The 72,089-nt window shown below is 29.4% G+C and overlaps 4 protein-coding genes across 7 annotated transcripts in view; 2 read left to right on the top strand and 2 right to left on the bottom strand.

Moving 5' to 3' along the window:
* Window positions 1-4,691, top strand: part of LOC111316780 (serine/threonine-protein kinase 12-like) — a 9,838-nt gene extending 5,147 nt beyond the window's left edge. Inside the window, exons 9-13 of one of the 3 annotated variants that reach the window (XM_089753586.1) lie at window positions 160-245; window positions 2,153-2,274; window positions 3,151-3,262; window positions 3,536-3,585; window positions 4,240-4,691. In XM_089753586.1, the coding sequence (XP_089609712.1) occupies window positions 160-245; window positions 2,153-2,274; window positions 3,151-3,262; window positions 3,536-3,580 (365 nt within the window). In that variant the 3' untranslated portion in view covers window positions 3,581-3,585; window positions 4,240-4,691. The other 2 variants (XM_022918913.2, XM_022918914.2) reach the window with 2 other exon arrangements.
* A 9,612-nt stretch (window positions 4,692-14,303) lies between these two features.
* LOC111316779 (uncharacterized) lies at window positions 14,304-17,054 on the bottom strand. Of its 2 annotated transcripts, XR_016333371.1 has the most exons (3): window positions 16,845-17,026; window positions 14,787-16,704; window positions 14,304-14,593 (listed from the first exon to the last, which is right to left on the bottom strand). XR_016333371.1 is itself a non-coding variant. In XM_022918912.2 (2 exons), exon 2 carries the CDS (start codon window positions 16,645-16,647, stop codon window positions 15,010-15,012), a length of 1,638 nt encoding a protein of 545 aa, XP_022774647.2. In that variant the 5' UTR covers window positions 16,648-16,704; window positions 16,845-17,054; the 3' UTR covers window positions 14,635-15,009. The 2 variants fall into 2 exon arrangements, 1 of the variants encoding a protein (XP_022774647.2); XM_022918912.2 differs by lacking the exon at window positions 14,304-14,593 and having other exon boundaries at window positions 14,635-16,704; window positions 16,845-17,054.
* Window positions 17,055-42,080: 25,026 nt separating this feature from the next.
* On the top strand, window positions 42,081-57,954 carry LOC111316778 (agamous-like MADS-box protein MADS1). Its single transcript, XM_022918911.2, has 9 exons — window positions 42,081-42,575; window positions 42,723-42,958; window positions 49,952-50,033; window positions 56,162-56,223; window positions 56,346-56,445; window positions 56,572-56,613; window positions 56,712-56,753; window positions 56,849-57,002; window positions 57,661-57,954. The coding sequence occupies exons 2-8, from the start codon at window positions 42,777-42,779 to the stop codon at window positions 56,999-57,001; spliced, it is 663 nt and encodes a 220-aa protein (XP_022774646.1). The 5' UTR covers window positions 42,081-42,575; window positions 42,723-42,776; the 3' UTR covers window position 57,002; window positions 57,661-57,954.
* A 2,914-nt stretch (window positions 57,955-60,868) lies between these two features.
* LOC111316777 (putative galacturonosyltransferase 15) overlaps window positions 60,869-72,089 on the bottom strand; it is an 11,628-nt gene continuing 407 nt past the window's right edge. The window contains exons 2-7 of the mRNA XM_022918908.2: window positions 71,801-72,089; window positions 70,949-70,992; window positions 68,121-68,282; window positions 62,261-62,842; window positions 61,854-62,156; window positions 60,869-61,502 (exon numbers count right to left, since the gene is read on the bottom strand). The exon at window positions 71,801-72,089 is cut by the window's right edge and continues 63 nt beyond it. Coding sequence (XP_022774643.2) covers window positions 61,209-61,502; window positions 61,854-62,156; window positions 62,261-62,842; window positions 68,121-68,282; window positions 70,949-70,992; window positions 71,801-72,062 — 1,647 coding nt within the window. The 5' untranslated portion in view covers window positions 72,063-72,089 and the 3' untranslated portion in view covers window positions 60,869-61,208. The remainder of the gene's footprint in view (window positions 61,503-61,853; window positions 62,157-62,260; window positions 62,843-68,120; window positions 68,283-70,948; window positions 70,993-71,800) is intronic.

Raw genomic sequence — 72,089 nt, 5'->3', positions numbered from 1 at the left:
TGTTTACTAGAGAAATGTATTAAGATGGCTAACTAAAAACATTGGTTGTCATGTAGGCCTTGGCAATATGCGATTTTAATTTGACTTAGTCTTAAAAACTAAATATCCCTTCATTTTAATGGTAAAATAAATCATGGTTTATCCATCCTTCCTGAGCAGGGCAATATGTGGCACCAGAAGTTTACAGAAATGAAGAATATGATACTAAAGCTGATGTGTTTTCATTTGCTTTGATATTACAAGAGGTTAGAGTTTTTCCCTAACTCAAAAGCTTGTCTTGCAAGTTTCCAATTGCTAATACATCTGTAACTAATAACTTAAACTTTGGGTGCAAGTGGTAGTCATGGAAACTGGTCCTAGCTCTAAGCAAAGAGAAATTATGCAATTTTTTTTTATAATTTATTTATTAGGCCCACAATAGTTGTTAGTTGAGCTGATAAGAAGGTTTCGACTGAACTTGCTTGTTTCATTGTCCTAAAACTTTGAAGCCTTCTACAATAAATAACAACTAGGACAGAAGCCCGTGCTTCACATGGAGACCTAAATAATCTTTAACAGATAATTATCAAACATTAAGGAGATCAATTGAAATTACCATATAATGCAATATTTATATAACCTAAAGCCAAAAGGTAATTATGAAATATTAAGTAGGTTGATTGAAGTTGGGTACATAATGCAATATTAAAGTTAAGGCATACATCGTGAATTTAATTTATTTTTAAGCAAAAAATTCTTTATATGACAATAACTTTGAGCTATGATCCATCAAAACTCAGTTGATCAGCCAATGATTCCCCCCCTGTTGCCTCTCCCCCATCTTTCTTCTTCTTCATTCTCTTTGTTACCCTCCACCCCTTTCATTTCTGACTTGCTCTCTCGTAATTTAGGTATCTTTTAGTTTATCAGAACAACACACTAGACATAAGAGAATCAGAGCATTGCATTTAAACAGACAAATACAGTAAGAACATAATTTCTGTTACTCAATTACAGAATCATAATTTCAATCTCCAAGAGGAGATGAGATGGACAATCTTATGTTCACAACATCATCTTAAGGCCTTCAGTGGTGTCCAATCAATAAATTCCATCAAAACAATAAAGTGAAGATATAAATATCTGTATATATGTGCTAGTGTGTGAATCAGAGCATTTAAACAGACAACACAATAAGAACATAATTTCTGTTATTCAATTACAGAATCATAATTTCAGTCTCCAAGAGGAGATTAGATGGACAATCTTATGTTCACAACATCATCTTAGGGCCTTCAACGGTGCCCGATCAATAAATTCTATCAAAACAATAAAGTGAAGATATAAATATATTTATATATGTGTTTGTATGTGTTTCAATGTTGCCCAATCAATAAATTCCATCAAAACAATAAAGTGAAGATATAAATATATGTATACACGCGTGTTTGTGTGTGTGTGTTTTGATGGTGCCCAATCAGTAAATTCCATAAAAAATAAGGTGAAGATATAAATATATGTATATACGCACGTGTGTGTGTGTGTGTATATGTGTGTGCGTCTGTGCCTATCTTTGTATTTCTTTATCACTGCTGTTTTTGTACATTAGGAATGAAATGTATTGGACATATAGCTGCTTGATCTTTTATGGTTGGAACAAATGCATTTGGCAGAGAAATATACATTTAATTGCTTTTCTCCTATGAATATGTGAATTTGCTTTGCTTTGAACTAAAGCATTAAGGTTTTAATAAAAATGCCTGAAAAAATTTGTTCTTATTGTTATGTTCTTTAGAACTCTAAACTAACTAAACTATGTGTAACTGCTACTAAACTATACAACTACTAAATAAACTATGCTAAGCATGCTAAAGAACATTAAATAAATTAAAAATAATAGAAATGTAATTTAATTGGCTAAAATTGTAACTAAATCTATCTGTGTGTTTGTGCAAGTGTCTTGTGTGTGCACGTATAATTTTAGAAATTGTGTTTTGTAACCTCTCCACTTTATCCTCTCTCAATAGAGTTTTATCCATTTTTATTTCTTTTACATGGCGCTTGATGACAGTTGCATGCCTAAGATCTATAAGTGTCTTTGTACTTGTTATTTTATCAACACTATTTGATACATATAGAGGTTGCAATAATATGTCATTTATCATTGGTCTAGATGATTGAAGGTTTTCCACCATTTCATACAAAGCAAGAAAGTGAAGTCCCTAAAGCATATGTTGCAAATGAGCGACCACCTTTTCGAGCTCCTGCAAAGTGCTATGCTTATGGGTTAAAGGAGTAAGCCCTTGTCTGGACCTTGGTTTCTTCCTAAATCCTTTCGGGACCATTAATGAATTCAGAAAAGCGTTGTTGGTACTTGCAAAAGCATAATGTGAACTATTCATATGTCTGACCAATTTATATGAACTCCAAAATGAAGGAAATTGATCTTTTCATGCATAATGTGAACTATTCATATGTCTGACCAATTTATATGAACTCCAAAAAGAAGGAAATTGATCTTTTCATTCTCGTCTATTTTAAAGTTTCAAGTTCTATTGCTGCTGTGAACATTATTTATTAGAGTATCTATCTGAAGTTTGTAGCTTGTCATGCATAGTATCTCTTGTTTGTCACTCTGGTGGCCAGCATGTCTGAATTCAACAGTATATGAGAAATGCATGAAATTAATGTCAAATAAATCAGGATCATGCATAGATATACCTCGGAGAGATCAAGACTGCTGCAACTTGATGATATTTTTGACACCATTTGAATTTGAGCTGCTTATAAATGGAAATGCCAGAGAGAAAATGACGAGGGTGAAGGGGCTGTGTGTGGAAGAGGAAACAAAGTGTTATATTTGTTTGTTATCTTTAAATGGTTTTACCTTACCCATGAATTCTTAAGATTGTTGCTTGTCAACCAATTGTTGCATATCTTCGAGCCAAATGGCTTACTGGTTCAAGTTATTGAGCCTTAAATTTACTATAGTACCTGTAACCCAGAAAAAGTAATAGGGGATTCAGAGGTGGTTATTTTCATCGTCTCCCTTGTTTTTTTTTTAACATAGATTTAGTGAAGTTAACAAAGCAAAGTCAAAGGATCTACATTGTAGCCCTTAATGTATATTTCTTCTTTTCTTACTAAAGTAGATCCTTATGTTTTCTGCAGGTTAATTGAGGAATGTTGGCATGAGGAGCCATTCAAGAGACCACCATTCAGGCAGATAATTACAAGGCTTGATCACATAAGTAACCAACTTGCACATAAGGGGCGTTGGAAGGTGTCTTCCTCTTTCTCTCTCTCTCTCTCTCTCATGCACACACATATACACAGAGGATGTAAATGGGCTTGTGCCTGCTTTTTTTTGCATAAACCAACTTGTTGTGGTCTTTTTTGTGTTGTATCTCCACCTTTCAAAATACGTTATAGAAATATGGCTTCATTTCTTCAGCTAGAAAAAAGGGCTTACTGTGGTGATTATTCTAAAATTGGAGGAATAGTGGCATATGTAGGGAGTTTCTTTATAATGGTGATGCCAAAAATTTTCTTGCAGGGAAAATTTGTGATGATAAAGAGAGAATATCGGAAGGATAAGTGAGAAAAGTGGGTATCAGGAGCCCCTCCTTTTATACATCCAATATCTTTAGTCTATCCTTCTACATTCTTTGTATTACCATGTTACTTGAATTTCGAAAGATGATCAGAAACAAAAATAAGTTTTAGTTCCAGTGGACCATGAGTACCTAGGTTGTGAAAGTTTGAGTTCGTGGTTGTCTCACTCTCTAGAGTATGCCTTCTTCATATAGCCGGTTTTCGCTTTTGAGTTTTCTGGAACCATTAGGTGGCTTTGGTGGTCTAAGCTGGTTTCGACTTTGCGTTGTCTGGAGCCTGGAGGTGGCTTGACTATGACCGACATGTTCTACATTCCTATTATCATTCATAATATGTATATGCATGTGTATGATTACATCTTCTGGCTAGCTAGCTCGCTTGTTGAGTAGAGGCGGATCCAAATGGATAGTAGGCTGTCCATGAGCACCCCCAAAGATTGAAAAATTAAAAAAAAAAAAATTGAAGGAATATTTCCCTCACATGCTTCAAAAATTTTCCTATGACTTTTTTTCCGTCAATTAAATCGATAATTTCATTTGCAGTTTTTATATATATTTTAAGTAGACACCTCTGAAGAAAAATTCTAGATCTGCCACTATTGATGAATCTTACAAGAATTTTATGTGGTGTTCTTCCATTATACAGGTTGGACAGCCCAAGTGTCTAAAGAACTTGGAGAATATGTTGAAGAGAAATCGTCTGAATCCTAGCAGTCGTTCATCTTGCTCCATAATCAGATGATCAAATTTTTATAAGCTTTCTTGTTATACAAACAACAAATGTACATATATATATATATATATATTGCATTTGTTTCATTCTATTTCTCCTAGTGAGTCATTCTTGCCTGATAAATTCATCTCTCATTTAAAGGGCTAAGAAATACAATTAAACTAATTGGATAGTTGGAAGCCTTTGGATTAGCAAAGAGAGGCTGAAAGAAGGAAAGGAGTACAAGAAAGCAGAAAGAGGAGAAAAAGCGAACGAAATCAGTGTGAAGATGAAGAGTGAAGAGTTTAGACAGTTTATGTACGCTACAAACAGCCTTGGTTTTTATGGATACAATGTTCCTCGCATTTTGAGCATTCCTTTTTATAGCTTTGAATTTTTTTTACAAAATGCATTATTAGTCACTCAATTATGGTATTAAAAATAGTAATTTAACTATTAAAATTTTTAATTTAGTTACTAAAATTTTAGTTTTTTTGTTACTCAATTGTTAGTCTTTAATGGTATTCCGGCATATGATATTATTATCTTAATTTTTAGGTGTCACATGGTATTCTTACATCTTTTTATGTCATTATAAATTTTGTAAAGAGTAAGTAGCACATGTGGTTTATAAAATTTGGATTAATTTTATTATGATCTTTAAACTTTAAAAAATTTTAATTGAGTCTTTAGTTATTTAAATGTGTATCAATGTAGTTAATTCATTTGTTGGATCGTTTAAATGGATGAAAAATTTAATTTGACATAACTTACAACTTTTAAAAATTTAATTATGTGGAATTTTTTAATATCTACGAAAGATATGCGTACTTAAAATATGTGAAATTATAAAAAAATAAAATTTTAAATATTCCTTAAAAATTGTATAAGAATCATTTTGGATCTTAAAGAGAAAAAAGGGGATCAAAAGAAGGAACAAAGGAGATCAAAAGAGGAGACTCATTTTTTGGGTCTTGAAGAGAAAAGAAAGGGAGTTTGAAAAGAGGGAATTGAGGGTTGAAAAGAGGAGTTAAGGGTTGAAAGGGAGAACCTAGGTGTTGAAAGAGAGGAGTTAGGGGTTGACATATGGAAGATATAGGTTGTAACAACTATGGTGTAAGAACATAGTATTTTTTTTTCATTAATTGAATTATGGGTTTTATAGATATAGTAAGATTTTGAGAACACAACAAATGATATGTGGACTTTGAATATAGGTTTTGAATATGTGAAAACTAACTATAGGTTTTGAATTTTGTAGATATTTAAGAACACAATGTCATAACATATAGATCTGTAAATCTATAGCTAGATTTAACAAATGAATGGAGTTCCACCAATCTTTTTTATCTAGGTGTGATTAGTCACCTAAGGAATTTATCCATTTAAGGAGCTCTTAAGCTTGACTAAAGGTCTCCAAAGAATATGTTCGAGTCTACAAACCAGAACAGGATTCGAGAGTTTGATTAAATGTGGAGAATGTTATAGCATCCCCACATGCCTATCTGAAGGATGGTATCGTATTATTTTAAATTTATCTTAGAGTCTTGGTTTTAATGGTTTCAAATTTTTATGTTGAAATATTGAAAATAATTCTTAAGATTCTCCATCAATCTGGTAGAACTCTTAAAAAATATTTTCTCACCTCAAGAGTATTCAAGAATCTCATTTAATTTCTTAAAGAGGTTTCATCGTCGGAAAAAAGTTTAATTATTTTTTTTTCAAAAATATATCTAATTATTTCATAATTTGGGTCAAATTAAAAATATTCTTTTTTTGAATTTTTAAAATTTTCACCATTTGTGCCTATTTATAAATTCTTTTTTTTTTATCTCTAAATTTTTCAACATTTGGGTCAATTTAGAAATTTTTTTTTTTAATTTCTAAATTTTTCACCATTTTAACATATTTAGAAATTCTTATTTTTTATTTTTTATTTTTGGAAAGAAAATAATATGACAATTATTTTTATTGAAATTTCATTTAAATTATTCCACCATTTGGGACAAATTTAAAGAAAATTTCTCACCTAAAGATTTTTTAAAAATTTACCATTTGAAATTTATAAGAATCTCATCTTTGGATAATTATCAAATATTTTCAACCCAAATTTTTATTTTTTATTTTTTTATTTTAAAATAAATATTAATTATTATTATTGAAACTTTATCTAAATTATTTCATAATTTGAGACAAATTTAAATAGAATTTCTCACGTAGAAATTTTATAAAAATTTATCATTTGAAATTTTTATAAATTTCATCATTGGATAATTAATTCTTATTTTCAAATTTTATTATTTTATGTTTTTTATTATTATTTTATTTAATATCAAATAATGAAAACCATAAAATAAAGTGAATAAATAAACAATTATGCATAAAATAAATGAATAAGCAATCAATTAAAGAATAATAATAAAAAAAGAACAAGTACAAATAATTAAAGAATTTATAAATAAAAAACTAAATAAAAGAAGTAAAAGTATCAAAGTTTGACTAAAATGAAGACAAGCACGTGGGTCTCTTTGAAAAGTCTTCAAATCAATTCAAGCTTTATCGAACCTATTTACTTTCCTTGTTTGCTCTTTTCACTTTCTCGTTTGCTTCTCTCTTTCTTAGACTTTCGATCAAGGCACTTCCTTTCTTACTTCTTTCCACAAGTTGGTGACTCTACACGATGGTCTGCTGCATATTATCGCTCTAAACACAAGCTGTGCCAAGTTCTCTCTTGGATTTTGGCTAAGTGTTTTCTTTGTTTCATTATCGATTTCTAGTGTGTTTATGATCTTTGGATCTTTTTTCTGTGATTCGTTTATGATCTCTGCCCTCTTGTGTTTATGTTTTGTGCATTTATAGAGTGTAATCTGAGAGCCCTAAACTAAAAAGGATTTTAGTCTTTTTCAAGTTTTAACTTTAAATTTTAATCTTACCTAAACTCATAATTTTAATTCCACTTAAACTTTTCCCATTTTTTCATTTTTTTCTAGCCTTTTCATTTTCATTTTTTTTAGTTTTTATTTATTATATTAGCAAAAATCAAATGTAGATTCTAGATATATTGGGGTGTCTACACACAACAAATTAGTGTGTATGATTTTTTATATAAGTAGCAAGTAACAACGATGGGTAGTGTGTTTATAATTTTTATTTCTTTAATTTAGTGTGCTTTTATTCTTTAATTTGGTAATATTTTTTGTTTATATTTGCAACAACTTGATGCATGTAGGTTTTTTCAATAGTGTAATCCTCTAATAGATGAATACAACAAGATAGTCATTTTAGGTTTATCAAGGAGGATGCGAAGAAAGGAACACCAAAATCAAGTCATTTAAGCAAATGCAAACAACAACAATTGTAATCGCAAGAATAAAAGCTAGAAGTGGATTGCAATATGTTTGTTTGTTGTTATTTTTATGTTGATGTTGAAAAGAAAATGAATGAAGTTTAGTCTAATGTTTAGGGTAATTAGCTTGTAATATATATGCTGTTGATTGCAAGCTGGATATGATTCTAAATTTACAGATTTATGTAATATGATTATGTTTGTGTATTAATACACATTTGTTATAATTAAATTATTTTAGTTTATGAAAATAGAAGCATCCTAAAAAATAAGGTTTTAATTTGAGTCTTAAATTTGTGTTCATAGCATAATCAATGGATAGATCTTGGCATGTTCTTTTACATATAGAACACAAATTATGAAATTTCATATAAAACATAACAAAATACAATAAGTAAATAGTACTTTGTAACAAGTTTGTTATATTTCACTTGGCTAGCAAATACCATACATATAAAGTTCATATTTTCCTTTCCAATGGCAACAAAATATAAGTTTTGTAACTTTACACTTCAATGCCAACAAGTTCATATGCATGTAGGTTTTTTCAATGGTGTAATCCTCTAATAGATGAACACAGCAAGATAGTCATTTTAGGTTTATCAAGAAAGATGTAAAGAAAGGAACACCAAAATCAAGTCATTTAAGCAAATACAAACAACAATAATTGTAATCGCAAGAATAGAAGTTGGAAGTGGATTGCAATATATTTGTTTGTTGTTATTTTTATGTTGATGTTGAAAAGAAAATGAACAAAGTTTAGTCTAGTGTTTAGGGTAATTGGCTTGTAATATATATGCTGTTGATTGCAAGCTGGATATGATTCTAAACTTACAGATTTGTGTAATATGATTATGTTTGTGAATTAATACACATTTGTTATAATTAAATTATTTTAGTTTATGAAAATAAAAGCATCCTAAAAAATAAGGTTTTAATTTGAGTCCTAAATTTGTGTTCATAGCATAATCAATGGATAGATCTTGGCATGTTCTTTTACATATAGAATACAAATTATGAAATTCCATATAAAACATAACAAAATACAATAAGTAAATAGTACTTTGTAACAAGTTTGTTATATTTCACTTGGCTAGCAAATACCATACATATAAAGTTCATATTTTCTTTTCCAATGGCAACAAAATATAAGTTTTGTAACTTTACACTTCAATGCCAACAAGTTCATATTCTAAACTGATGACATTGAAATTTGCCAACAAAATCAAATACAATGTTTAAAAAAAAATTGTATGGACAAAAAATATGAAGTAAACTGGTTACATTGATTTTGGGCCAAGTTAGAAAGTCATTCGAATAACACAAATTTCATTCACCATGCAAACTTCTAACAAAAAGATATGAAGTCAATCAAAAGTAGTCATTTTTTATTGGTAATTTTGTTCTAGACACCATGTTGTTTGGCCACACTCTTTTAGGCAACATGTTTGAATAAGGTTTTCATATACCTTGATACAACTTCCTTCCTTTTTGTTGATGGATTGATGTCAAAAGTATTATTTGTTGCCCTTAGACTATGTGAAAGAGTTATTGAACCTTATATTTCACACAAAGATAAAACTTACAAAAGAGTATAATTTAATAATCATAAACCAAATTTATTATTTACTTCATTGGAAGTTAGAGTAGGAGTAGGATTCAACATTACACTTTGTATATTACTTAGTGAATATTATGTGCCAATGGTAGTTTGTTATGATATATTGTTTGACTTAAACCCTTAAATATAACAAATCATGATGATTAGATAACATTAAATATATCCTAGTTAAGTCATTATTAACCAATATAAATATAAATACTTATATTAGGCATATATTTAAGTGTTATATCATGCAATGGATTTTGGTATTCCTTGTTATTGGACAAATGTATTTAGTGGGTTGGATTTGAGTATTTCTTGCTATTAGACAGAGAAAGAAAAATTGAAAATAAACAATATCAATTCAAGATTATTTGAGAAATAAGAACATTTATACAAAAACATAATTGTAACTATTAATTGTATTTTATTATATTTTTGAAATATTTTTACAAGATCTCTTATTATGGCCTTTCTGTTCACATTTTGAATATGACATTGTGAATCCTATTTTCTTAACATTGGCATTTGTGGTTCTTACTTTATTAGTTTTTTTTTTTCGCTTAGTCTTAGGTTTGCCAAGTTGTTCATTTGCACCTATAGAAGTTTTGGCTTGTAGTTAGATAAAGACCAACAATTTTCACCCTTGATTAAATTGATGGTTTTTTTTTGTAAATATTCTTTTGTTTGTCAATAGTATAATTCATGCACATAGTTTTCAACACGCTTTTTGGTGAACAAAATTGCATATAGGCAAAGAATACCCGATAACTCTCATTTCCTATAACTACATGACTATTCATTTAAGTCAACTATGTACTGGTCTGTCAAGATTTTTATTTCATATATTCTCTGTGTAGATAATTGTGGCTAATATCTCCCAAACAATTCTTTGTTCTTATCAAGTTTTTTTTGAATCCTTAGACAAATTAATCGTAAATACTTCTCTACAACATTCCTTTCCACATAGAATCTATTCATCATTTTATGCTTAATTGTTTCACACATTGTCAGAATTGGCTTATCTCTCGTATCTAAAATGTATTTGTTGAAATACTCACACAGATTGTTAAAAAGAATATCGTATTTAAGGATTGTACTAAAAAACCAACTATATGCTTTTGGGTGTTTATCTTTTAGCTTATCCATGATTGCATTGAATTATGGTATATGGCATGCCTTTATTGTAGCCCATAGAGCATCTTTTAAAGCCTCCCCTCTATGGTCATCATTTTGAAAGTTTTATGTAAATGTCTTACATAATATCTATGCTCTGATTTTGGGAATAACCTTTTGAGTGAGGTTTTCAAACCTTATGATAAAAAATAATTGACTAGATGGTACTTGACTTATTACATAATATAATAAATATATAAGTTAAATAGAAGCATGTAATTTGCCTTTTGTTTGTCAAACATAAAAGTTCAATTATATTGATTTTCAATTTTCATATCCTCCATCAAACTTTTAATGAATCAGGTCTATGTTTTAATATTTTCAATTTCTACCACAATATATGCAATAAGGTAAATGTAGTCATTAGCATCAACCCTATGGTAACAAGTAGTTAACCTTCATACTTTTCTTTCAATTGACAACCTTTAACATTAATTATTAGCATACAATAATCAACTCTATCGATATATGCTTTCAGACAAACATACAGTCTTTGGAAGAAATTACAATCTAACTTACATAAAATAGTGGATCCTTAGTTAGTTCTAATTTCTTTTCTATAGCTTTTATCTTAGAACATTGATCTAAATAAGTCCCACTAAGTGTTTTCAAAGCTAATTGTTTTGTTTTTTTATAATTTTGACTTAGGCACAATCAACACGTAGTCTTTGTACACTTGCTTTTTAAATAAAGGCAAATAATAATTTGGCTCAGCAAGAAAACAATCCATATATTTATCTATAAATCACCTATAATCTATATTCCTATTGGCATATTCTTTGCAACAAGAATGCTTGGCATATTCTTTACAACAAGAATGCTTGGACTTGTAAGTTCTAATGTAAAAGGTAAGATCCCCTGGTTCATGACTAAATTTCTTAACATATAATGTCCATCCACACCATTTTTTGTATACAACTCTTAATTTTAGTTTGTCATTTTTTTAAAACTAATGTTCATCATATCCTTGATGCTAGCATTTTTCAAACATCTTTTAACTGCTTCTTATCCTTAAACAACATTCTAACATAGAATATAGGGTCATCCATGTCAATATTTTAAAATTTGGGCCATTTCTTGCTATCACCATAATCATTGGATCTATTAATACTATAAAAATTATTGTTAGAATTTACTCCTAATTCTTCTGCTTCTTCATCTCTAATAGCTTTACATTTTCAATGTCAGGATTCACATAATTCTCAAATGTCACATCATTTTCATCAAAATCCAACTCATACTCATTATCTTTATAGTTATAGTCCTTACTTTTAGTTTCATTTTCATTAGATTCATTTTTATAAACTTATTATACATTAGGCTCTTTAGCACTGGTACTAGGCTTTTTAGTATTCTAGGCAACATTTACCTTAAACTTTTGGTAAACAACTATACATGTACTTGAAGGCACATGCTCATACATCTCCATCACATTAGCATCTATGGTAATTTGTACTAATCTATGATGTTTAGGAGGTATTTTTCATAAATACACACTAAATCCAATATGCGTTACCATTTTGACATGTAAAGAAGTTCAAACAAAGATATTTTATCAATCTCGCACAAGTCAAAATAAGCTATTTCTCCTTTTATACGTTGACTACCTAAAAAGTAACCCCCATGATGCAAAGTTATAATGAAGTAAGGGAAATAATCATATGCCATGCATAAAAGTAAAAAACAATGTTGTAAAAAGTTATAATATAATTAAGGACGAAATTTTAAAAAATAAAATCAACACTCTATTATGGTACAAAGTCATGACATGATCATTAAGCAAGTTGGTTTATTGTTTATAAAGTTGTGACAGAATCATTGAGCAAGTAGGTTTTATTGTTTATGGTACAAAGTTATAACAACATCATTAAACAAGTGGGTTTGATTATTTATAAAGTTTGGACAGAATATGTAAATTGAACATATGTTAATTTGTTTTTAAATGGCAAACAAATGGTTTTCATATAAAAATAAGAATGTTATATAAATGCAAACAAGTGGGTTTATTATATTTCTTGATATTCTATGGTAGGTACCAACAAACCAAATAAGGTTATTTTGACAACTAACTTGAAAAAGTATATGTTATTTGCTTTGTCAATTAGTGTTGTTTACAAGGCGAGCAAAAAAACTTTAAAACATAAAGCATAAAAATCCAAGTAAAGAAGTTAAAATAATCAAGCCCTAAAATATAATCCTAAAATAATCTTCAAATCTAAATAAGACTTATAAAAAACCAAAATAATCCCTTAAATAATCAACATGAAAAACCTAAAATAATCAAGTTAGAAAATGTAAACTCTAAAATAATCCCCAAATCTAAATAGGAATAATAAACAACCAAAATCATAAATAATGTAAAATTAGCAAAAAAAAAAAATCATAATAACCAAAAAAACTAGTATAAACAATGTCACAATCATCCTCTATCAACCTCTAACCCATGAGATCCTCCTTTTAAAACCTTGAAACCACATGGACCCAAGCGATCCCACCTTGGTCGATCCTCTTTTCCACAATTTCAAATATTTTTTTTCACTTCACAAAGTCCCTTATTTCTAGAGATTCTTTTCACTTCACTATCTCTATCATAGTTTGATAGTTGAAGAGAAAAATTTTTTTTAGTCTTTTGTGTTTTTATCTGGTGTAAGTTATTTTTTTAGTCTTTTATCTTTTATGGGTTTGTATCTTTTATGATTTTTGAGTGGCCATTAAAAAATTTTTACGTAATTATATTCTTAAAAGTTATGTGTCATATTACATTATATTTTTCATTTATTTAAATGATCTAGTAGATAAAGGATTATATTGGTATACGTTTGGATAATTAAAAATTCAATTAGAACTTTTAAAGTTTAGGGATTAAAATAAAATTTAATCTAAAATTTAGGAACCATAAGTACTATTTACTCTTTTATGAAAAACAAAATTTGTTTACGTGAATGTCATGTGACGTTTAATAATTACGTGTTATTATTATATCAACACTCTATTAGAATATAACGGTTGAAAGATAAAAAAATACTTATTCAAAATTTAGTACTTAAATTAAAAAATTTTAATAATTTAATGATTATTTGAAAAATACAATCATAATTAAGTGAAAAATGGTATAATTTATTTATTTACAAAAAAGTAAAACAGTAAATTAATTAATCTAAGAAAACGAGCACCAATAATATTATTAAATAAAAGAGTTCTTACTCCATCCTTTAATCGTAATTTCTATAGAAATCTAATGATTATTGACTTACATAAGAAATCAATTTTTAAGGTGTGATATTGATTTTGGATCGGCTCCTTTATTACATTTTTTAGGTGTGATATTGATTTTTAGCTTGATCTAAAATTTTTGGTGGAAAATATTTAAGTGAAACAAAAATTACAAATATCATTTATTTAAATAACTTTTTGAGAATAATTTAATCAATATCGAGTTAAATTACTTGACTTAAAGATTAAAAAAAATAGAGAAAAAAACCACATAAATAAAAGTTTAAATGGGCAGGCAGTTATGCAATAATAACAAGTGAAGTTAAAAGGCAAGACCTTAAACATGAAAATATGCTATCTTACATCAGGAGCACGGATGTAAATTAAATTGCAGCATAGAAAACAAAATCAGTTTTTCTTAACATTAAACATTAAAAAAAAAAAAAATTTCTTATTGCAAGTGTTGGGGTATGATACCAAATTATGATTCAAAGTTTTAAGCCTACCAAGTTTGAAGTTAACAGTGCATAAAGAAAGGCAAAATAACAAAAACAAGGAAGAATAAAGATTAGAAATCAATAAGTAGATCTAGCAATTTTAGACACAAAAAAGTATGGGAAAGCGACATGATCTAAAATTTTGACAAGTGTATATGAATTTGAAAAAGACTAAAAAATAAATTTCGTATTTGATAGGTCGACACATATTATGACATGATAATTTTTGTGTTTTACAAGTGTTTTAACACAAAATAAACACGGATATATAAGTTACCCTGATAACAGTAAGCATGAAGGTATGCATTCAGTATGCAAATTCCTTCACCTATAAACCACACTCCTGAAACAATCACATTGAATACTTCGCATTCAATGTGAGAATCTATTTCTCTAGAAGCTATGCTTCTCTCTAGGCAATAGAGTCTCTTCCTTTATATGTCATACTCCTCCCTAAGCAATCAAGAAGCTTATGAGTGAATGAAGAGTGAAAATTTAGATGCTTGAAGGAGCCAATAAATGCAGTAATAATTTAAATCGTTGCTTGTAAAGGAATGTACTAAAAAGTAGGAAAAAATGAAACAAAGATCTAATCTCAATATGAAAAAACAATAATAATAAATAAAGTAAATAGTCTCCCCCTCACCTCTAAACTATCAAGAGATGAAAAAAGAAACCATGTATAAGTCTGTTTCTTTCTTCCAGGCCTTTTTTCTTTTTTTCTTTTATGTCCACAAGAGGTTTAGTTTAGTGACAGTTGCCATATATCATATTCTTGATCCCCAAGCTAGGCAGGTCACCACTACGGCTGCTCTCAAAGGTGGGGGGATGAACAAAGTATTTTTAGTTGTAATCAAAGAAAGTTCCTTTCATTTCCCTCGCAGACGTGATAGGTGAGATGATAAAAAGTCTTTAAGAGAAAATTTCTTTTGCTCAAGTGAGAATAGGAACTCTTTAAGCGAAAACTGATATGTTTTTCCATCGCTTGTTCTATCTGAATCAGAAAGTGAGTTATTACTGGTATCTTCTTTCTTGTCAGCAACAACACCATGCCCGTCTTCCTTTTCCTTTTCCTGTTCAGGAGCAAAACGGCTATAAAACTGCAAAACCTTCGGGTGAGCCTTAATTTTTGAGGGAGAGAAACCAGATAAATGAAGGCCATCTAAGCTTCTCACACGGGAAAGTGCAACATAAACCATGCCACACCCGAAAGCTCTAGAAAGATCAGTATGTATGTGGTCAAGACTCATACCCTGACACTTATGAATGCTTATAGCCCAAGCCAAAACGAGAGGTAATTGCAGTCGACAAGCAACGGGTGAAGATCCTTCCATTACATACCACTTTTCAGGTTCAATAACTATTTCTCGGCCTGAATCAAATTCCACAACCGGCAAAAGATTATCAGGAGTTAGGATCGTGCCATTGCCATCCTTTGTAAATCCAGTGACCGTACCAGTAGCACCATTCACAAATCCACGCCAAACATTCAAATTTTTTATCAGCATTACCCTTGCACCTTTGCAGAGTACAAGTTTGTTGGGAGCTAGCCCTAAAGCAAGCTGCCTCCTCCAAGGCTTTTCACCTTCATCAGAAGCCTCATAGATTACCTTTTCCTCAGATAAGGCTTTCATTCTCTCCTCATTTACTTTGTTTACATCATCAATTCTAGGATAGAGTCGCACCACTGAAGGATCAGGCTCAGAAACCGAGCATGATTGTTCTAGAATCTGCAAGTCTTCAGGATCACTGTTGCCTCTCCTAATACCCTGAAGTAATTTAATCAACCTATCTTCAGACTGCCTAAAAATCTTGGAAAGTTCCACCTGTATATCAAAGCTTGAATCCCAACAATCAGCTTCAAACGCAAACTCTTTGCGAGATGGATCTTGCTGCTTAAATATGGGAGGTAACTGAAAAAAGTCCCCACTTACAACAAGCCTAATTCCACCCCACACCTTATCAGAGTCACGAACTGCTTTTGCTATATATTCAAGATTGTCAAACAAATTTGCCTCCACTAAGCTAATTTCATCAATGACCAACACCTGTGCCTTATTCCACCTTATACAAGCCTTCTTATCATTTATAACCCGATTAACCAACATTTCACGATCACCGTCACCAATTCCAATACCAGCAAACGAATGAAGTGTCTGTCCACGAATAGCACATGCTGCAATCCCAGTAGATGCAGTCACAAAAACCCTCGATTTTCCATAAGTCTGTTTCAATAATTTGATTATATGCTTAAGCAAAACTGTTTTCCCTGTCCCTGCAGAGCCAGTAATAAACACGGATCGGCCACTACGAACATGATCCAACACCTTACTCTGTTCATCAGTCCATTTAAAACGGGCTTTAGGGGTTTTGGAGTTATTCTTCTTGTTCTTATTTCCACTCCTATAACCCTCACGGACGCTGCTATTGCTAAAACTCTTACTGCTATAATTTCTGTACACAGATATTGCATTGGCAAAAAACTTCATACCCATCATTTTTCTCATTCAATACCTTTTCTGGTCCTCGGAAATTTTCTTATACCGTTTTCTCAAAAGTACAAGCTGATTAAACCAAATATGCAGAAGTAAAAATATCATCAGCATGATGAACACACCACCAAAAACAAAATTCGAAAGACCTAAGTCTTGATATGTAAATATAATGATAAGAAACAAAGAAAATAAAGAAAAGGGCTGCTTACCATTTACTCAAAAACTGGTTTCTTGAATGGATATCAGTGAACCACAAGGAAGAAGGCTCCAGCATAGACAGTTCTATTTTTCAGCTTTCTAGATTGCAGTAGTGTTTAACAACGAACAACATCTCCAGTTTTGGGGATAATTTGAGACTGAAATGATCGAACTTTCAGCCGAGAAGTGGTTTTAGATCTAACTTCACAGGGGCCCAATATGCCTTGCTGCAATGCCAAAATGGGATTGGCCTTTTTAGAACAGAAAGATCAATGGGCTTCAGGCTTTACCTTTTTACGTATTGATGTTTTGCAAAATGAAATTTAGACATGGGCCTTGGTTTTGACATTTTTGTTTCAATTCAAAATTGTGCTGAAAGAAGTTAGCGATGATAAATTTTTTAGTTGAACTTTACTAATCATTAATCATTAAGTTATAAATATTAACAAGTGATCGATTTAATTGATTAAATTTTATCTTTTTCGATGACAAAGTTTTGGATTTGAATTCTGTCGGTAGTCGTTTGTTGGGATTATTTCGAATGCACGACTTGTAGTCACTTGTCTTAAACTGTCATGTACGGCATATCTTGTCTTGATTTAAAGAACTTATCAGTCTATCTATCTTAGATTTTTCTTACAAAAAAATCATTAAGTTATAAATTAAGAAAATTAGTAAAATTACATAATTATAAATTAACAATGACATGTACATTTATATGTCACATAAAAATAGGCTATTGGTAAATGGTTTTTTTCAATAATAGCTAGGGTTTTTCTTGATGATTCCAATCACCTTGCAATTTGGGTGGCTAGAGGTTTATATAGAATCAAAACTTTATTTTTGATTAATTTGTTCAAATAAAAAAGGTTTTAGCCTTAATTGATTGTTTTTAAGATTTTAGAGTAAAAAATTAGTTCGAAAGTTAAGGAATGTTTTTTTTTTCAAGTTAATAGTACTTGTTATTCCTAATCTTTAAGCAATATTTTATTTTTGTTTTTAATATTTAAAAAGTTTTAATTAGATTATTAATTGTAGACATCAAATTTATCTGGTCTTGATCAAATTTGTTAATAAAATAATAATATTATTAAATACAATAATAGTACTAAAAAATACAAAAAAAAGAAAGAAAGAAGACAAACAAAAAATACAAGAAAAGGAAAAAACAAAGCAGGGGGTGCCTGGTGCCGTGCACGCACCACCCTCTACGAGGCCCTGTGCCACTTACCCAAGCACAGGGCCAAAACCAAATAAAACAAAAGAAACAAGAGGGGGTAGAGAGGCTGGTGCTACGGCACCCCCTTTTACCAAACCCTGTGCCACTTGCTCAGGCATAGGGCCACAGCGGGAGCTCTATAAATAGAGTTCCTAGTCGACCTCAAAAAAGACAAAGAGAAAGGGAAGGGGATTTTGAAAAAAAAAAAAAGTTTTCAAAATAAAAAAAAATCTTCCTGCTAAAGAAAAACCATTTAAACAAAAATCACAGTCCTTGTCGAATCAACGAGGAACCTAGCACCAAGCAAAACCTGTAAAAATAAAATAAAATAAAATAATTAGTTTTAGTTAAAAAAAAAAGAGGAGACCAAAACTTTAAGCTCAATCTACGTCGATTGGGGCTATTTTTGATGAAAAAGAGGTCGGATCCGACGAGATGGGATTGAGAGAAACATTTTGGTGTTTTTTTGATATTTTTTGATGATCGGTCACGACCACTGATGACGACTGGAGAGACGACAGTGATCGATCGATCGGTCTAGAGAGAGAGTAGGTATGAGAGAGTAGGGAGAGAGGGAGAAGAGAAAATGAGAGAAATTTTTTTTTTTTTGGCTTTTATAGAAGCTGAAAGCCAAAACGACGTCGTTTCATTAAAGGGTCAAAACGATGTTGTTTTGAGCCGAAGGATCCGCGTGTCAGCCCGTGACCAGACCTGATGGCTTGATTTTCATTTAACCTCTGACTGGTCTAGCTGAACCCTACACAGACTGAGCCGGACCTACCTTAAACCACTGAACCCGATCAGACAGTCTAACTGTCCGGATCGATATTGATCGGATTGTTGATTGATCAAGTTTAGGTGATTTTTTTTTTAGTTTTTTTTTTTAATTTTTTTAAATATTATTTTTGTTATTTTCAATTTTATTATTAATATTTATGCATATTAAAATGTTTAAATTTGCTAAAATAAATTTTTGTTGTTTTATAATATTAATAAATAAGAATAAATAATGAAATATATAGTAAAAATTTATGATAATTTTTTTTTTAAAAATTTTATAAAATAATAAAAAAATAATTAAAAAATAAGAAAAATAAATTTTTATCCGACAATGAGATTCAAAGGTATTTCGAGTAGTGATACCTATGAAATCTCTAGGTGAAAAGATTTTTTTTTAAATACTACCAATGTATTGGAGTATTTATTAAAAATTTTTTAATACAATAAAAATTTTCTTGGTTATAAAATAATAAATAAAAATTAATTAATAAATTAAAAAATGTCATAAAAAATAAGAAAAAATAAAATTTTATCCAATGATAGGATTCTAAAAGTATTCTGAGTAGAGATGCTTTAAGAAATCCTTAGGTGAAAAGATTTTTTTTAATATTACTAGTGTATTAGAATATTTATAGAAAATTTTCAATATAATAAAAGTTCTTTTTTTCTTCAAAGTTTTAACAAAAAAAATTAATAAAACAATTAATAAAATTTCTAAAAAAGAGAATAAAATACATGCATTAACATATTATCATTTGCATTGCATGTATGACATAGTTTTTTATGAAAAGTAAATTTGAGTCTCCGAAGATGAGATTCTAAGATATTCCGAGAAGCAATGCCTAAAAAATCTCTAGGTAAGAAGGAGTTCTTCAAATGTTACCAACGTATTAAAACATTTTAAGAATTATTTCAATAAAAGAGTTTTGATTTATTTTTCTCAAATAAAATTTGAATAAAAAATGAAACAAAAAATAAAATCAAATAACAAAAAATTTTCTTTTCAACAAACAAAGAAAATCAAGAAAATTATTTTTTAAACATCGAAAATAAGATGATTTTTATCAAAATCAATGGATAACACATAGTTAATTTGTACCATTTTAAACGGGTGCTGTGGGGGTGCTAATCTTTCCTCACACGTAATCGACTCCCAAATCCAAACTGTTCTGCAGATCATAAAATTGTCTTTTAAATAAATTTTAATTAATTTTAAGATTTCATTAAAAGAATATGTTTTAATAGGTGGCCAATCACACCTAGCCAAAAAAGATTAGTGGTGACTCCATTTTTTTTTTATTTTTTGTTTTCAAATTTTTTGGGTGACTCTAAAATTCACACACATTTCTTTTACTATGCCTCTTATGCTTTATTTTTCTGTATATATTACTCTCAATAAATTAGGATATATTTGCACACACAATAACACGATGCATTTCATACATGAGCTCTATACCGGGGCTCTATCTCTTATAGGAAAAAGTAGAGTACCTATGCCCTTGTGAGGTGATAACTTTCACAATGGCAAACGAAATACTTCCATTCAAATTGAAACATTTTCATCCGTAACCTGAATGGGTGAGGATCGAGGTGCCTCACCAGTCTAGCGTGGATGATAATGAGGAACAATTTGGGAATTTTTGACACATGTCAATCCAAACTCAGCATGTAATAAGTCTAGAAAATCAGCTTTAGCTAGAGCCTCGTCCACCTTCTTGTAGGAAATACCTAAGAATAAAAGTTGTGTAATACAAAACAAAATAAAAAATTTTTAAAACTCAAAAAAATGTTTTTCTCAAACTGCATCCTCACATTAACTCAATTTTATTTCGTTTTCTTTTTCTTTTTTGCATTAATCATATCATATAGTTTTGCATCGAAATATTTGCTCTAGGACATATTTCTCCTAAGAAATTTTCATGGATCCCATAAAATTACAGATTTACTCATTCTCAATCAGTGTCTTATGTGAGTCGTATAATGAAATACATGTTTGATCGAAAGAAACCTAACAAAAGAATAGAGATTGCTTGCCTATCGACTATGTGTTTGAGTTATCCGAAAAGATATATTTGGATCTCACACAAAATGATTTAAAAGACTTAGCTGTTATCTGGGGTTAGTTAAGTGAAGAAAAAAAAGAAAGCTTTTGCAAAAAGTACGGGTAAATTACATCCCTCATTTCGGTAGTGATCGATGAACAGCTAGTCAAGGCAGCTATACAGTTTTGAGATCTATCCTATAGATGCTTCACTTTTAATTAGGAAGATTTGGTGTTAACTATTGAAGAGTATTCGATTTTGCTTGGAATAGAACTACAGTGTCTAGATAAAGTGTTTACTTGAAAGTTGAAATCATGTTATCGTAAAAAGTTAGCTAAGCTTATGGGGGTTAAAGTGAAAACCATTGATTCATTCGCAAAGCCTAAATGTGAACATCTTGGCATCCGTTGAGACTTTTTTGAAACTTCATTCAAGGGCATTTAAATGATGATCAAGGTATGACTGTGTGTGCTTTAGCATTGTATGGCATGGTAGTCTTTTCAAAGACTTTGAGTTACATTGAGATAATTGTGGTAGACTTTTTTAAGCAAATTAAAACCCAAGCAATTAATCCCGTTCTAGCGGTCCTGGCTGAAACCATCAAGTTATTGAATTTTTATCGATGGAATAAAAAAGGACAATTCATAGGATATGCATAACTATTATATGTATGAGTCAGAAGTCACTTCAAGTATAAGAATAATGCATTTTCAAAGCCATATCTACGAAACAAGCACCAATCGAAGAGTACTGTAAAAGTCGATGGCCAATCTTGAAGACTAAATAAGAATGGGTCTTTTTTTTACGAAGGCTTACCGATGATGAAATTAAATAGATGGTGCCTTGGATGCCTCATATGCCTTTATTGTATCGTGAAGAAAACGAGTCGTGGATATCGCTGTTAGGGTTATGGGGTGTTGTAAGTTACACTCCGTTAATGGTATATAGGTAATTTAATGCAAAGCAGTTTGTTCCTACTATTCATGGCCTGGTTCAGGTAGAATTCATTTACCGGGAACCAAATTCATCAAAAACCTTGGAGCAGTTGATTCAAGCATGGAAGAAAATAGGAAGAATGAGATTAGGGCCTCTCATTGACAAATTCACCCCTGGTTATCAAATTTGAAAAGCAAAATAGCTTAGAGACATAATACTTTATCCTGATGACAGCTCACATTAATCGACTAATCTTTTAGTAGAAATGCAATTATCAGAAGTCGAGCTTGTCAAAAAAAATTAAAAGCTAAAAAAAAAAGAAATAAGAAGAAAAAATTTGAGACTTCATAAGAAGGTAGAACAGTTGAAATATGAAGCAAAAATACAAGAGAGTAGATTGACAAAGATCATAACAGAACGAGATGTAGGCAACAATGATTTGAAATATCTGCATCAAGAAAATAAAAGGTTGCGAGTTCAATTTAAAATTAAAGAAGTCACCAAGTCTTACCTTAGTTGACAATACGAAATAGGTGAGCTCTAAAAGGAAATGAACCAATAAAAAAGCAAAGCTCAAGAAAAGCAAAAGGAAACCACTAGAATTTCTTAAGAAAGTCAAAATTGGAAAGGGTTATACTCTACAACCTCAACAAGATTGGTGGAATGCCAAAAAGAAGAGGAAAGGTTGAAAGCCATGCTCGCAAAAGAGAGAAAAAAGTACTTTGAAATACTAAATAAAAAAGAATCACTTCATCATGTGATCCAAGGGTTAGAGATGCAATTGTAAAACCATAAGAGCCATATTGTAACAATAATAGATAAGTGGCATAGAAGGGAAAAAGATTAGAATTTTACATGTGATTTAGAAAGAGATGCTCGCATGAGATGGACAACAGAAAGCTTAGGGAGGTAACAGTACATAGAGTACCTGACTAATCAAATTTGTAAGGCAGTGACGAAAGCATAAGAGATGGTTGAAAAGGTAGAAGCGTTAAGAAGAGAAGTCAATCCCATAGGAAAATATGAATAGCGCCTAGTGAACTTTTTATATGAGGTGAAGTACCATTATGAACAAGTCAAATGCTTCTATGGATATAATTTTAGGATGGTAAATCCTATGTAATAAAAGTTGTATGGAATCAATAAAAATTTTTAGTGTTAAAATTCATCTAAGAGCAAATATCTCCCATTTACATTCATGCATTAAGTACATCATTTTCATAAAATAAGTAAAAAAAATTTTTTTTCAACACAACATTCTGATTTAAAAAAAAAAAAACTTTGTGGTAATAAAGGTTCAAAAATAGCTCGTCCACCAAAAATTTTAACTAACCTACTTATCATTCATACAATACTAGGACTCAAACAAGAATCATGAAGCAAGAATAGCTCGATCAATTTGAGAGAATTGATAAAGCTTAAGGAAAACTAAGAGGGGATCTCAGTGTAATAATGGATATGCTCAAGAAACTTAACAAAAAAAATAGTAGAAAAAAATCCTAGCTTTCAAGAGCAATTGCCATATATGGTAGATCTTGTTTACCCTTCAAGATTTGAGCTATAACCGACCCAACCTTTTCAAAGAACTAGAGTACAAATTCTTACTTCTAGTGGATATCCCAATCCTTATCTAGGAATGACATCCACACCTGTTTCAGGATAATTTTAAAATTTTGTTAATCCCGTTATGATGAAAAAATCACCCGAGTCAATCTTGATTCCTGACTTGGATAATCCCAAGAAGAGAGAAAACTAGGGATGGAGACACTCAAGAAAGTAAAAGATACCAATGCCCAACAAAAGATGAAAGTATTAGAAGAAAAACTTAAGGCCGTAGAGGGAATGAATTTTTATGGCTCCATAGATGCAGCCGACCTTTGTTTGGTCCCAAACGTGATCGTTCCACCTAAATTCAAGATTTTTGAATTTGAGAAAAATGATGACACAAAATATTCGATAACCCATATCACTATGTATTATTGTAAGATGATAGCATATACTCGTGATGAGAAGTTGTTAATGCATGTATTTTAAGATAACCTTACAAGATCTACAGTTAGATAGTATGTCCAACTAGATAAAACTCATATTCGTTTCTAGCAAGAGCTCACTGGGGCATTCTTTACACAATATTAGCATGTCATGGATCTAATTTCAGATCGTCTATCTGTATAAAGTATGAAAAAAAACAACAAAAAGTTTTAAAAAGTATGTATAAATGTGAAGAGATATGACTGCACAAGTTCAACCTCTTTTCACCATGAAAGAGATAATTATCTTATTTGTGAACACTTTGAAAGCACCGTGTTATGAGAGATTGATAGGTATGTAACAAAAAACTTTACAAATATAGTGATATCGGGTGAGATTATTGAAAATGCTATAAAAAATGGTAAGCTCGATGCATGAGAAATGAGTGGAGCAAAGAAAGGTGAAGTTTAAAAAAAAAAAATAGAATGAAGCTCAAACGGTGAACTACGTGAGGCAATAATTTAGAGATTTCATGCCCTATCCTGCACCAGTCTACTAAACCCATTACCCTTTCATAAATAGTATTACGTTTACTCATCCATATCAGTCATACCAGCCATTATCACAATCAGCTTATCTACCTCAATTTTAGTCATCTTTTCAGACACCTACCTATTCCTATAATCATCCTGCTGCACTTACCAGACTAGAATGGAGACCTAGTCTAAATAATGGTCCAAGAGCCCCAAGAAATACCCAAGAAAAATCCATTTTCAACCCCATTCCAATGACATATATAGATTTATATCCCTGACTTGTTGAAAAAAATTTACTCACTTCTGTTATTGTTGAACCTTTAAACCTCTGTTTCTCAAATGGTAGATCCCAATGTGCATTGTGATTATCACTATAGAAACCCAGTCATTCCATTGAAAATTGTACTATTTTGAAGCTCAAAGTGCAAGGATTAATCAATGAAGGGGTGTTAAACTTTGAGACTAACCAATAAGAGACTCCAAATGTTAATGGAAACCCTCTACTGAACCATTCCAAACCATCAATAAATACCTTAATTGATGGGCAAAGAAGTCACGTGAAGGAAAAAATAGATGAAGTTAAGACTTCGATTGCTAAAGTGTTTGAAGTCTTGGTTAAAGCTGACATGTTGAAGTCAATAGAACCTCAAAATTACTCTAAAGTAATTAACTCAATTAAAAGCTGTAATTATCACAAAGGTGCTTTAGGGCATTCTATCGAAAGTTGTCATCAATTTCGTCAAGAGGTGCAGAAGTTGATGAATATAGGTTAGATAGAATTTTACGAAGAAAAAAAGAATTGATGAAAGATGAAATGTCTACCATTGATTCAAAGAATAAGTTTATATGTAGACTAGTAACAATTTATTATGATGAGAAGTCAACATCGAGGTTAAAAAAACCCATATCCCGACCAATAGTGACAATTAAAGTTCCTAGCCCTTTTTCATACTAGAATGATAAAGCAATATCATAGAAGTACATTTGTCATATCGTAGTCAATCTAGATACTACGAACATAATGGGCGTAGGAGGTATAACTCGAAGTGAAAGATGTTATACTCCAAAAGCTTTAGAGAAAGCCAAAAAAGAAAAAGTAAAAGAGGAATGTCAGAATAATCATGTTGTAGTCCCAGATAAAGATGTCAAAAGTTAGTATCTGAGAGTGAAGCTTATGAATTTCTAAAGTTAATAAAATATAGTGAGTACAGTATGGTAGAATAGTTGAATAAGATGCCAGCTAGAATTTTACTATTGTCATTATTACTAAGCTTAGAGTCGCACCGTAATGCTCTACTGAAAGTGCTTAATCAAGCATATATGTCTCATAATGTATCTGTTGAATACGTAAAACGGCTTGTTGGCAATATGACAATTTCAAACTATATCTCTTTCAGTGATGAAGAGATTCTTCTTAAAGATCGAATAAGTACCAAGGCTCTTCACATTACTGTAAAATTCAAGAGTCATATAATGGCTAAGATTTTGATCAATAATGGCTCATCCATTAATGTTATGCCTATGACTGCTCTAGTAAAACTATCTGTGGATAAAACTTACATGAAACCTAGTCATACAAAAGTTTGAGCCTTTGATGAGACCCAAAGAGAGGTGCTATGAGACATAGAAATGTCATTACAAATTGGTTCATGCACTTTAACATAAAATTTTAAGTTATGGATATCTCTTCCTCATACAGTTGCTTGTTAGTTAGGCCATGGATTCATATGACGAGTGTTGTTTCATCCTCATTGCATCAAAAAATTAAATTCATTATTGATGAAAAATTGACATGTGTGGTAGGAGAAAAAGATTTACTGATCACCCAACCGATAAATACTCTTTATGTAAAAGTAACAGATAAAGTCTTAGAGTGCTCATATAGATCTTTTAAGATTGCTAATGTAACATATATAGCTGAAAGATCTAAATTATATTCTTCACACTTGTCTACGACTTCTAAAATGGTCATTAAACAGCTCACTAAAATGGGATGGCAACCTGAAACTGGACTAGAAAAAAACTTGCAAGGAATCATAAAGCCACTAGCAGTATATGATAAGAAAAATAGATTCAGCTTAGGATATAAGCCAACAAAAGAAGACAGAATGAAAATGGTGAATAAGAAAAAAGATAAGAGTAGGGCTAATTTTGGGGGATATGAGCCAAAGTCAGAGCCCATGGTCATTGCCTACCTCTATGATTCTTTTTATTCGGGAGGATATATCTACCCAAATTAATTTGAAGCTCTGAATGTAAAATTTATGGAAGAGTTTTCAGAGCTAGCCATTCAAATGGTGGATGGCAGAGAAAAGAATAGTTAAAATGAAGAGTTATTTGTGCACCCTTATCCTTTAGATTTTGAGTTGGATAATTGAAAAGTTATAGAGCTGCTTGTTGCTTTTAAAACTTTTGAAAAGTAAGGTACTGTAAAACTTTAAATCTCTAATCGCTTTTTATGGGCATTAGGAGATCTTTTGTGACTTGTTTACATTTGTTGTTTTAATAAAAGACTTAAAAGATGCATCAATATTTTTTCTATTTGTTTTCACTTTCACTCGTTTATATCATTTCCCTTTTCATTCTATCTTAATCATTTTCTTACAATTTCATTTTTGTGTGCCAATGTTCTCTTCATTCTACTATTTACAGGGTTTCAAATAATGAACACGAAGATAATTATGGCAATAATCTCAAATTTGATTTCAAAAACTTAATTCATGTTAATGAACTTGATAATGAAAAAGATTTGGATAACTACACACTGCCTCTTGATTTGTTAAAATTAATAGAATATGAAGATAAGCCAATTGAATCCCATAAAAAAATTATCGAATTAGTGAATTTAGGAGACGGTGAAAATAAAAAAAAGGTCAAAATTGGTACATCTTTTTTACCAACTGAAAGGTAAAAGTTAGAAGAACTACTTTAAGAATATGTGGATGTGCTCGTGTGATCTTACCAGGATATGTCGGGACTTAGCATTGATATTGTAGAGCGCAAATTGTCTTTAAAATCAAAATACAAGTTGGTACAACAAAAGTTAAGGCGTATGAAGCTAGAGATATTGTTGAAGATTAAAGAAGAAGTGAAGAAGCAATTTGATGCTGGATTTTTGGAGGTGGTAAAATATCCGGAATGGGTAACCAATATAGTGCCAGTTCTTGAGAAGGATAGAAAAGTGAGAATGTGTGTCGATTATTAGGACTTGAATAGGGCGAGTCCCAAGAATAACTTTTCTCTATCCCATATCGATACTCTAGTAGATAATATTGCTAGGCACTCTATATTTTCCTTTATGGATAGTTTTTTAGGCTATAATCAGATCAAGATAGCTTAAGATGATATAAAAAAACCATATTTATGACCATGTGAGGGATATTCTGTTATAAAGTCATTCTTTTTGAGTTGAAAAATACTAGTGCCACTTATCAAAGAGTAATAGTGACTCTCTTTCATGATATGATGCATAAAAAAATAAAAGTTTATGTGGATGATATGATCATAAATCTCATGAAGGAGAAGATCATGTAGTTAATCTCAAAAAGTTGTTTAACAGGTTGAGAAGATTTAAGCTAAAGTTGAATCCTATTAAATATACATTCGGTGCCAAATCAAAAAAATTATTAGGCTTTGTGGTTAGTGAAAAAATAATCGAAGTGAATTCAGATAAGATACAAGCCATCCAGAACTTATCTCCTCCTCGTACCCTAAAACAAGTGCGAGGTTTCCTAGTGAGATTGAACTATATTGCTTGCTTCATCTCTCAACTCACCTATAAGTGCAATCTTATTTTTAAGCTTCTTAGAAAACATGATCCAAGAGAATGGAATGACAAATGTTAAGAAACTTTTGATAAGATTAAAGAATACTTGTCAAATCTATCTGTGTTGGTACTACCAATCTCGAAAAAACCTTTGATTTTGTACTTAACATTGCATAAAAATTCAATAGGATGTGTGTTAGGGCAAAGAGATAAAACTAACAAGAAAAAATGAGTAATTTCCTATTTAAGTAAAAAATTCACTGATTACGAGTCTAAGTATTCTCTGTTAGAGAAAATGTGTTGTGCATTAGCCTGAACAGCTCAAAGGCTTCGACAATACATGTTTTATCACACTACTTGGCTCATAGCAAAGTTAGATCCTATTAAATATATTTTTGAAAAGCCTTCATTGACAGAGAGAATAGCATGATAGCAAGTTATGCTTTCAGAATATGATATTGTTTATGTGACTCAAAAGGCTATTAAAAGAAGTGCGAAAATCGAGTTTCTTACCGATCATACAATCGAAGATTATGAGCTCATGAAACTAGATTTTTCTGATGAAGATGTGATGGCCATTGAAGAAAATGAACCTGTTAAGAAGTCTTGGAGGATGTATTTTGATGGAGCTGTTAATGCTTTAGGCTATGGTATTGGGGTAATTTTAATATCTCCTTATGAACATTATTATCCCATCACAGCCAGATTGAATTTCAATTGCACAAATAATGTGGCTAAATACGAGGCCTATGTTATGAGTCTATGAGCAGCGATTGAAAAAAAGATCAAAGTATTAGATGTGTTTAGAGATTTAGCTCTAGTCATCTATCAGTTACGAGAAGAATAGGAAACAAGAGATTCTATGTTGATCTAATACCATAAATACATTTTTAAGTTAGTCAAACAATTTGAAGAAGTTTAATTTGAGCATTTACCTAGAGAGAAAAACTAAATTGTTGATGCACTGGCTACTCTGATTGTAATGATTAAAACAGATACAAATACTGAAATCCAACCCATCAAGCTGGATGTGAAGGATGAATCAGCACATTATTCGGGTGTCAAAGAAGAAGTTGATGGAAAGTCATGGTATCATGACCTTATACAATACATTAAAAGTTAGCAATACCCAAAACATGCAATAAAAAATGATAAGAGGACTATCAGAAGGTTGGCTATGAGTTTTTTCTTAGATGGAGATGTCTTCTATAAAAATGATCAAGATCAAGTATTCTTAAGATGTGTGAATGTAGCTGAAGAGAAAAAGATTATTAAAGAAGTACATGATAGAGTTTGTGGGGCATATGCAAATGGTCATATGATGGATAGAAAAATTATAAGGGTCAGTTACTATTGGTTGACAATAGAAAAAAATTGTATTAATTATGTTAGAAGATGCCATAAGTGTCAGATCTATGTTGACAAGATCCATGCTCCTTTAACAGCATTACACGTTTTAGTTTTTTTGTGGTCATTCTCTATGTAGGCTATGGATGTCATCGATCCCATCACTTCAAAAGCTTTAAATTGGCATAGATTCATCTTTATGATAATTGATTACTTTACAAAATAGGTAGAAACTGCATCATATGCTAGTGTGACCTAATCTGTGGTATACAAGTTCATAAAAAAAGAGATAATATGTAGATATGAGCTTTCAAAAATGATTATTTCTGATAATGCCAAAAACTTGAACAGCAAAATGATGAATGAAGTGTGCATTCAATTCAAGATCCATCATTATAATTCGGTACCATATCGTCCAAAGATGAATGGGACAGTGGAGGCTGCAAATAAAAATATTAAAAGAATCTTAGAGAAAATGACTGACACTTACAAAGATTGATATGAAAAGTTACCTTTTGCTTTGCATGCTTATAAAACATTAGTCCGAACATCTACTGACGCCACCCCGTTCTCTTTTGTATATAGAATGGAAACTGTGCTACTAGTCGAAGTAAAAATTTTCTCGCTGAAAGTCCTGATGGAGATAGAGTTAGAGGAAGCAAAATAGGTTCAAAATCGTTACGAACAATTGAATCTCATTAAAGAGAAAAGACTTACAATACTTTGTCATGGTTAATTATATCAAAAGAAAATGATAAGAGCACATGACAAGAAAATCCATCCCCATCACTTTAGGGAAGGAGACTTAGTGCTGAAAAGGATCCTTCCAAATCAACATGACAATCGAAAAAAATGGACACCAAATTAAGAGAGTTCGTACGTGGTGAAAAAGGCCTTTTTTTGGTGGGGTATTGATTTTGACAGAAATGGACGGAAGTGATTTACCTACTCCGATAAATTCAAATGCTGTGAAGAAATATCTTGCTTGAAAAAAAAAGAAAAAAAAAAGAAAAAAGTAAAAAAAAATGAAAAATAATGACTCATTTAAGCTAAAAACTTGAACAAACTATTTGGATGTACTTACAACACATGGGGTAAGTGTAGTTTGACGAACTCTGAAGTATCAAGAAAGTCATTTGATTTAGTTTTAAAAAAAGAATCTAGGAATATTTTGTTCATAATTATCTTATGATCATTATTTGGGCACCTTTATTTTGACTCAAATACTTTGTCATATAATGAAATATGCTATTTTTTCTTTGAAAATAACGCCTATCCATTCCTTATTCTCATTTAATATTTTTGTTCACCGTACAAATAGGAGCAATATGTGATTGCATTTTGTTTGTCTTGAACTTAAAATGATAAAAAAGAAAACAAACATGAAAGATCTTAGCATTACTTTTTAAAAGTTGGCAAAGACAGATGAAAAAAGATGAGAAAGGCATGATAAGACATTAATGTTACAGACTTTTAAAAAAGAAAAATATCATTAGGGAAGAATACAACGGTTAGATGTTAAGAATAGATTGGTCATATGGTAATTATTAAGAATTGTGATAAAAGAAGTAAAAAATGAGAGATTTTGAGAACCTTTTTACTACAAAAAATAATTTTGATTGCATTACATGCATTGCATTTAAAGCACTTAGTACATGCATCCATGAGCATTTATAATAAGGACAAAGACTTTTCATTTCCTAATGAAAAACAAGATTTTGATATTCGGATAAAGATAATGGTCAAACAAAAGATTTCAAAAAAGTGAAATTTATTTGTTTAAAGATGAGAACTTGATTTCGAGCCTTGTTAAATTTTTAAAAGTTGTTGAGCCTCTACTTAGAGGAGCTTTTCCAAGATGGTGAATTTTAAAGTTGTTGAACCTTTGCTTAGATGAGCCTTTTTTAAATTTTAAAAGTCGTTAAGCTTTTACTTAGAGAAACCTTTTTAAATTTTTAAAAGTTGTTGAGCCTCTGCTCAGAGGAGCTTTTTAAATTTTAAAAAATGTTGTTGAACTTCTGAAACCCTTAAAAAAAAGATTTTATGCTCAATGTTTCTTCTTTTTCGAACAAAATGGTTGTTCATTTGTCTTTGTCTTATTTCTGATTCTCAGAAATAAGTAAAGAGAAGCAGCTATAAACATCATTTTGTATTTATTATTATTATATTTTTTTCTCTTTTTTTTTTTGATTTTGCTCGACAGAAATTTGAGTGCATTAAATGCACTCTCCCTAAAGTCCAAAATCACGACCACCGCCACCATCGACAGCCACCTGATACCTTGCCTAAATTGACAGTGTGAATCTCAGCTACCAAAAATCTACCACGTCGGTTGAAAATATGAGATTTGAATCCCAAAAAATTTGGGATTTGAATTCTAGAAAGCTTTATAAATAAAGCTTGTTACCTGTAAAAAAAAAAAAAGAGGTAGAAACATATTCAAAAGATCAAGATGAGATGGTACAAGATGAAAGTTTTAAGCCCAATCTAGCTAGCAAGAAAGTTGTTAACCCAGTGAAATCGACATTAGTTAAGGAAAATATTGTGAAAAATTGTTTTCAAAATCAATCGGTGGTGATATCTGAGTTTAAAGTTTAAATTTGCATTTGCTTTTTCTTGGTGGTGATATCCAATATATTTTTAAAATCAATCAGTGGTGATATCCAAGTTTAAAGTTTAAATTAGCACTTGCATTTTTGCATTTGCATTTTCTTGGTGGTGATATCTAGGACATTTTCAAATCAATCAGTGGTAATATCTAAGTTTAAAGTTTAAATTTGCATTTGCATTTTCTTGGTGGTGAAATCCAAGATATTTTCAAAATCACTCGGTGGTGATATCCAAGTATGAAAAAAGTCATTTGCATTCTCTTGATGGTGATATCCAAGTATTAAAGCTTGAATTGTATTTTCTCGATGGGAATATTCGAGTTTCCTTCGATGGCGATATTCGAAGTCTTTTACATATTCTTGGTGGTGATATCTGAGTTTGAAGTTTGAATTTGCATTTATATTCTCTCAGTGGTGATATCCGAGTATTAATGCTTGAATTACATTTTTTCGATGGTGATATTCGAGTTTTCTTCAATGGCGATATCTGAAATCTTTTGTATATTCTTAATGGTGATATCCGAGTTTAAAGTTTGAATTTACATTTACATTTTCTTGATGGTGATACCTGAGTATTAAAGCTTGAATTGCATTTTCTCGATGGTGATATTCGAGTTTCCTTCGGTGATGATATCTGAAGTCATTTGCATCTTTTCGGTGGTGATATCTAAGATTATTTATCCTTTGATAGTGATATTTGAAGGTATTTTTTAATGGTTTAATTTAAAGTTGTTGAGCCTCTGCTGAGAGAGCCTTTTTTTCAAGATGAGAATTTTTTAAAGTTGTTGAGCTTATGCTGAGATGAGCTTTTTTCAAGATAAATTTTTAAAGTTGTTGAGCCTCTGTTGAGAGGAGTCTTTTTCAAGATGAGAATTTTTTAAAGTTATTGAGCCTCTACTGAGATGAGCTTTTTTTCAAGATAAAATTTTTAAAATTATTGATCCTTTGCTGAGAGAAGCTTTTTTCAAGATGAAAATTTTTTAAAGTTGTTGAGCCTTTACTGAGAGGAGCTTTTTTCGAGATAGAATTTTTAAAATTATTGAGTCTCTACTGAGAGGAACCTTTTTCAAGATGAGAATTTTTAAAGTTGTAGAGTCTCTGCTGAGAGGAGTTTTTTTAAGATAGAATTTTAAAGTTGTTAAGCCTCTGTGGAAAAGAGCTTTTTCTAAGATGAGATTTTAAAATTGTTGAGCCTATACTTAGAGGAGCTTTTTCAAGATAGAATTTTTAAAGTTGTTAAGCCTCTGCTGAGATGAACCTTTTTTAGATTTTAAAATTTCAAAAGTTGTCGAGCCTCGAGTAAGTTTTAGTTAAAATAAAACCAAGCAAAACCTGCAAAACAAAAAAAATAAAATAGTTAGTTTTAGTTAAAAAAAATGAGGTTGAAACTTTAAACCCCAATCTACATTGATCGGGGTTGTTTTCGGTGAAAAAAGAGGTCAGATCCAGTAAGAAGGAGTTGAAGGAAACGTTTTGGTATTTTTTGAGTATTTTTCGATGATCGATCGGTGACCACTGATGGCGGTCGGAGCGACGGACGATGACCGACCTATCGGTCTAGAGAGAGGGTTTAAGAGTGTAGAAAGAGAGAGGGAGAAGAGAAAATGAGAGATTTTTTTTTTTTTTGGCTTTTATGGAAAGCTGAAAGCTAAAACGACGTCGTTTCATTAAAAGGTCAAAACGACGTCGTTTTGACTCGAATAATCCTCACGTCAGCCCACAACCCTTACCCGGGATCTGCGTACCCTACTCGACGCCTACTTCTCATTTAACCTCTAATAAGTCTAGCTAAACTGACCCAGATCGAGCCGGACCAGCCCCGAACCACTGAACCTGACTAGACCGCCAAACCGCCCAGATCGGCATTGACTTTTAAGTGATTTTTTTTTATTTTTTTAAATATTTTTTTTGTTATTCTTAATTTTATTATTAATATTTATGCATATTAAAATGTTTAAATTTGCTAGAATAAATTTTTGTTGTTTTATAATATTAATAAATAAGAATAAATAATGAAATATACAGTAAAAATTTGTGATAAATTTGTTTTTTTAAATAAATCTTATAAAATAATACAAAAAAAAAGAAAAAAAATTTTTTATTTGACGATGAGATTCAAAGGTATTCCGAGTAGTGATACCTACGAAATCTCTATGTGAAATGATTTTTTTTAAATACTACCAGTGTATTGGAGTATTTATTAAAAAATTTTCAACACAATAAATTTTTTTTTTGGTTATAAAATAATAAATAAAAATTAATTAAAAAATTAAAAAAAGTAATAAAATGAAAAAAAAAATTTTATCTAATGACAGGATTCTAAAAGTATTCCGAGTAGAGATGTTTTAAGAAATCCCTAGGTGAAATTTTTTTTTTAATATTACTAATGTATTAGAATATTTATAAAAAATCTTCAATATAATAAAAGTTCCTCTTTTCTTCAAAGTTTTAACAAAAAATTAATAAAACAACCAATAAAATTTCTAAAAAAAAGAATAAAATACATGCATTAACATATTATCATTTGCATTGCATGCATGGCTTAGTTTTTTGCAAAAAATAAATTTGAGCCTTCCAAAATGAGATTTTAAAGTATTTCGAGAAGCGATGCCTAAGAAATCTTTAGGTGAGAAGGAGTTCTTTTAATGTTACCAACGTATTGAAACATTTTAAGAATTATTTCAATAAAAGGTTTTGATTTATTTTTGTCAAATAAAATTTGAATAAAAAATGAAACAATAAATAAAATCAAATAAGAAAAGAAAAATTTTTCAAAAAACAAAGAAAATCAAGAAAATTATTTTTCAAACACCGAAAATAAGACTGTTTTTATCAAAATTAGTGGATAACATATAGTTAATTGGTACCATTTTAAACGGTGCTGTAGGGGTGCTAATCCTTCCTCACGTGTAACCAACTCCTAAACCCAGACTGTTTCAGAGATCATAAAAATATCTTTTTAATAAATTTTAATTAATTTTAAACTTTTATTAAAAGGATAAATTTTAATAGGTGACTTATCGTACCAAGCCAAAAAAGATTGGTGGTGACTCTATCTTTTTTATTTTTTGTTTTCAAGTTTGTCGGGAGGCTCCAAAACCGTTACGACATTAATTACTCAAAATTATATTATTTTAGTCATTTCATTTATGAAACTATTTAAATTGTTGGTAAATACTAGCTGGCATTACATGAAAGATGTTAGGTGGCATCTTACATGGTAGATTGAGGAATCAAAATAGAATTTTGTTTAAAATTTTGGGACAAAAAATGATACTATCTTGAATTTTTTTATATTTTAGATATATTTTATAAAATATTAAATTTAAAAAGTTTTTTATATTAATATAATTTATTAGTTAACTATTATTTATTTTTAATAAAAATAAATTTTCAAAATTTGAAACTTTGTTAAAAATTTCAAAATCTTTTTGAATAAAATTTGATGTCATTTAAAAAATTAAGTATAAATTTCTACATTAATTTACAAAAATAAATAAAAACTTCAAATCTCTTTAAAAAAATAAATATATGAAGCTATTCATAATTAATTTTTATTGAAAATAATTATTCTGAGTATATTCTTTATTAAAATTTAACATTTATAATAACCCTTACCTTTGCTGATCCGATAAGAAAAAAATCAAATTGTTGAAAATAATATTTTTTATTTTATATAATATAAAATTTTTAATGGAAAATAGATTCAAAATAGACTTTTTAATTAATATTTACTTAATTAATATTTTTTAAATGATAAGGAGTTTTTTTATTTAATTCTTTAAATTGATATAAAAAATTTTACTTAATTTCTTATAAACGATATGGAATTTTTTGTAAAAAGGATTTTAAAATGTTTAACTTAATTTTAACTTTTTTAAAATCTATTTTTTATTAAAATATTATTTTATTGATAAAGTATATCATAACAAAAATAAAAATTACTTTAAATTATAATATTTTAAAATATATTTGAGATAGAAAAAATTCAAGTTTTCTTTAATTATTTTTATTTTTTGTTTTCATTTTTCTTAAAATATATTTTATAAAATACGTTTGAAAAGGGAAAAAGGAAAAGATATATATTTTGATAGAAAATAGGTTTTTTGCTAGAAAATAATATGTTTTATTATGAATTATCTGTAAAATAATATCTTAATAAAAATATATATATATTTTTTAAAATAATGTAGAATTTTTAAAAAAGGATTTTGCAATGTTTAATTTAATTTTAATTTTGGAAATTTATATTATGTTAAAAGTAAAAAATTTAATTAATACTCACTCTCAATCGCTCTCTCTCTCTCTTTAGGAGAAAACCTAGGTATCGCCCCTCTGTCTAGGTTCTACCTTGTGCTTTCGCATTGTCATAGGTCACCGTTGCTAGTGATAAAAAATTTTCAAAAATCTTCAAAAAATTCCCTTTGGCCTCCTAACTTTCGATCTAGCCTTAGTTTTGCAAAAACTAGTCTCAAATGGCCTAGATCAAGGTTGAAAGTTTTGGCAAAAAATGATTTTTTTTAACTTTATGGTTTTTGTTTTGCCTTCTTTTGGATTGGGGCTATGGTTCCCGTTCCAAGGGTTGGATTTTTTTATGTTTTTAATTTTATTTTTTTAGGTGTTTCGATAGGCTAGGAAATTTTTTTTGGGTTTAGGCATGGTTTTCCATCTCTATGTATTTTCCTTTTTTTTTTTCTAAGATTTCTCCTTTTTTTTGGATGGAAAAAATTCTTTTGTTTTTCTAGGTTTTTTGTTTTGTAGGTTTTTTTTACTCTGTGGGTTTTTTCTTTTATTTTTTTTATTTCCCATTTTAAGCTTGAACCAATATGGGATTCAAATTTCAAATTTTGTAAGATTAAAGGGAAAATTTTAGGCCACATTAATGACTTTTGGACACTGTGATTTCTATTGCACAGTTAGACAGCTCTTAGGATGGTAGACTTGCAGGCAGTTGATTTTGGTGGGTGGTGGTACGAGGGGTGTTTTCAATGCATTTATTACACCTAAAAACTTTCAGACTATGCAAGAAATAAGAGAGGAAATAAAATAAATAATAATATAATAATAATAAACTATAAATAAATAAATAACAAATTATATTTAAATTAAAACGAGACTGGACAAAATGAACATTACAACCTTCCTTTATGATGAGAAAAAATCCATCAAAACAACTTGGAATAGACAAATTAAGCATGACACAAACCCCCTTATTTACCTAGAGAAAATAAAAATAGAGTGGAAACAACATAAAATCAAAATGAAAAAAAAAATCTTGAGATTATGAGAAAGAACAATTATTAATCCATTTGTTAATTGAAAAGTATTTCATACTCAAGCAACAAAGGAAAGTCATTTTGCAGTTTTTTTTTTTTTTTTGGGTTTTTTATTCTCATTTAATTTCTTGATAATATTTAATAGTTTTTTAAAAGTTTATTATTCTTTAAATAAATTAATCATGAGTTAATGAAAGTTAACTTAGTGTGAGGGGGCATAAAATATTAATTAAATATTTTTATTAAAAAAATTATGAGATGGCAAGATTTTATTGAACGCCTAAAAATCCGTTTTAAAATGATCCTAATATAATTTAGCGTGTACAAGCTTTCCTATAATTCAATCTCTCTATAAATTTGTGTAGATAATTACCCTCCCTACCACTAATAGTCATGTGACTTGTGTTGCCATTAAATTAAATTAGTATGTACTCCCTCTGTTTCTCCTTTTTCCTTTTATATATCTTAGATGGATTGTAATTATTAATCGAGTGTATTTAGGGATATCAATTTTATTTATATATAATGAAAATTTGGATTGTTTTATCCAAATGAAATGAAATGGATATTTTATTATGGGTATAGAGATGATGATAAATATAATTTTAAATTTTTATGGATACGAGGATATAGACTCGTACGTAATATAACATATTCTGTATTCATATCTTATATATATTTATATATATTTAGTAAATAAATTTTTTATTAAATAATATAAATTATTATTTTTGATTAATTATAATTAATATATTTTATTAAAAATATATATATTACTATATATTTATAAAAAAATTACTTAAATATACAAAATAAAATGAAAAAAGTTAAAAAATAAATTTTATTTTTTATTTTTTAAAAAGTTATAGGTATGAGAATTACTCATATCCATTAAATAATTATGGAAATGAAAATGAGAATAGATTTGAAATATCCATTCGATATAAGTATGATGATGAGCATAATATAAAAATTCAATGATCGAGATGAAGAATGTTCTAATCGCCATACCTTACCCATTGATATTTTTACATATATCTATATTTCTATTATATATCAAATAAATGTCAAACATGAAAATTATCATGTTATAATTCGTATCGACACACCAAATATAAAATATATTTTTTTTATATTTATCAAATTTATATATGATTTTTGTTAATTTTAAATTATATTAATTTTATTTTTTATATTATTTTTATATTATATCATTATATCGTACATGAAATTATTAGGTGTAATTGCAATAATTGTTGTAAGTACCTCTATTTTCAATAAATATGTAACTTTTCTCTCTCTTTAAATTAGGTTGGATTACAAAATATATTAGATAACAACTTTCACAATTTTTATTCAGCTCATGAACTCAACTTTGGGTAAAGTGCATTTGTAGTCTTTAAATTTTCATTTGAGTTCTATTTTTATTACTAAATTTTAAATTATTTCATAATGGTCTTAAACTTTTTAAAATGGTGTCAAAATGCCCTATGACCAAATTTTGCAAAAGAATTACAATTTAAGGTTATAGATTATAATTATTACTCTTTACTAATATACTAAAATGTATTTATTAAAAAATAAATGAAACTTCAAGAATTTTTAAAAAGAAAATAAAACTATTACTTTTTTCCCTTAATTTTACACATTCAACTTAAAATCATGGTTAAAAATAGTAATTTATTGTCTTTCGTAATAATTATGAGAATTTTATTTTCTTTATGGTAAATATATTTTGGTATGATAGCAAAAAATAATAATTATGGGTCAATCAACTTGATTTGTTTCATTTCTTTATTTTATTTTATTAAATTTTATTTCCCAATATTTATAAATTTTGATAAAAATATAAAATTAAATCTTATTAAAAACTAAAAATTATTTTTAACAAAATAGAAAGAAATGAAATGTACCCAAATAATTTAAATATATTTATTAAAAAAATAAAATTTATAAAAAGTTTAGAAGGAAACGGAAGTATCATTTTATCTTATTTTAAAACTTCAACTTAAAATCAAAGGCAAATGGTACTTTTTTTTCTTTCGTAATAATTATAAAATTTTTTTCTCATAGATATATTTTTGTATGATAGCAAAGAATAATAATTCTAAATCTATTACCTTGATTTTATTTCCTTTATTTTATTTTATTCAAATTTATTTCCCCAATATTTATAAATATTAAAAATAAAGTTAGAATTTATTTTTAACAGAAAAGAAAGAAATGAAACATATCCAAATTATTTCTACACTCGGGTGGTTGACATTTATTTTCTGAAAAAAGAAATTAAAAAGCTTGTATATGCTAAAGGACTTAATTAATAGAACTTACATTATAACCATAACTTTAAATTTAAAAGTAAGAGAATTACACTTATTTGTTAAGTGATCTTGAATGAATTACTTCTAATAAAATATTTTCTCAAGAGATTATAGTAGTAAATAAGTTATTTGTTTTAGGTTGGCATAATTTTAGTGAGTTTCAAATTATACTAGTAATAATTTACAAAATTTTTTCTAAGATTATTAATTATTGTTTAATTCTATTTAGTCAAGTGTTAAAACATCATTTTGGTATGTTTCATTTATTTTTTTCGTTCTAGCTTTATATTTAATAAGATTTAATCTTATATTCTTTGATCAAAATTTATAAATATAGAGAAAATAAATTTTGATAAAATAAGAATAAAAAAAGAAAATAAAATCATGGTGGATCTAGAATTAGTACTTTTTGTTATCATAACAAAATTTATTTATTAAAAAAGAAATAAAATTTCTATAATTATTATGAAGGAAAATAAATTACTATTTTCCCAGAAGTTGAATTTTTTAAATTAAGGCAAAAACTATAGTTATGTTTCATTCCTAAAAAGTTTATTTATTTTTAATAAATACATTATAGGATGATAATAGACAGTAATAATTCTGAATCTATTAAACTAGGTTGTAATTCTCCTGCAAAATTTGATTAGGGACCATATTGATATCTTTTTAAAATGTTTGGGACTATCATAAAATAATTTAAAATTTATAAATCAAAATGAAATCCTACTAAATGGTTTGAAATTACAAAATGCGCTTTACCTCATTATCTCAAACTTTCTTAATAACATGTGAAAATGCAGTCAGGTTTTAATTAAGGTTAGAGAAATTTTATAAGCAGCAACAATTTTGTTAATTGTAGCAGAAAATTTAAATTTTTATTAAAAAAAATTACTTTATTATTCCTAAATAAATTTAGTTGGTAACTCTCACTTTCCAAACACCCTAAACCACCTAAATCAAACTTCATCTTTTCTCTTAAAATTAAGAAAATTAATTTAAACTATAATTTGTAAGCTGATTGCAATAAGTAAAATCATACATGTCTGTAAATAAATTTTTTTTTTTATTATATCAAAATGACAAAGTCTTAGTATAAGTAAAGAGAAGGTTGGAGGTCTAGTTCGAAACCAGGCCCTTGATTGATGTCTCCTCAAGCACCTTTAACTACTAGGATAAAGGCTTGGGTACAAATAAAATTTCTCTTAGGTAATTTGAAGCATTTTTCCTTTTAGTTCATTGCCAGAAAACAAAATCCTTGTCTTACCTAAAACGTTTAATTTACTTTGGTACCCACCTCAGAAAAAAATGGCCTTAGTATACTCTTCAATGGAGTTGTGACTTCTATCCAGTTATTTGGATCTGCCAACATATATATGACATTTGTATCACATTATGCACTCTATGCAGAACAAGTCATACATTTTGTTGCATAGAAAAGGAATGATTGCTGGTGGCCATCCCCATCAATAAGCACCATCCCTCTACTCTTATAAGGCTTTATTTAACTTATTGGTCTCTGCAAAAAGTGAAATCGATCGTCCGAACTTGAACTGTAGAGACCAGGCCTTTTTATTTTTGTTCATTGAAGGAAAAGAATTATGGTATGTAGGCTAAATATTGCACTCGTACAAACATTTTCACATGCACTAGATCTCTAGAATCTAGAATTCTAGACTAGAACAAGTTAATAACATTATATGAATGATTAGCTTCGATGCTTTGCTTGATTTCAAAAACAAACTATATACTAGAAGAATTTAGTTAGTACGGCTTGCTGCCAGCTGGAGCTTAGTTGGTGCTCGCAACAATGATAATGAGTACTGGCAATTTGGGTCTTGAAAGTTGAGGAACCCACGCTTCTACATTTCTCTTCAAACAGGTGAAATAGAGTGCAGCAAAATTATCAAAGGGTCTCTTCTGTTCTTACCATAAATTTGATTCAATAATTTTAAGAACGACTGAATGATATAATACGAAAATAATATAAAAAAATATAATCAAAATATTATGATTTAAAATTTTTTAAAAAATTATATATTTATTTTGACAAAAATTAAAAAAAAAAATTATATTTATAATATCGATATGAATTTAATATAAATTTTTTTATGTTTTACACGAATTTAATAAATTATAAATATGACACAATCATGCCCATTCCAAATCTACAGTAAACGAACCCAGGAATGGAAGATGACCAGAACTTCACATGGGAGTCACCCTCAGTTACGTCACAGGGTGTGGTTCACAGCCCTTAGCAGATACATTAACAAAAATTCTAATAATGTAAGAGAGAGAGAGAGAGAGAGAGAGAGAGAGAGAGAGAGAGAGAGAGAGAGAGAGAGAATGAGAAGGAGGGACGGCAAAAAGTTTCAAGTTTCAACCAAGGGTTGAGATCCGAATAAAATACTAGAATAAAGGGCCCAGCCCCAAAATTTCACAAGGCAAACTTTAGCATGGGAAGCCATCTAATTTTGATTTTGATAGCTTTTTCTGCTGCAGTGCATTGAATTCAATTTCATTTTCTGAGGGCAGCTAAGCACAATGTCTCATTCAAGACCATTGGTAGAATGCTAGTCACTTTCCAAAATACCCTCTATCATCACCCTTCACTTTTTCCCATACAAGAATAAATGGAGGGTTAATGGAATCTCAAAGTGAACATCAAGCATCCTTCTTTTGCGTTCCAACACCCTTTCTCTCCTATTCCTCTTCTACAACACAAATGTACTAAAGAAAATAGTGTTGGGTGATTGTTAAAGGGTCAATTTTCTGACTATAAATGCCCATCTGCCAAAGCAGCGTACTTCCATTTTTTGCAACTCAAAACTGTTGCTCTAATTAAACCATATCGATCAAAAGAAAGAGAAGAGTAGGACTTCAAGAACTTCTCCTTCCTTTGTTTTCCTAAGTCAATTCCTTGGTCTCCTTGCCAGGTTAGAGCACATAAACCAAAATCTAACGTGACCAATTAGTATAAGTAGGTGTTTTTGGTGTTGTCCGAATTCATCTAAGGGCTCTCAAAAGGGTAGTTTTCTTTGTAATTCAAGTTTATCAAAATTTGGGGTTTGATTGTTTTTCAGCTTTCAACCACGGAGTTTCCAAATCAAGAACCGGAAAGCTCTTCCCAGAAAAAAATGGGAAGAGGTAAAATTGAGATTAAGCGGATCGAGAACACGACTAATCGACAAGTCACCTTCTGCAAGCGCCGCAATGGACTGCTCAAAAAGGCCTATGAGTTGTCTGTGCTTTGTGATGCTGAGGTTGCTCTCATAATCTTCTCCAGCCGTGGTCGCCTCTATGAGTATGCTAACAACAGGTTTGCTTCTTTCTTTGCTTTTCTTTGCTTCAATTCCTTTCTTCTTCTAACTATGTTGGCCGTCTCTATTTTCATTTTCAGTTGATTCATCAATAAAATTTCTTCAGTTTTTCTTTTTTATTTTTCATGTTTGGAGTTACGTATGCTAATGCTTATAGGCTTCTATTCTATTAAAGACATCTTTTTAATGGACTTTTTCTTTTGCAGTAAAACATAGGATTTTTGCAGTTGAGAAATTTCTTTTCTTGGCTATTAAACTAAAAAGATTGAGTTCATCTAACAAAGATTTACCTGGTTTCTTATGTTCTGTTGGTTGTACTTTTCTAAGCCTTAATTAGATAGTTTTTCTTCATTTCTCTTTGTTTGAAAGATATGCTGCATATAGGTGATATATGCAGCATATGGGTGTAAAAGTAGTAGTTGTAAGAGCAACAACTAGGGTTTTAATGATATATGCAGCATATGTGTTAAAGCAGACCCTCTTTTCTTACTATCGCTCCACATGTCATCTTTGACATACAGGAAACGACTGCTACAAACACAAACTGTGTCACGCTCTCATTAGTCCATTCCTCATATCTTCCATCTCTTTTGTTTAAATAATTCTTAGGAAAATGTTAACCCAACTTCAGATTTCAAAACTCAGATTCATAGAGTAGTCTTTTGTTGTCCCTTTTGTTTGTCGTCACAAATCAAATTTCAATCAGCTCACAGAGTTTAAGGTAATGGTCTAATGGATGTATGACAAAAGCAGTCACTCAATCAGACCTTAGATTAGGGTTTTTTCCCAAATGGGTATTTCTCTCATCAAATCTAATCTTATTCTGTCAAAAATATTTTAAAAAAAAGGAATTTATACACTAATGTTTGGTATCTGGCTTTTGTTTCTTTCTCAAACAATTAATCTTCTGAACTTCTTTTTGGTTAGAAGAAGTGTTAAACTTGAAGATTAGGGTTTCAAAACTGAGACGGATACCTATTGTTAAATTCCCAGAACAAATTTCTTACACAAATAAAAAAGGAATCCTGGTTTTACTCCATTTTTTCCTTACCATTTTGGATGGATAAAGCTAGGGTTTTGTCTTAGTTTTACAATATACGAATCTTTGGTCACGTCAGGCAAGATTTTTCAGTTCGTCACTACTGACAACATTGGTTTCAATGATTCCTTTTATTTGGTTTCTCTTTTTGCTATTCCTTTTTATTTTTTATTTTTTAAATCTCAAATGGTGAAATATTCTTTGATCACCTTTTTCATTATGTAACAAGATACTGCTTAAATTTTACAACGTCCTCATGTCACAACGATCATGAAAATGTAAGGTGAAAGCCTCAAAATCTCTTTTTTTTTTTTTTTTTTAAACAACAAAAACAGACTACTATTAGACCAACGAATTCTATAGATTGATAGTTTTGTTTGGGCCAAATCTAATGGAAAGGTTTTTATTTTTTATTAATTATTTACTTAGGGAAAGAGAGAAAAAGTTACATATTTTGGGAAACAAACTTCCCAAGTTTAATGGCTGGATATGCTTCACCATTTCTATGTCACAAACGCTAAAAAGAAAGATATGAAAAAGATCTCACCAAACTCATTTATGCAAATTTATAAACAATATCAACAAAAGTCAAGCATTTGTGTTATTATGTATAAATATTCAAGATAAATATAGAAAAATAGAAGACAAAATATATACTGGCAATATGAGAGAGATAAAAAGTTGAAGTGATGGAGAGATGGGGGATCAGAGAGGGGGAAAACAAAGGGTACGAACCAATGAGGTTCTCTGCACTTTCTTGGACGTGCAGCATTGGGCACAGCCTGAAACTGTTTAGATTGTCATTATTACAAATCAGTCACGCAGTTCATGGTTCACTGCCACCCAAAGTTACAAAGTCTTTTCAAAAATCTTCATTTTGTATATCTTATTTTAATTTCTGCATCAAATCAAGGAAAGGATCTCTGGGTATTTTAGGATCTTTCTGGTCATTACATGTTGTGGAATGGCTTAGCCAGTGATACTTTTCATCTTACATAAAGTTAAAGGGTTTCCAGCCAATCATGTTGGGGTATCTTGTCCCAGAGTGGAACCAATCAATAGCTCGAAAATATTAAGGAAACAGCTGCCTCCCTGGTTTTTTTGTTCTGCAGTGCTTGGCCTTGCCATTTGGCCAATATTTGTTCTAGCTCTCTTTCCTTCTTTTTTTTTTCTTCTTCTTTTCTCATGATCCCTTGATCCCATATAGTTCTAAGTATAGAAATGCATGTTAAAATCTGTTGATTGCATATAAGATTTAAGGATATGAAGCTAGATAACATCATAATCTCTCCACCCCACATATATATATATTGTCCTAGCTAGATTTAATTTTTTAATCAATTTTTTATTTTCCAACTTGTTATTAATTACAATTCGATAAATAAATACTAAAATTTTTTGAATTGACTATTTTCCAATAATGTTGTTAAGATAATTTAAATAATTAAAGCTGAAATTTTTAAGTTTTATGAGAACATAAAAGTAATAGTTTTGAGCCAGAATCTTCTCCCCCCTTTCCTCTTATAAGGGCTATACCCTCTCCTGAAACAAAAAAAATAGCATATATTAGCTATATATAAAAGTCTGAGCTTTAAAAATATTAAAAGTTATTGACTAAAATAGTTTTAATAAAATTTTAATTCTATAAGTATTAAAAGTGATTAACTAAAACACTTATAATAAAATTTTTATAAATTTTAATTTAAATAATTTTTTTATTATTAGTAGACTCTTATTGAGACAGCAAATATTATTTACACATAAAATAAAAATAAATAATAAATAAAATGATGTAATGTTGTATGAAATCCAATAAGAAAAATAATAAGAATTTTGAGACAGAAAATCGAAAATACTTTGAATTGAATAATGTGATGCATACATGATATGTTTCATAACATAAATAGAACGAGAAAGATTAAGTATATAGAAAATATAATTTAATTATTTTTTCACTTATATTTTATATCATAATTCATCAACTCACTAATCAAATTAACTCAATAATTCATGTATATCCAACATGACACGTTCATTATTGGTATATCTTTTAGTTTTCTTTTCTTTTTTTTTTTAAAGAATACTATAAAGATGGAAAAAAAAAAAAAAGACAGTAGATGATGAAAAGGATGAAACTGTGGACAATGAATCCTAAAAGAGTGAAACGTTTGCATATTGTAATCATGTATGTTTTCACATATTATAAGTGCATTAATGAATTTTATTTAGGCTAAAACATTAAAAAAGTAATTGAATTTTATCTTTTTATTTAGATAAAATTTTATATTTTTATTATATAAAAATAAGCTCTTATTCTTTTATTTGTATCCAAATAAACCCTTATTTTAAATAAAAAAATATTTTATGTTAAGAGCTTATTTAGATATAAATTAAAAGTTATGGCTTATTTGGATACAATTACAAGTTAAAAGTTTATTTAGGTGCAAATTAAAGATCATTAATTTATTTGGATGTAATAAAAATATAAATTATCTAAGTAAAATAAAAAAGTTCAAGGGCTTTTTTAATATTAATGTTACTATTTTTTTTGTAACAATAGTGTAATTAAATTATAAAAATTTCTTTAAATGACATTGTTGAATATACTAAAAAGGTTTTATCTACATTATATTTTTCAAATTTTTTTCATAAAAATATTCCATCAATTGCTTTCCTTAGATAAGTTATCAAACACATCAAAGAAATTAAAGTGTTAAAAATTTTTAATTAATTTTCAATTTTAGAACATTAACTTGAGGTAAAAATTTTGATAAGAAACAAAAAAATAAAATAAAACATTTATAAAAACAATCAATACAAATAAGTAACAACAATGAAAAAAATTGAAAAGAATTGAAACAATAAAAAATAAACATCCCAATTTAATTTTAACAATATCAATGTATTTATAACTATTAAAAAATTATAAATTGTGTGCATCGATGTGTTTGCTTAAGTGACAATGATGGACTAGCACTAACAAGGTGAGGAGTTTTGGTGTATATATATATATATATATATATATATATATATATATTGATACATGTTAATGCTAATTTATACACATTCATACAAATAAAAATGGTAATTTTTTCATTTAGGGTTCATTCTAAAATCTCCTTATTTTTATACAAATGTTAGAGAACATATTTATCTAAATTGAATTGGAAACAATTGCAAAGAATCATAAATTAAAACATTATTGACATTAAAAATAGTTAGTAATACTTTTTAGATTATTAAGAAGGATTGTGATTAGCTTATTTTATTACAAAATTTTTATAAGTAATGGGAAGAAAAAAAAAATTGTATAAAAAAGAAGTTTAGTGAAAAGAGAAAAAAAAAATCAAATAAGAAATTTCAAAATGCACAAATATAAAGACTTGATAGTGTTTGATAAACTAAAAAATTTAACATTGAAAATTTAACTGAGAAAATTTGAATTTTGAAAATAAATTTATATTAAAATATCATTTAGTATGTTGTTGAAAATTAAATATTGAATGAATATTTTCTTTGAATTATTTTGTAAGAGTAAGATGTGATTTTATTCAAATTTAATAATTACGTGTATTATATTAATTTTTAATTAAATTAAAATTTAAAATGTGTAAAATTTATTTGTATTTAATTTGAGTTTGGATTAATGTCATGAATGACTTTTAATTATAGTGAAGTATTTAATATGATACCTAAACTTTATAAATTTCTTATGTGGTACTTAAACTTTGAATCTGTTAATTAAAATAGTTTTTACTCATAACGTGATTAGTTTCAAATAATAATACGTGACGAACAAATAACCTTCTAAGTGCCATATTAATTGATAGATTCATAATTTGGATACATAGAGATTTTTAAAATTTAAGTACAATATTGAACATTTCATTATAATTTGGAGGATCATTTATGATATTAACTCTTAGAAATATTGACTTAATATATTATATATATATTCATTTTATTTTATTTTGATACTTGCATTAGCAGAATAAGTTATTATGATTTAAAATTTTATCTTATTATTATGTATTAAACTATGGATAACAAATTAAGAACATTTACTCATTGTTTTCAAGTAATCTACATTTAAACTTCTTCCTTCTTTCCTTTTCTACTTTATAAATTATATCATCTAACGTACATTATGGCTATCACGTTCATAGCCCGGGACTAAAAGGTAGTGTGTGTGTGTATATATATATATATATATAGAGAGAGAGAGAGAGAGAGAGAGAAAACTCTATAGACGAATTAATCAAACAAATAAACCAAATAAAATAAACATAAAGTTTGACTAAAACCTATACATGATAAAACTTAAAAGTTTCAATATCTCCTCTTTATCATTGAGATAATATCTCATTGGCTTATTCTAGCTCAACATGATATACATACAAACACAGTTTGATGTAAACAATGAAGGCTTTGGTATAAAAATAAGAGCAACTCAAGGATATTTTTTGTTTATAAGACATAGATATATATAGAGTGAAAAAATTAGATTAATTACTAATTTCAAGTAAAATTGGCATCAGCCATATGGACAATAGTGATGTTTATAACATAAAAAAGGTATAGATCAATTTGAAGTTGTCTCTTGAAATTGGTCATTAGATATTTGTAGACCACTTGAAGAGATCTTTTTTTTTTTTTTACTAGAAATCATTTGTTTGAAAAGAAAAGAAAAGAAAAGAGAAGATGATCCACTGCAAAAGGCTTTCATATTTATTTTTATTTTGATAAAAGGATTCCATATATTTTATAAATATAGATTATATATATGTATATATTTATACTTAGATTATAGATATTAATTGCATAGATTATTAGAGATTATGATTGAGATTAAGATTATAGAAAGACTTGTATCAACTTGAGGTAAGTCCAAGATGATGATTGTGGACAGAGAAAACAGCTACGTTTAGTTTCAAAATGAATGGCAAAAAAGAAGGGTTTTCAAAGATGAAAGTGAAACATATTCTGGTGCAAGCAACTCCTGATTGTTCAATAAACTATTTCTTTCTTATTCTCTGTCTACATTATGTATGACCTGGAGTATCTGGTTTTTTGAGATGTTGTACTACTAAAAATACTAGATATATTGCATCATTTGCATTTTGTTTTGTCTGTATACACACAAAAAGTCTTCATATTACCCTCAAGAATGATTTCAACATCTCATTCTAAGGCATGAATTTCTAATAAGAAATTTATAAGACTTATCGTGAGGTTATCTGGAGTATTGATCTTGCAGTTGTCTCTCTCTTCCCTTTATGTTGGAGAGTGTGAAATTCTTTGGCCTTTTTTCATGACAAGAAAGCCTGATAGATATTCAGTAGTCACTACAAAATATTGTCCATTGTTTCGGTACTCTTTTTCCATCTTTCCTATTATTGTATAAGAAGCCACTCTTCAAATGTTTACAATTTTAACATGACATTTATAATTGTAAAATGCTTGAGCAGTATGCAATAATTCTATGGTGTTATGTTCCTTGGAATCACTTTTGGTCTTTCTTAGATGATCTTGTAAAATAATTTTCTTTAATTTCCAAGTGAATTTGATAATCTATTTGCTAGATCATAGAATTTTTTTCTTTTTTTTTTACTTAAGACTATCAGAATTTGAACCCTTATCATTTGGAACTAAAAATTCAACACTTTACTAACAGCCACTGTTGGCTGGATTATAGAATTTTAACAAAATGATGTGGTTATCTTTCCTCCGCCAGCATTGAGTGAAATGGGTTTTTTTTTTTCCTCATATAGTCCTCTAATTAGGAAATTGAACTCAGAATATTTGACTACTTTCTTCTGTTACGTATATGCAACAAAGAAACTCAAGTACTATAGTAAGGGTATAAACATATGATGAACGAAATGATGCTTTCGGGATCAGACGGTGTACAATCTCATTCAAATAACCTGAAGGACTGTTGATAATTTTGCAGTGTCAGAGCAACAATTGACAGATACAAGAAAGCATGTTCAGATGCATCAAACCCAGGATCTGTTGCTGAAGCTAACACTCAGGCAAGTTCACTATAGCTAATCAAGTAAATTTAATGGTCTTTCATTGAACAAATGGTTCACATTCTTTCATAAGAAAATCTTAAGATGCTTTCATTTCATCCTTTCAGGTAATGTCTTTTTTACAGCTCATATATTCCATGTCCTTTAGGACCCTTTTCAGCAAAATATTCTGCATTATATAGCTTACAAACCAAGAACTGCTCCAAAAAAAAAATTATATTATTCATAAACAGAAAAAAAAAAAGGGTAAATTAAGAAAAGTGAACGGAAAAAAGCATACAAGTCTATGCAAATAATAACTTTATCTATTTACTCAGCATACATGTACATCGGGCAGTATAGTCACCAAAGGCTCCTTGGAGACTCAGTCTTCTGTTTTCCTCTCTCTTAACTCCCATGATTCTTTCTTATCCTTGAACTTACATAACTACAATAAGGGAATAAGATCATCAGGATTTTACAAGGATGGGTTTTACCTGAATGTTGAAATGACACTGTTCAGTGCCTGTGTTAGTCATATACTCATACGTAGTTATGAGCTGGTTTTTGTTATTATCTTGGCTTTTATCAATTCTTGGCATAAGCTTGTGAAAATTGTACATAAAGACGAAAAATTCAGTTTGTCGAAAATATTAACTCAAATCTCAAAAGCTTTAATAAAAAATATTTTGAGATATTTGTGAGATTCGCTAAGATACCACTTGATAAACAAGTTTACTTAGTAAACAAGTTAATTTGTCCATAAATATAGAGTGCATTTTGATCTTTAGAGTTCTGAGAGAGATATAGTCTATATGTAATCTTTGTGTAGGAGATGAATTGTAAGTATATGACCAGGTGTGTACGTCCATGCATATGCATGTGCATCTCTAATACTCCTTTAGATTTTGATCTCATTATTAAAAGTAAAAGGAAAAAAATGAGATTAATATATATTTTCAATTTATTAAAAGTAAAAAAAATATTACATTAGTTAATTTGCTCTATATAATACTAGACAACATTGATGTGCTCGTAGGCGTTCAAGAAGAGAAAATATTCTAAAAAAAGTTATTTCATATCAATAAATATACTTTTCATTCTGACCATATAACATAATCACATGAAAAAAAAATATTTAATATGCAATATTACATAATCACATTAAAATAGTAAAATATTTTTCTTGTTGTTTTATTTCATAAACTGCCTAAACTTCTTAATCCCACAAGCATTATAGCAGTAGTTTTATTGAAGATTTATAAGGATTGCTGTTGCACAATGACATTCATGTTCACGAGATTAAATGCAAGAAATCTGGACCAATTCACTTACTTTCACCTTAAATTAGAATCCATATTATACTTGAGCAATCAGTTTCAGGCAATCTGTTGCATGTTTGGCTGACAAAAATTTGCATATATAACCGGTTGAGTCTATTATGCCCCGTTTGGATTTAATCAGTGCTGCAATTCAGCAAAATTAAGCACGTTATGTACAAATTATTTTATCATCCTTAACTATCACATTTTACTTTGAATATTTTTATACTTATCAATTTTTTAGTATAATTTTATTCATATATTTAAATTTTTAAGATTAAAATAACCTTAATAAATTTAGAAACTAGCATTTCATGTTTATTGTGTTATTATTTTTTTATTCAATTTTACTTTTAAGTAATTAATGTTTGTCCTAAAATGTCCTTTAAAAACCTTAAACTCTAATACAAATAAACAATTTATAAATTTCTCAAAAAATAATAAATATATATTCATCCGGAATTAAATAAAGTGAATAACACTTAATATATAAAATTTATATATAAATTAAAAATTAAAAATATAATATAGTAAATAAAAAAGTTGAAAAGTCAATATATATTTAAATTTTTTTTAAAAATTTCATTTGATATATACCATTACCAATTAACAATAACAATGGAATCAAATTTCATCAACTAAACAAGAAAACCATCCCAACTTTGCTGCTTAAACTACAAACTGATTAGCTATGATAAATTTGATAATATGCACAACCAATTGAATTCCACCAAACTCATCTTGCGATGGCCCAAAACTTCCAAATGTTGTTTCATGCTTGTTTTTAATACTCTGAACAGTAACACCTTCACCAAAGATTTAATAAACAGCAATTCAAACCATACCAATCATCATTTAAAAATCAAAGCATACCCACATGTTAAAGCTCCAAACTGCCAATAATCGATCCCAAGAAAAGAAATCAATCACAACAGTGACATATCATTATTTTAAGAACCCCAAACAACAGAGAACCAGCCCTGAAAATCCAAGAAGCTTTGGCTTCCGTAGTAATCAATTCTTCATCAGCAATCCTGGTAAGCCACAACTCACGACCATCACCGTAATCAAATGGTATAGTAGCCATCTAAAAATATTGTTATGATATCCTCCAATAATCTAGCCCCATGTAATCGTACCCATAATGCCATCTCAATATACTATAAACCTATTAGTATCCTTAAATTGCACTACTTAATGTCACTCCACATACCTCAAGATCCAAAATACTCATCCGCTTAGTGACAAGCCAAAAAACATAAGTTTCATGTACTAATATCATCACAATTTCATTAAAAATCACCAAAGTCTTTAAAACTCAACTTTCACATGACTACCTAAACCTCTAATCCCTGATAAAATCCTCAAATTCAAAACACAAAGAAATAACAACAACCCAAATCCGACAAAATTACAATAAAGTGTAGAAAATAAACCTGAGCCAATTAGGATTGCCTCATATCCCTAGCCTCCAATTCAATTAACCTATCAACTAGGCCTTCAAACCTAACTTTTCCCCTACCTCCCAAGTCGGTCAAGCCTCTTTACCAATAACATTCAATTGATTCCAAAATTTCCGTCAAAAGGGGATTCATTTGCGAAATTACTGCTGCCAGTTTTAGAATTAGAAGCTTTTATTTTTCATCCTAGACCTTTTACCTATGTTCTTTGCCTTCAAGGAATTTTTTTTTTTTTTTTTTGTGCGGAGCCTCCTCAATATCCTCCAATGCTTGGGTCTTTCTCTCATGCCTTTTCTGAGTCAGACAACCTGTCTTTTCAACTTGATATTTAGACTGTAATGAAGGAGACATGGGTTGGGTTTCACCCTCCAAACTTATTAGCCCAGACATACATCCTTTTAAAATGACCACCCTTACCAGGATCTTGGTCTCTTGAACCATTAATCCCAACTTCAGACCCTTTTTCCTCATCCCCACTAAACCCAATCGAAAGTGCTTGATTATTTGAGCTACGTTTCCTACCTAGCTTCTTCTTCTTTACAGTATGACCTTCATTTGGAACTCATCCATAATTACTATATCCAGGACAATATCTCGTGTTCGATGCCTCACTTTTCGAGAAACATGCACCTATCCTTGGTCTCAATAACAACCTCGATCATTGAAATCTTGATTCCAGCATTCTCACCACTTTTACCTTCTTTACAGATGACCTGTTCATCTTTCATGAATTCTTCAACACTGGAATTTACCAAACACTATGATCAAAGTATGAGTTACTTTCATTACCAGTGTTTTCAGCAATGGAAATTTTACAATGGCAATGAAATAATGAGACAAACTCCAAACCAATTTCAATGACTCTAACTGGAAAGGAATTTCTACTATACTTTATAAATAACTTCATCAATTTTGTCCAATTGATTAGTCATAATCAGTATAGCTCCCCAACTAAAATCTTGGAACTTTAGTGTTGCACCATCAAAACTCAATAACTCACAACAGATATTAGCAATGTTCTTGACTGTTGAATAATTCCAGGTGTGAATAAGTACTCCAAAACAAGTCAGCCACGTAGTTCGATATTTTAATAGAAATTCTCTGACCATGGTTCAACTTCATCAAACCACTCTTTTAGCCATGACCTTCCAATCATTGTATTCGTTGTTTCTTCATCTTCAAATTGAATTAAGAATTGCCTACTTGAGATTCTTTTTAACAATGATATCAAACACCCCTTGAATTTTAAAATTCTCCATAAGCCTCCCTATTTTATAGTATCCACTAGTGACTCCAATCAAGCATATATCCAACTTGTGCAAAACTTCATCATCCACGACTCTAGGACACGATTTTATATTAACAGTCACATAACCATCCTCAATAACGGTACCAGCAACCTTATGGTCAATATCGTCGAGAACCCGTTCCACGTATTTGAAATGTCATTTTGCATAAAAGCTTGAAGATATGTTTTGCAATTGACAGCAACATCATCACCAGCAAAATGCCTTGAGACTGTCCCACCCTAATTTTGATTGCTTAATCCAAATCTCTGATTCCTCGAACCTTGTTTGCCGACAACTTCATGATTCACTATCGGTTGGGCTTTTCTCCAAAAAATTGATCTTGCGTTGAATCTAGCTAGATTGACACCAATACGGAAACCCAACAGGCAAGTTCCATTTAGACCATAAGCAGCTCTCCTGGCACCCTGTATTTAGAAAAAAAAATGAACAAAAATAAATTTCCTACTTCTACTACTCCATTTAATTATTTATTAATAAAACTGTGATTTGATACAAAAATAATTTTAGTAATTTTTAATTAATTATTAACTTCAAAAATATCAAATAATTTAAAATTTTTATTATATACTACCTTTAATCTAATGTTTTCTATAATTTTTTTTCACTAGATTTCACTGTACTATTATTACTATGTTTGTATCCAAACACATCTTACTACTAATTTAATTTTACTGGTACAATATTCAATCTCATCACAACTACTATTTTTAATCTTATAGGAGTCAATCTCACCGCCAAACTCTTAGTAAGGGTCATGTAAATAGTAAGCATATAAATCTAGATTAGAAAACGTGACCTAGAAGTGCCTTAAACATGGAAGGAAAAGAAAGGGATCGATAAGATTCCCTTCTACTTGTGAGGAGATATAAAGAAATGATATTGAGCAATTATAGCCCACTTGGACAGGAAATTCACCATTCAAGGAAGCCTTCTTGATAATTTTGTGTATATTATTCGGTCTCTTCATTTTGTTTTGAAGTATTTATATTTGACAGATATCTGATAAACATGAATACATATGTTCAATTTTTAAAATATATAAAAAAATAAGAACTTTTAAAAAAAATTAATGCACTTGTGTCAGATACAGATTAGGATCTAACACTTACCCCGAGTTCGAACAAGATAGCAAGCACGTATTTAATCAACAAATTTAATCATTTTTTTTCATGAAAGTACTGCTAACATGATTTTGCAACTCGCTCTAGATATATGGGATATTTCCTATCAACAATTGTTTCTTGAAAATGTGTTTCTTGTGTTTTGTAGAAAGCAAACAGAAAGGAAAGAGGTGGAAGGGAATTAGGGAATAAAAAACTATTTTCTTACATTTATGGGTTTAGGGTATAACTGATCTGCTGCTTATTAAAGAAGTACACAGATTCACACTGTAATGAAGTTCTAATATATATCTTTAAAAATATGTTTTGTATATAAGATTATAATAAGATACGATAAGATGATATTATAAATAAAATTAGATTAAATAATAATATTTTATTTTATGTTTGATGTGTATAAATATTAAGATAAGATAATTTATTTATTGATCAAAATTATCTTTTTTCAAATTTATACAATTTAAATTATTAATATATTTTTTAAGGATATAATAAGATATGTAAATTCACTCTCATAGATTAAAAATAATTATCTTCGTTTTGGAATGATTGAATCATCTTATACCAAAAAAATTATTAATCTTCTTTGTAATGCTTATTATATTTTTTAGATAAAAAAATAACATAATATAAAATTATTATCATTTTATCTTGTTCATCATTTTATGCACCAAATATGACTTAATTATTTTGTTTATCGCAGTTAATAACAAAAAAAGCTTATCAACTATTGTAAACAAATTGATACAGTTATTCGTAAAAAGGATATACCTGTTCATCAAATATAAATAAGTCTATATCCACAATCATTTTTACTATTTCTGTTTCTAACTATTTATATATATATATATATATATATATATATATATTTGGTCAACAGTCAAATAACTGATACTTAACTCTGATACTATCTCTATTTAAAAATCAACTCATCAGTTTTACCAGCAAGAAGCCACGAAACTCCGACGACAAATTCGTGATGCTCAGAACATGAACAGGTAACATCAATGCGTATATAATTTTTTATTTTCAAGCTCACTTAAAGATGTTATCAATGGTTGTTTTGTTTCCTTTTGTTCATTCTCTGCTGGAAAAGTTTCATCAAAGATGTTTCTTTTAGGCATATCGTTGGTGAGTCACTTAGCTCTTTGACCTTCAAGGAACTAAAGAACCTGGAGGGAAGACTCGAGAAAGGAATTAGTAGAATCAGATCCAAAAAGGTTTTGTCCTTCACCTTGGGGGTGGTAGAATATATATATATATATATTATATTATATTATCTATATTATATATATATATATATGTTATATTGATGATAATTTGCTGACACTCTTAAACTCTACCAGAACGAATTACTAGTTGCAGAAATTGAGTTCATGCAAAAGAGGGTAAATGTTCTTCCCTACTATTATATCTTTATTGTTAATAAGAGGAGGGCAAAAATCCTCTTCTTATTATTAACAAATTGTAAGTGCATGTTTTGTAGGAAGTTGAGCTGCAGAATGATAACATGTACCTGCGAGCAAAGGTATTCTCTCTCTGATTGCCTCTTTCAATCATATACATAGAGGAGTTAGCTGTTAATCATAAGTGAAAATAATGTTGGATGATTTATTTATGCAGATAGCAGAAAATGAAAGAGCGCAACAACAATCAAACCTGATACAAGGGTCTGTGTACCAGACTGCAACTTCACAACCCTATAATCGGAACTTTCTGCCTGTAAACCTCCAGCTGGAGCCAAACCAAGACCAAACTGCTCTCCAACTTGTATAAGGTTTTTCATCTACAATTAACCAAGATTAGATTTCGCCCATCAAAATAATATGCTTTTGCATAATCATTATGGAAGAGAACAATATTCTGACAACATGTGCATATAGTCATAATTAAGGAAATAAATGGTGAAAACTAAAAATGCAACACTCTTTAACTTAAGTCGGATCGGCTGTGTTTGGATCAATCAATACTGGTACATTGGGAAACAATCCTAAAATTGGAAAAGGTTATATGCTATTATCTAACTATTAACTTTGAAGCATTAAACAGTACTCAAATGTATGGGGCTATTCCCTCATCTCTTTCCATTTTTTCTTGTTCATACTTCATAATAGGTATTTGATTCTGCATGACTGCATCTCACGTGTATTGAAAACATAATTAATGCTACTTGATCATTTTTTTTATTCATATATGGATTTATATTTGATGTTCAATCAGTTTATAAAGTGAATTATATAATGATATCTCATAAAAAATTAATTTTAAATATATTGTTAGGATTGATTGCATTTTTTTTATAAAGTATTATTGTGTGATTCACCAACAGTTTATAACATCTATTCATTAATAGTACATCAAATATAAATTCATTCATAAATAACGTAGTACATAAAAATATGTTCATATTCTGATGCATATTTTTTTTCATGCAGCTGAAATGCAAGCAGTCACAAATGTTCTACCAACTTTGTCTCTGGTTAAGCATATAAGCTTGGAAGTATATATAGTTTATAAATAGTTGAAAACTAGTTGTTCATCACTTAAGCAAGGAACTTAGATTTTAGTACTGGATTCTGTTCCCTTTTCAGTGCTGGATTATTCTTGTATTATATGTTTCCAAAACACTAGATAACATGTTTAATCTTTCATCCCTTCACTTCTGTTTCTAATATTTGTTCAACTCAAAAACTAGATTAAGCAGTTCTGGACATATAGTTATTTGATTTCGCATGGACTTCATCAACTTGGATATATGTAACAAATTATGCTTTTATAAAACAGGAAATATAAATCAATCACATTATTAGGTAAAATTGTCATGCTTGTAATTTGACAGTTCAAGGGGAACCAATATGTCATGTTTGTTTATGTCCAAATGTAAGCATATTTTTAACAAATGCAGTCTTACCATTTGTTGATATGTGTTTGATACTTATGATTTGTTAAGGGCTTCTTTGCTTTGAATCTCATTTCCTAGCGAAAATTTTCGACTAATTATAAAGTGGCTCATGGCTTTTTTTTTTTTTTAATTTACCAATTAAAATTTTCTAGTGCTGCTAAAGAAATTAATTCATGATTTATCATGACAAGTCAAAATGAAAACAAATGGTTTGGCCAATCAAATTTCAAAGACTTATCATAGTCCAACCAATCAGAATTCAGCTATAAATCATCTTTTTTTTTCTAATTAAATAACAAATGATTCAGAGATATAACCAAATTCCAGCCCATCAAATTTCAAAGATTTATAGGTCATACAATTAAATTTCACCTATAAATTATCATTGTTATCTTTAATTAAATTAAAACAATTTAGAAATAAAATCAAAGACATTAAAATTTTATTTTTGTCCTTTCTTTATGCGTTTAATCTTTCATTTCCTTTGTCTCATTGTGACAGTGTACTAACTATTTTCTCATTTAGCTTAATGAATTTATCTTGATTATGTATTATCACAACATGCAGATCAGAGTCCGTCCGTTTCAAAGATTTTGAAGATAGAATCGTCATTAATATTTTTTTTAAATATCATTGATTGCATAAGAAAACTTAATTTTTTAATAAAATCTCAATAATTTTTTTGAGTTATCAAAACTAAAATTGAGTTTGAAAATATTGTTATATGTGAAAAAAGTATTAACATCCTCCATTCAAAAAAAGATATGGGTTAATTATATGTTATCCTTTTAACTTATAAAAATGATCTTAGTTTAATATTTAAATCTAATTTTTTTAATTTCTTTTGTCATCAACAAAATTTTGAAAAATGTTTGCATACTTGAGACTTTCTATAATAATCCTTAAAAGAATTCATTTTTATTAAAGAAAATTTTCATGTTTAAATTTCTTTAGAAAATCCCCTTTTTTAAATTTTGAAATAATCATCATTTTCAATGTTTTAATATATTATGATTAAAAGAAGACAAAAAACTTTTTGTTAAAAAAATTATTCACTTAAAGAATCTTTTAAAAATTGATCATTCATAAATTTCTCAAATTTCCATCGTAGAGGCTTCCATTAACCATGCATGACGATAAAGAGTTAAAGATGAAGAGAAGAGAGGCAGAGTTAGAAAGAAATTTGAAAATAAAAAGGAAATTAGGGATTGAGCACCCCTCAAAATTTAATGACTTAATTGAGAGTTTTATTCAAACTCTAAGGTATTATTCGGTATTTTTTGTAAGATTATCCTGATAATGTAATTATCGATGTGATTTTATTATTATGATGATTTTATCATTTGTGATTTGAAATCATTTTATTTGATTAATAATCATTAATTTTTAAAAATTAAATATCATTATATTTGTTATTATTAAAAATTAAACATTATTTTATTTAAAAGTACAAAAATAATCTGACATATTGTATAGTTACACAAGCTAATGGTTTTAATATTGTTTAAAGATAATAATTTTTAAATATTAGTAATATTTTATTTATTTTATAATAAAATATAATTAAATTATTAAATCCGTATATATATTGATAGGTAAACTAATTTCTATAATATAAATTATGTAAAAAAATTAATTAGAAAATAAAACTAATATATTCAATTCATAATAAAAGAAAAAAAAAGATTAATTATAAGATATATAAAATATTAAAAAATAAAAAATACACAATTTATTTTTCAACTTTTACAATAAATATTAGTTTGAAAATATAAAAATTTATAATATAAAATGAATATAATTTTAACAAAAATAAATTTTTATTCACATATTAAATGAATAATATTAAATATTATTAATTTTATATATCATTTCATCTTTATAATAAAAAATTTTCACTCTTTTAAATGAGAATTAAATTATCTCCTAAAATAATGATTTGATTATTTTTAATGATCCAAAATTATCATCACATAAAATCACCGATCATTTACTAAATACAATAATTTAATTATCATATATAAATTATTATATTTTTTAAAATGATTATCTCGTAGCAAATGTCAACTAAAAAATGCTGATCGGATGGGCCGGTAAAAATGGCGAGTTTCCAATTGAAATACCTTTCTTTCTTCTTCTTTCCTTTTTTTTTTTTTAATTTTTGGCGCAAAGGAAAAAATATTTGACAACTAAAATTTACCTGGCCAATGAACAAAGCAGACGTGGCTAGAAGGCTGACTTTGCAGTAAATATGGCATGAAATTTTATCAATTAATCAGTATTTGACATGTGGCATGATAAAGACATGCCAGTCACTAAAATTTCGATGACAGAATGGTGAGATGACAATGTCACACAGCAACCAAATCAACCAAGTTGATGCTTAGTTGGACGAATGAGAGAACTCCATGTGGTAGTAAAATGGATATAGTGGTTAGTCAGGAAAATATTGGCAGCAGCTAAACTGCCAGGGAATCAGAAATGGATTTTGCGGAATAACTTTCTTCAGCCGCTGCTTTGAGCCAAAATTAGAGTTAAGTTGCTAAAATGGAGGATGCAACTGTTGGAAGAGCCTCCATAGGAAACACCCGAAACTCATCATACTTTCGCTCTTTTTTCTACTCATTTGAACTAAAACTCACCTTATCGCCTGATCGATATAATTTGGTAAAAAATTAATTCAACCCCTATTTTTGTCAAGATTCATTCGACTAAGAGTTCTGAAGCAAGAGGGTTAAGTGTGACTCTGAACTGGAAAAAATACATATTATAAAAAAAAAAATTAAAATTGAGTTTCACCATTGAGATAAAGTAATGTCAATAAGCTGACTAAAGTAATTTACAATTTTGTTGAAGAGCTACAACGATATAATCACTATTATCCCCTGAAGGTTTAAGATTCTTACTCTATTGTATATCAGGAAGTACCTTCATGTATTTTCTATTATGGACATGAAAAGCTACCAATGTCGTGCTATGCAAAGTATAAGCAGAGACTGAAGGCAAAACCTTCTTCCCTCTGGTTCCATACAGTTACTGCCGGTTTGGTTCCGAAACTGAGTACGTAAATGTGAGAGAACTTCATCCTCCTACCCCCAATATTCTACATTTCCGAATAAAGCTGTTTGAGAAATTTACATGTGTATTCCACAGGCTTCGTGCTTCTGGAGACCCAATCTCCAGCCATGGCTTTGCAGGGCCAGTGAAATGCAAAACAGCAGCAGCCTCCAATATCTCTCCATGAGCAGACGAGGATCGATAGCCTAACCCAGCGACATGCCATAACGGATCAATAGGATGCACATGACCCTCAAAAGCAAGTAAGGTTGGTGGAAGTACTCCCGCTTGCCATAGCGTCAATCCAGAATTGAGATTCTGTTAAAAGATTATTTATTGGATTATGGTAGCTAACAAAAAGGAAATTAATTCATTTTACAATTAAGATAAAAATGTTCCATTTTTCCTATTGATAACGACACAAATACACCAATTGCCAGGTCTAAGATTTCAATCAGTACCATGCTATGAGGTATGAAAATGCAATGCCAAGCAGTAGAGGTGTCAATAAGGATAAGCAAAATACTTTGTGCAACTTGGAAGTCTATAAATAAATACAGTTTCCTTAATTTTGCTTTATCCACTGAATTTAGGTGATGATTTGCAATAAAATGGACATTAAAGCAATATTAGCCTAATAGCTGATCAGCCGACCGACAATTTACTTACAAGTTTCAACCATTTATGATAAGATGTTGTGATGTTGGTCCTCCTCCAAGCCTCAAGATCGAAGACATTCATACCAGAAAGCCATGCACAATGATCTTGATCAAGGTTGGATGAAATTATTGGGTGTGAAAAATTCAAGTAGTCCTCGTATTTCCTTCCTGGACAACAGTTGTCGCCACACCATGAGTCAACAACTGCACCAACAACTTTCCCATTGAGATCCAATTTCCACAATGATGCTATGTCATGTTGTACTACAACATCATCGTCCAAGAATACTATCTTGTCGAGATCTGGAAACAGCTGTGCAACCCATGAAAGTTAAGAAAATATCAATGCCCGCTGAAATTTAAGGTTGAGAATAAATCGCTTATCAGAAAATTCAAAGCAAATTTTAGAGTAATTACTTCAGGGATATAAATGCGAAGATGATTCATAAGGGAAAGGCAGCTAGGGCTCAAAGCCTCCAAACAATTTTTATTCTCTCCTTCATAGTCAAAGTCTTCTTCTTTCAGATTATTGTAGGAATGACTCCAGATCAAGCGATGAATTTCCAACATCTGCTTAACTCCAACATTCACCTCCTCAGACCAATCATATTGATGTAATCCCTTAACTTCCACGGCTGCTGATTTGAGAGAATTTATTGCAAACCATGCATGCATTGGGGTGTAAGTTTTCTTGTCTGTTACTATGTGAAACACCATATTTTCAGGATTTGCTGCATTTTCAACTGTAGATGATATGACAACAGAGGCGGCCAGGACATTGTCAGTAAGAAGCACAACATGGTGAAAGGATGTGTCAGCAAGACGAGAAACGTGTTCAGGTGGAGGTAAATGAGAACGGGCCATTGCGTTTACAGTATACTCTTCTGCCAATTTCAGGCATAGGCAATGTAGGCTCTTTGGGACACCCCGTGAAGCTAAATACCAGTACATTAACTCACGCTTCTTCGCTGAGTGCACCTTTTGCTCCATACCTAATAGCTGGAAATAAAAAAAGAAAGTACTTTGTTTTATTAGAGAATGTTGAAGCGGATACACGTATTGCAAGTTACATTTGAACAAATGACTTAAAATATATAATTATCAATGACACCTCATTTCAGTTGTTTCCTTTCATTAGACGGAACAGTTTCTTATACTCATTGTAATCAAAAGCATTAATTCCATGTACAAGCAAAAGAACATACAAGCAAATACAAACCACAAGAAAATATGTAAACACACCCAAAAACATGGTTTAGTGAGTAGCATCGAACCAGAAAACAATATATATGATAAAATAATTGTTTATTCCTAACACTTGGGCATCCTCATGATTCAGAAGAATCAAAGGCTTGAAACAAAAATATATCAAATTGCATGACATTGTAATGCAGGTGTTTCGTCCAAGTTCCTAAGAGAAAGTAGAACACAATTGATGTTATTCCACTAGGTAACAATTGATCATTTATACAAATTTTAAGATCTTTCTCTGGTGATGGGACTCTGACCAATGACAAGAATAGCAAGGACCTTTTTTATTATTAATTTCTTTCCTAATTACTTGTTAGACACTGATAATCAAATTTCCCTGGTAATTCATGAGTAAACACAAACAATTAATGGATGTATCAGAAACAGGAAAGAAATGGGCATGATGGTGAGCATTAACTCAAGTCCTGAAAAATAGTAGCCTATGAAGGAAGGTAAAATATGCCACAATTCTCAACCTAATAAAAAGTTCAAGATCAATTACACACAATCATATTTGATGGATTGCCAGCAACAAATAGGATCAAGTAAGTTTGCAGCTATTTCAGAACATGAGGACACGAGCACATGAGCGTAATAATTAAATGCAGTCTCTGTAAGCTTATCCATTTTAAGGTCAAATACCTTACAACATGTGGTCAAACAACCTTTTTCATACTGACATAAGTCAACAGAGGCAACTGGACTGCCGCAACATATAAGAACTAGTTAGAACAAAAATTCTGATGCCACACAATTGAGTAATGCTAAACGTAAAGTCTCATCATCAGTGCTCTCTAGAACACTTTTAAACCCAACATTAACTCAACCATTTGACAGAATGGGAAAGTCCAAGTTGCTGGTTGAGTTAGCTATTTCTAACTTGGAATAGAATAGGCTTTCCTTCATGAAGAAATCTAATCTTCATTATTACTTGATTAGTTGACTTTATCTATTTTAATTAAGTCTCTTATTTTTAGAATAAGAAGTTATTTGGGTAATTACACCAAATCCATTAGATATTTTCTTATTATGTGTAGAGAGTAAATTACTTCTTTGATTAATTATTTTAATGCATGAAAATCTTAGATTTTAAGACTGAAAATATTCAATTTTTAGCCTATATATTTTCATGTAATTCTAGCATTGTAATAAGAAAAATATAAAAGAATAAAATAGTTTTATTTTAGAAATTTCTTCATGATATCAGAGCTTGATCTGAACCGTTAAAAATTTTCACTCAGAGTCCAATATGGCCAACGGAAAGAAGAGTCCGGTGTCGAAGGTTACCTCTAACCTTGGAGCTAGTGTTTCTCAATCACTGCAGAACATTACCACTCCTATTCGAACAGGTTCTCTACCACAAAAAGATAATTTTCTAAGTGCCTTGAGTGTAAAACTAAAAAAATCAAATTTATAAATTGTAGATTCAGAAGTTTCAAACCATATAACTAGGAATGCATCTGTATTTAGTAAATACAATCCATGTCATGAAAACTTCACAGTTTGAATTGCCGATGAGTCACTTTCAAAAGTAACCGATACATGTTCTGTTATTATTTCTAAAGAGATAACACTTGATTTTGTTTTGTTTATCCCAAATCTAAGTTGCAATCTACTATCTATAAGTAAACTTACAAGAAACCTTAAGTGTGTTACTAAATTTCTTTCAAATATGTGTGAATTTTAGGATTTGGATTCACAGAAGATGATTGACAATGCTAAGATGGGTGCAAGACTCAATATCCTAAGAGCTAATGATTCTGAAAGACAATATCAAAAGATCTCTTGTATGGTTTCATCCTCCAATAATAATAAAGATAGTACTATTATGTTGTGGCACTATCAGTTAGCTCATCCAAATTTTTTGCACCTTAAAAGGTTGTTTCCCTTATTATTCAATCAAAATCCTAACAACCTTCAATGTAAAGTTTCCCAACTATCCAAACATACTCGTACCACATATCCTAATCTGCCTTACAAACCATTCCATCCTTTTTCAAGATACACATGACATTTGGGGTCCTTTCAGAGTAAAAAACATTACTGGCTCCAGATGGTTTGTCACATTTATTGATAATCACACCAAGGTTACTTAGGTATTCCTTACGACGTAAAATCAAAAGTCGGCTAGCTATTCCAAAACTTCAACAATATGATCCAAACTCAATTCAAAATCAAAATCCAAATGTTGAGAACCGACAATGGGAGAGAATACTACAATTCAATTCTTGGATCATATCTAATGAAGCATGATATAATTCATCAAAACTCATGTGTCGACACTCCTCAACAAAATGGCGTTGCTGAAAGAAAGAATTGACATTTGTTAGAAGTTGCAAGATCCCTCATGATGGCTGCCCCTATACCTAAGCATTTTTAGGATGAGGCTGTTCTTACTACTACAAATCTAATAAATAGAATGCCTTATTGAGTTATGAAATTTCAAAGCCCTTGCCTTATCAACTATTGGTTATTGTACCTATGTGTGAGGAAATTTGGTTACTTGGCGAAGCATGAAGCAATCTGTGGCGGCTAGAAATAGCACGGAAGCTGAGCTTAGAGCTATGTCTCATGATATATATGAGGGAATTTGGCTGAAAAGGTTACTAAGGGAGTTAAAAACCTTTGTAGAAGAATCCATGAAGATATTCTGCGACAACAAAGCTACCATAAGTATAGCAAAAATCTTGTTCATCATGATAGGACTAAACATGTGGAGATTGATCATCACTTCATTAAAGAGGAGATAGAGGAAGGAATTGTTAGATAAGTTTATACTCCCATATGCCTTCAAACTACAAACATACTCACTAAGGCTCTCTCTCAGAACAACTTTGAGAATCTGAAGTCCAAGCTAGGCATGATTGACATCTACCACCCAACTTGAAGGGGGGTGTGGAAATCTAATCTTCAGTAGTACTTGATTAGTTTACTTTGTCTATTTTAGTTAAGTTTCTTATTTTTAAAATAAGAAGTGATTTAAGTAATTACACAAAATCCATTAGATATTTTCTTATTATGTGTAAAGAGTAAATTACTCATTTAATTAGCTGTTTTAATGCATGAAAATCTTGAGTTTTAAGATTGAGAATATTCAATCTTTAGCCTATATACTTTCATGCAATTCTAGCATTGTAATAAAAAAAATATAAAAGAATAAAATAGTTTTATTCTAAAGATTTCCTCACTTCAAATAATACAAACTTACTAGTTATAAAATATACTTATTGATTTCAATAAAAGAAACACCATTGATACAAATATGAACTTTTACCCCATATAAATTATTTATCTAGTTCACATGTAGAAGTCTGTCAAAATGCCGGTGTTAAAGAGAAAAAGAATGATATAGTAGTACCACTTGTACTAGGAATAAAAGGCAATAATTATCTATATCAAAACAATTAGGTATTGCTTACAAACAATTTATAAAAAGGGTATTTTGAGCTCATTATTAATCTAAATCTATCTTTTTGTCACACTGAGTTCTTGTCTCGATCTTTGCCCAACACTCATTTCTTGAAACAAATCCACAGGAACTAGAAATAGCTCTCCCAAAGAAAAACAAAAATAAAAATAAACAAGGACAAATATAAAACAACAATAGCTAAAAACCAAGAGCAATTTGCTTAAATAGTTGCATTGGCTATTTGTGGACAAAATGCATCATCATCAATCAGCTTAATCAAATTTTGTATGTTTTACGATTCAAGAGAGATGGTCCTCACATGGCAGCCCTAATTAAAAAATATTTAGGGTAAATTCATGGGAAAGATGCCTTGGCAACTTTCATACTTTCTCAACATTCAATGATGAAATTCTAATGCATGTTGGAGGAATGCTTTTGCCACACATCAGCAAAACTTCTCTCATTGAATGAGAAATAATATCTGGTAGAACCCCAAAGGGTTACGTGACCTTTAATGACAATATACATCTTAATGTTTTGACAAACAACCAATAAAGACATAGGTCAAGATAAAATGGCCTAGAACATCCAAAAGTCCAAAACCAAGAGCAACCCACCATCTTTGTCCACATGTATGCATATACCATATGTAATTTTCAGACTGTAAAGGCATCCAAATTTAATTAGTCTGGAGTTATAAGAATCCCTAGGAATCCTTTTGAAAGTTCATGACCCAATTTTCCTTTTTTATGAAGAATGCAACTGTAATCTTCTTGGTAATTAAAAAACTACTGCTGGCTTCTGAGTTCATAAAACTTTTAGTTGATCAAACAAGCTTTTGGCTCTAAGAAAATTCATTAAGTTACTCTAAAACTGTGCTTCCAACAAGCCAATCTAACAATTTACATCCATTGAAAATGATCGGGCATATGATGTCCTCATGTCCTACAGTAAAGTATGGGTAATGCATATGTTTTTATCTCTTATCTTTTTGCCCTATTTTTCCCTGTGTCTCAATTGCTTAGTCCCAGTACGCTGTCTCAAGTTTTATCCATTTTAAGTCAAAAAGTGCACATTCCATATATACCTATTAACAACATAATATCTGAGACCCTGATTTGGGTCTCATATTAAACTGGCAGTTTCTTTCAAACTTTTTTAAACGAGTAGAATTCGTAACTCTGATTGCCTACATTGCCATTTGTCCTTCCCCTCTTTCTAGAAGAAATCCAACATTTCAATCTTTTGAACATTTTTCATTTTTCCTCTTTCATGCTTCCGCTTTCATTCCCTATTTTAATTAAAACTGTGATATTACTACTAAAGTCAAAGAAGACATTCATGTAGCGAGTGATTAAAGTCTAGATTCTATAATTTAAGAATCTTAAAAATTCCTCATATATATTTTATTAGTAAGGTAGAGGGTGAAATAAGCATAGCTTTGATTCACATCAATTAAAATGAAAATAAAGAGCATAATGCCAATATAAATTCAAATCACTACTTAGGATGTTTGTTCAGTTTCTTCAGAGGAAAAAAAAAAAAATTAACGCATTATCAATAACGGAGATAAATTGATCTATAAGGACAAGAACAAAATGAGTAAGAGTAAATTACCATAGCCTTTGTCTTGAAAGCAAAGGCCTTGATGTCTCGTTGTTTTGACGTCATCTCCTTCACAAGCTCATTGAATGACTCCAAGGAACCCTTTATTCCCCCTTCAACACTGTTGCCATCATTCACCTCCATTAGTGCCCTTGTCAGTTCTTCTTTGAGTTTCTTTATGGTACATGCATGACATGATAAAACCATATAACTAAATCAGATATGATCAACTATAATGCACAAGCCTTTCAAACCGTTGATTTCACTAAACCATGTTGACATATATGATGACTAAAGGTAATGATGATGAACCATCGTTGACAGGATTCCTTTTTGACTTGTTCCAAACCTAAAAATAGCTCTACACTTTTTCTAGCTTTCATTGAGAACATAGCGGAAACATGTAAAAAGTATTGACAGCAGAAAATTCGTGCAAGTGGACGAGCATAATAATATGACGATGGCATGACAACTGGCCATGTGTCTAAGAAAGCAACTTAATGGAAGTGAAATAACGACATTTCCTTCCAGATATGTTTTTTCATGATCCATTTATTATTATCAGCATTTTGTTGTTTCCAAAATGTTTTGGGTTTTTGACCGAAATGCCATTCCCCTTGTAGATTTTTCTAAATATATCTCAAACTCTATGAGAGGTCCTAGATATATAAAATTAAAAAAAGCTACAAAATAGAAATATATCTTTTTTTCAATCATCAAAATCATTTTTAATAGTATATCTTTTGGTTTGAGTGCCCACTATAGAAATTAGTTGAAACAGCGACAAAACAAATGTAAAAAAGAAAAAGTATACCCCACCATTTACACATTTTGTTTTCTTTATCAATTTTTTTTTTCTTTTAATGTATTTTCGTTTTGGATGATAATAGATGTCCCGTTTGCCAAAATGTCCCCACTGTTTCATCCTTTACTATGTACAAATATGTGGGCATAGAAAATGTCAAAGTGTACAGAGGAAAAAGCATTAAAATAATGAAAAGATAAAACTGATTTTTCTTAGACTTGCAAGTTGAAAATTTTGGACAATAGTACCATAATTCAATCAAAATTTCTTTTCTTTTTTCTACTATTTTACTAATGTAAACTCCAACCTTCAAGTTTCAAGTCATAGGAGTCCTAAATTCCAGTATTATAGAAACAATTATTATATTTCCCATTGTACCCAAAGAAAGAAACAATATTTAAGAGATGGAAACTTGAGTTGAGATCTTACATCAAAGTTATCAAGCCATAATATTCTTTTTATTTTAACAATCATAATATTCTCTTTTATACAAAAACAAAATACTATTGTATCCACCCTCCATTATAAGAATAGATGGATGATTCGATACTCCTCTTAAGAGAAAAAAATATATTTATAATTATTATAATATAATTAATCAATAAAAATTTAAAATTATATAAAAATCTATCAAAAATTTATGTGAAACCACACATTTATAAATAATAAATTTTTAAATAAATTTTAATGTAACTAAATAATTATAAAATTATAATAAAAAAATGATAGGAAATATGTTCAAAAAAAAAATTGAATTCCATTTCTTTTAAAATGAAAAATAGGCACTTTTTAAAATCAGGAATTGAGGTATAGAGCAACTTGCGCCCGCCAAAAGAAGGTAACGCGTCAGGATAAAATATTGACAGATATCTGGCATGATTTTGCAAATTAATTACCAAGACATCGTTATCATTTTGGATTTTATCCCAAAATTGATCATAATCAAAATTTGGGTCTTGTTCGAGAAAAATAGATAAATTAAGTTGGGAAAAGGTGACAGAAATTAAAAAAAAAATTAAAAGGCATAAAAGATCCATGAATTATAATTAAAACTTTATCTAAACTCTTTTTTTTTTTTATTACAATTAATCAACTTATCCAATATTTATTTACACGCAATTAAGTTTTTATTTGAATAAAACAGTTGCCATCATTAATTTTTTTTACCTACTAAAATAAAATTTTATATAATATTAATAAAATAAATAAAAATTTGCTAAATGACATAATTAATATATATTATATAAAATAAAATAAAATATCCTCTTTTTTCTTTTTTATTTTCTTTATCCCTCTCCCTCCAAATCCCTCTAAAAATTCAATTATTTGTAATTTGAAATTTTATTTATTAAATTTTATCACATAATTAAATTTTATTTATTTAAAGATTTAATTGAATTAAAATAAAAACTTAAGAGTTTGATTGCTTGAAATAAAATATTAAAAATTAATGATTATTGAATTATAACACAAAAGATTTTTTTCTTTTTAGCAAAAAAAAAAAAAATTAGGGAATTCTAATCTTTAATCAAAATCCAAGTGGCAGCAATGACCCCTGACACTCCTTTTTATTTCAAAAAATTCAACTTTTTTTTTTTTTTCATTTTCACCTCATTGTCATAATTATTTTAAGTTTCGTATTTTTTTTAATATTTTATGGATAAATATTTTCTCCTAAAAAACCACAAAGTTCACAAATTCCAATCCTGCCCACCTCCCCTTGATACACGTGGCAATCTAATACTACAAGTTGCTCGTACATTCTAGCATGACTTGTTCAGATTATGTCCTTTTTTTTCTTAATTTTTGTAATTACTATTTTCTCATAACTTAAAATGAAGGAAATGAAGAAAAATCCCCTTCACAATATAAAGGGCAAATCGGTTACTATAAAAGTTTTTATACCGTCTACGACGTTCGAGGAGACATAAAAAAATCTGATTTCGAGTTTTTTTTTTTCCTTTTATTTATATTAAAATTTTACTCTCCTCATATAATAAAAAAAAAAGTTTTATACCACTAAAATGACACTAACCTGAGATGTGTCACGTCCACTAAAAAGCCTCCATCCTATGCAATCTGCAAAATGCCATTAAAATGAACAGTTAATTACTACTTTCAACAAAAGTTTGAGAGTTTTTAAACGCACTTTTTTTCTCCACGTTTAAACTTTTTTTTTTCAAAATTTTTAGATAAAACTATTTATTTAGTTTTTTTTCATCTTAATTTTAAAATTTTTAAATATAAAATTTCATTAAATTATATAATTTATCAAATTTTTATATCCTCATAAATTAAAAACAAAATTACATTTAACTTGAGGAAAAGAATTTTAATAATATCTTATAAAAATTTTTAAATTTTTTAATATATAAATTCAAAAACTTTTAAATCTTTCAAATATACAAATTTTAATATTTTTAAAAATTGAAAATTCTTACAAATAGTAGAATTTGCAAATAAAAAACTTAAAAATGAAAAAAAATATATGAAGAAAAGAATTATTTAATAAATTTCATTTTAAAATAATTTTAAAAAATGTAAAAAAAAAAAGATATAATTAGAATCATCCATTAGAACTTTAAAATAAAATGAAATATAATAAAATTTTCAACATTTAAAGTAAATAAAAACATAGGCCAGGTGCTTAAACGAACGGCAGAGTGATTAAATATAAGCAACTCATTGGTCAATTCTCCAAAAAAGTAATAATAATTTATTGAGTTTAAAAGTAAAAAAAATACAGTAAAATTGATACAAACCAAAGGTACAACACCGTTAAAGCAGTGCATCCCTAAAAAATTATTTTCCAAAACAAAAAAAAAAAGCAAAAATAGTAAGATTCGGTTAAAACGAATTGGAGTGAACAAAGGATATAGGAAATTACCGATAGGGGAAGAACAAGAAGACGAAGAAGCAGATTCAAGAACCAAGAAGGCAATTCTAACGAAAAGGAAAGGCAAAACGATCCCCAAAACTAACACCACCGGCAACAGAGTCCGGCTCGATAGCCGTCCACGCGCCGCCGCAGCCCCCGTTATTGCCACCGTCGCTCCCTTGCTCCCCCCTCCTCCTCCTCCTCCACCTCCTCCACTCGAGTTCGATATCGTAACCCTCCCTATCCCTGTTGTTGATATGTAGAACTTCATTATTTTCCCTCACTTTCCTCCACTTTC

Source organism: Durio zibethinus, chromosome 24, assembly GCF_047325235.1.
Source record: "Durio zibethinus cultivar Kanyao isolate XHJ-2024 chromosome 24, ASM4732523v1, whole genome shotgun sequence".
NCBI classification, from domain to species: domain Eukaryota; kingdom Viridiplantae; phylum Streptophyta; class Magnoliopsida; order Malvales; family Malvaceae; genus Durio; species Durio zibethinus.
This window is presented reverse-complemented; position numbering and strand designations above follow the sequence as displayed.

Coding starts and splice junctions, on each gene's coding strand:
- LOC111316779 (XM_022918912.2), bottom strand. CDS start 16,647: ATGAGAAAAATGATGGGTATGAAGTTTTTTGCCAATGCAATATCTGTG.
- LOC111316778 (XM_022918911.2), top strand. CDS start 42,777: ATGGGAAGAGGTAAAATTGAGATTAAGCGGATCGAGAACACGACTAAT. Junction 56,224..56,345: donor GATGCTCAGAACATGAACAG/GTAACATCAATG, acceptor TGTTTCTTTTAG/GCATATCGTTGGTGAGTCAC. Junction 56,446..56,571: donor GTAGAATCAGATCCAAAAAG/GTTTTGTCCTTC, acceptor AAACTCTACCAG/AACGAATTACTAGTTGCAGA.